This window comes from Podarcis pityusensis (genome assembly GCF_964106645.2).
Source record: "Podarcis pityusensis genome assembly, chromosome: 16".
NCBI lineage: Eukaryota > Metazoa > Chordata > Lepidosauria > Squamata > Lacertidae > Podarcis > Podarcis pityusensis.
The window spans coordinates 4,273,843-4,334,790 of record NC_138041.1 but is presented as its reverse complement, the minus strand read 5'-3'; the positions used below and the strand labels follow the sequence as shown (position 1 = coordinate 4,334,790).

At 47.5% G+C, this 60,948-nt stretch overlaps 3 long non-coding RNA genes across 3 annotated transcripts; 2 read left to right on the top strand and 1 right to left on the bottom strand.

Annotated features, from left to right (window-relative positions):
• The first annotated feature begins 5,872 nt into the window (after positions 1 to 5,872).
• Positions 5,873 to 36,015, top strand: LOC308465170. Its single transcript, XR_013980313.1, has 2 exons — positions 5,873 to 6,365; positions 35,344 to 36,015. It is a non-coding gene; the product is annotated as an uncharacterized lncRNA (long non-coding RNA).
• Positions 23,541 to 26,629, bottom strand: LOC308465205. The gene is made up of 3 exons (XR_013980349.1): positions 25,508 to 26,629; positions 23,769 to 24,175; positions 23,541 to 23,734 (listed from the first exon to the last, which is right to left on the bottom strand). It is a non-coding gene; the product is annotated as an uncharacterized lncRNA (long non-coding RNA).
• LOC308465197 lies at positions 26,623 to 27,600 on the top strand. The gene is made up of 2 exons (XR_013980342.1): positions 26,623 to 27,017; positions 27,508 to 27,600. It is a non-coding gene; the product is annotated as an uncharacterized lncRNA (long non-coding RNA).
• Positions 36,016 to 60,948: the final 24,933 nt, after the last annotated feature.

The following is a 60,948-nucleotide window of genomic DNA, read 5'->3' as shown; positions in this document are numbered from 1 at the left end:
CTCCTCCCCCTCCTCCTCCTCCTCCTCTTTTAAAATTTTTTCTAATCCTCTTTGAAAGCCATCCCAGTTGCTGTCTGTGCTGATCCTGGGGGCTAACCGAGAGGCGAGGTCTGAGTCCAGTCCGAGGTCTTTGGAGGCTGTCCGACAAAGCTGAAGCTGGGTCCAAGGCAGGGAGTCGGGTGGGGTCAGGAACTCTGGCAGAAGAGCAGGACAGGGTGCAGGCAGGAACAGGCTACCAACAATGTTGCTCCCGCAACCTGGGACTGGGGCTGGCTGGCTTTTATCTGCCCCGAGGCATAGGGCGGCCCCGGCCCACAGGTGACTTGCCCCTCCTGGCCTGGAGGCGAGCACTCCTCCTGCAGGAACTTAGTTCCCTCCGCTCTCTGCCCTGAGCCTCTGCAGCTCAGGAGAGGCTGGAGGGTTACCGGACCCAGAGGCAACCTCCTCTTCCCCTGACGGGGCTGAGAGTGGAGCACCTGCAGGCAATGGGTCCTCCATCCCCTCAGGGGCCAGAGCAGACTCGGCTGGTGCCTGCACCTGAGGATCCAGCACAGGTGAGGACCCTTCAGGCTCAGCCCCAGCCCCGGCTCAGCTGGTTCTGGAGGCGGGGACTCCTGTGCGGGCTGGGATTCTTCAGGTTCAGCCTCTGAGTCTGAATCCCAGGCCATCACATTGACCTTCACTGCCTCCCATGGGAAAGACTTGCCCAGTTTGACTCTGTTCTGTGTGAATAAGTCCTTTCTGTCCAAATTTTCCAACATTTCAGCTTGATTGGCTGTCCAGGAATTCTAATGTTATGAGAGAGGAAGAAAACCTTTCTCTGTTCAACTTCCTCATGCCCTGCCTGCTTTTATAAACTTCTATCATCATGACTCTTACTCACTTTCCCCCAAAACCAAAAACACCCAAGCACTGCAAACTCTCTTCATAGCTCCATCCTCCTGATCATTCTTCCTGCCCTTTTCCACTCTCCGATACATTATTTGAGGTCAGGCGACCAGATCTGTACCCAGCATTACATTCAGAAGACAGGGAGCTCCTCGTTAAAGGAGAATATTATGAAAATGGTATATAGATGGTATATTACACCGGTTAAGTTAGCAAAAATGTTTAAAACATGTAATAAGTGTTGGAAATGTAAAGAAAAAGAAGGATCTTTTTATCATATGTGGTGGGAATGTAAGAAGGTGAAGGGTTTCTGGGAAATGATATATAATGAGTTGAAGAAGATGTTGAAATATACATTTGTAAAGAAACCAGAAGCCTTTTTGTTAGGAATAGGAATAGAAAGGACTACAAACTTTTCCAATACGCAGTTACAGCAGCGAGAATATTAATGGCCCAAAAATGGAAACAGGAGGAACTACCAACCCTTGAGGAGTGGAGAATGAAACTTATGGACTACGCAGAATTGGACAAATTAACTGGGAAGTTCAGATATCAACGGGATCACAAGTTCATCGAGGACTGGGGAAAATTTACAGAATATTTGAAAAGTATATGTGATGAACAAACAACGCTAGTGGGATTTAAAGAAGCTTTGTGACAGACAGAGGAGTATTGTTAAAAAGAAACAGGATAGTAAGGGTATACTAAAAGGCAATATTAAATTCAGAAAATGCGAATTTTTTAAAAAAAAATATGGATGATTGGCAGAGAAGCTGATGGAAGTCTAAAAAGTTGAAATTTGTGAAAATGGTTTGATATGCTGAATTTGTATAATGGAAAATTTAATAAAAATTATTATTAAAAAAAAGAAGACAGGGAGCTCCTTTTAATGCGTCCGACCATCTAGCAGAGGGTCGTCCCTAGAGCAGGAATGGGGAACTCTTTGAATCTGAACTACAAATCTCAGCAGCTGCAGGAAGCAGAGGAGACGAGAGCTGTAGTTTGGCCATGTCTGGAGGGCCAGAGGTTCCCCACCTCTGTTCACCAGAAAGAAGGATTCCCTTTCCAGGGTTTCAGGGGAGCACCTGGCTCTGCCAGACCTGCCTCATGCAAGAAAGGGTCAGTGTGGCTGGAACCAGGGAGCCCTGAGTCTCAGTAATCCAGTCGAGATGCTACATGGGCAGCAGGTCTGACCATGGCCAGAGCAGCTTTTTCCAGAAAGACAGGGAACAGGAGCACTAGGCAAGGTTTTGCAAAACCACTCAGGACCACGGCTGCTGATTATCTGTTTTTCCTGAGCTGGCTCCATAATAAGAAGAAGAAGAAGAAGAAGAATTTATTATTTGTACCCCGCCCATCTGGCTGGGCTTCCCCAGCCACTCTGGGCGGCTTCCAACAAAGATTAAAAATACATTAAAATGTCACACATTAAAAACTTCCCTGAACAGGGCTGCCTTCACATGTCTTCTAAATGTTAGGTAGTTGTTTATCTCTTTGACATCTGATGGGACGGCATTCCACAGGGCGGGCGCCACTACCGAGAAGGCCCTCTGCCTGGTTCCCTGTAGCTTTGCTTCTCGCAATGAGGGAACCGCCAGAAGGCCCTCGGCGCTGGACCTCAGCTGGACCTCCAGCCATGAAAGTACTCAGTTTCACATTTCTAAAAACCCCAATACAACTCTAGGTTAAAATTTGTGCAGATTTTCTGTTGAGCCCTAAACACTTAAAGACAACTTACCAAGTGATGGAGAAGCCGAGTGGCGGAAGAGAGGAGATGTTTCAAGGCACTGGTGGAAAAGCATTTTATACAGTTTCTCTCTGGACTTTTCGGGCAACAGTTTGGCATGGCGTCACTAATTTGGCTAAGTATACCCCGCCTCAGTGGTAAAACCTCAGCGCCTAGGGCTTGCCGATCGTATGGTCGGCGGTTCGAATCCCCGCGGCGGGGTGAGCTCCCGTCTTTCGGTCCCAGCTCCTGCCCACCTAGCAGTTCGAAAGCACCCCTAAGTGCAAGTAGATAAATAGGTACCGCTTTATAGCGGGAAGGTAAACGGCGTTTCCGTGTGCTGCGCTGGTGCTGGCTCGCCAGAGCAGCTTCGTCACACTGGCCACGTGACCCGGAAGTGTCTCCGGACAGCGCTGGCCCCCGGCCTCTTAAGTGAGATGGGCGCACAACCCTAGAGTCGGACACGACTGGCCCGTACGGGCAGGGGTACCTTTACCTTTTACCCCACCTCAATCAAGTCTAGACTTTACCAGAATGCTCCTGGCCACCCTCCCAGACCATATACCCCAATTCTAAGATGCTATCTTTCATGTCAGGCGACGTCTTGGCTCAGGAAACTGCTTTGCTTTGTTTTGGCTCAGCTTCATCTTGGAAGTTCTTCGTGTTCCTCTTTATGGGATTTGGGGTTCCTCCTTCTCCTCATGGCCTATGAAGGCATCCCTGCCCTGGATGGCCAAGAGGGAGGGAGGGAGCAGTCTGAGGACAATGAATGGAAGGCACCTGCCTCTCCTGCTTCATCTTCCTCACGTTGCCTTCCTCCCACCCTAGGCCCACCGACAATCACCCGTCCTGGGCACCAGGAGACACGCTCCACCACTGCTCTCGAGGCTTCGGAACAGGAACAAAGCCTTATTGTGCTGTTGGAGAAAATGTCTTGAGGGCTTTAAGTGCAAAGGTGGAATGTTCTGGAGCAGGCTCTTTGCCTTCAGGAGAGTCGGTGGAGAACATTCCCTACTTGGAGCCAATTAACTCGCTTTCATTTCAGGTAATTAAAAAGCTAAGGACAGCCACCCTGTTGCAATTAGGAATTAGGACTAGACGTTATGGCTTCTAAAATGTCGTCATCATCAGGCCCAACAACAGCAACACAACATTTTAGCACTTGTACCATCTGGGTAACAGGATCGGGCAAGAAATGTACAGGGTAACTGTTGGACCTCAACCTTCAACAAATTAAAAGGCATCCTATTTAACAAAACCATTTCAAATCCAAAACAGATAAAGATACCTGCTTAAAAGGCTGTTTAGAAAAGGAGTGTCTGCTCTAAAACACCATGTAGTTTTCCCCTTACAGTTCCCAGCACCCTTATCAATCTAGAGTTCTTTCGGGGGTGAAATCTGCTTGAAAGGTATAGTGTACCTGTAACTGTCATGACTTCCCCTCCAAATGTGGCGCTTCAGAAGCATGAAGGATTTTGGGACGGGTGCGGGGGTAACCGAATCCCATTAAAAGAAACACAAATTACATCCCAGATGAAGCTGAGCCAAAATAAATCAAAGCAGCTGCTTGTGCCAAGGAGGAGCCTGGCATGAAAGATAACATCTCTGAAAACATTACATCAAGAGGTGTCTTAATGGCTAGGAATATTCTGGCCAAATTCTGAGCTGTGGTTGGGTATACTTAGCCAGATTACTACCGCCAGGCCAAACGATTAGCTTCCAGGGCCAAGAGGAACCATAGAGAAGGGGTCACCTCCTGGCTGAGCCCCTGGGGCTCCTTTGCGCCCAGAAGGAATTTCACTCAAATTTGAGCTTGCACTTCTCATTAGACTCTTAGAAACGTGCAGCTGGCTACACGGATGTAGCATATGTCCATAACCAACAGTGCGCTTAGACTACTGCAATGCACTCTATGTGGGGCTACCTTGGAAGGTGACCCGGAAACTACAACTAATCCAGAACGTTGCTGCCAGACTGGTGACTGGGAGCGGCTGCTGAGACCACATAACACCGACCTTGAAAGACCTACATTGGCTCCCAGTACGTTTCTGAGCACAATTCAAAGTGTTGGTGCTGACCTTGAAAGCCCTAAACGGCCTCGGTCCAGTATACCTGAAGGAGCGTCTCCACCCCCATCGTTCTACCCGGACACTGAGGTCCAGCGCCGAGGGACTTCTGGTGGTTCCCTCACTGCGAGAAGCAAAGCTACAGGGAACCAGACAGAGGGCCTTCTCGGTAGTGGCGCCCGCCTTGTGGAACGCCCTCCCATCAGATGTCAAAGAGATAAACAACTACCTGACATTCAGAAGACATCTGAAGGCAGCCCTGTTCAGGGAAGTTTTTAATGTGTGACATCTTAGTGTATTTTTGGTCTCTGTGGAAGCCACCAAAGTGGCTGGGGAAACCCAGCCAGATGGGCAGGGTACAAATAATAAATTACTTTTATTATTATTGTTATTTCTTGTCTGTGTTAGGGACTGGAGTGTCTTCTCTCCTCTGCAAAGCCAGGAGGCCCCTTTGCTATGTGGACTACCCCATGGGACTCTTGTGAAGATAAAAAGAGGAGCTGAAGGAAACGTACACATGGGAAACCCGTGCCCGTTAAGGAAAGCCATTCAAGAGCTGATTCCTCACGATGCAGCTGCAAGGCACTTTGTGACTGCCTTGGCCGTGTTGCTGGGCAGAACTGGCACAGTCAGGCTGGGTAGGAAAGGGGCTCAAGTTACAGCATTCAAGGGCAGAGAGCGTAGAGCACTCTGGAGAGAAGCATTGGAGCTGAGGCCTTTGAGGAAGAGTTGCAGGACTCCATTGCAAGAGAATTGCAAGAGAACTCTTGCCTTGCGGACTTTGGCGCAGCAAGGGCTTCGTAAGCAAAGAAACCGTCCGGGCTCAGAGAGGGAAAGTTGGTTGTAACATCTTGTCAATAAATACATGTGTGAAAGAAAGAAAGAAAAAAGGAAGGAGGGAAGGAAGGAAGGAAGGAAGGAAGGAAGGAAGGAAGGAAGGAAGGAAGGTGCAGCTGGGCACTTTTGTGGGTGGAAACAGATGAGGGTGAAGAATTAGGATCTCTTGCTCCCAACAGAGCAGAACTTGCAGGCTGGCTGTGTGTGTGTGTGTGTGTGTGTGTGTGTGTGTGTCCTGTTCTGGATCTGGATGCCTATGTTTGAAAGATCAGGTGTGCAGCAAGGGAGCTCCTCTGGCCCATTCCCCCCCCCCTCTGGGGCGCTCCATTCATGGTTGCTGTCGTGACTTGCTTTGCAAAGCTTTGGCTGGTGCTCCCACTCAGAGCTCTGCTTCCCAGCACCCTTAGCAATCTGGAGGGGCCAGTGTCCTTTGAGGGAGAAAATGTGCTTCACCTGCGATTGCAACATCCAGTGTGTTCGTAGGTGCAAAGCCATAGGTCCTAAAGGAGGATTGAGTCAAGAAAATGCCCCAAATTCCTTAAGAACATTACCCAAGGTGAACCCGAGTTAAAAGAAAGCGAAGCGTTGCCTTGAGAGGAGGAGGAGGCTGACAGGACAGCTAATTTATTGGAACACATGACATTGCAGTCGGATGGAGTCTCAGTGGCGAGGAACGTTCAGCCCCAAAAGTGGAGGTGGCCCATACTTAGCCAAATTAGTGATGCTGCACCAAAGTATTTGCTCCAATTGCAGAGAGAAACTGTATAAAAGGGCTCAGCGCGTAGGGCTTTTCCACCAGTGCTTTTGAAGATCTCCTCTCTTCAACTGCTCAGCTTCTTCAGCTTTTGGTAAGTTCCTTTTAAGTAAACCGATTTGTGACGTGGGTGGCGCTGTGGTCTAAACCACAGAGCCTAGGGCTTGCCGATCGGAAGGTCGGCGGTTCGAATCCCCGTGACTGGGTGAGCTCCAGTTGCTCGGTCCCTGTTCCTGCCAACCTAGCAGTTCGAAAGCACGTCAAAGTACAAGTAGATAAATAGGTACCACTCTGGCGGGAAGGTCAACGGCATTTCCGTGCACTGCTCTGGTTCGCCAGAAGCGGCTTAGTCATGCTGGCCACCTGACCCGGAAGCTGTACGCCGACTCCCTCTGCCAGTAAAGCGAGATGAGCGCCGCAACCCCAGAGTCGTCCTTGACTGGCCTTATCAGTCAGGGGTCCCTTTACCTTTAAATCGATTCACAGACCAGGGAAGGTAGGAAGTGATTGACTATGGGCAGTGCTTTTTTCCTGGGGGGACGCAGGGGGACGCATACCCCTACACATTTTGTGAATCTAAAGGGAGAAGAAATTTTTAGTTTCTTCTCTAGCATGGTGAATCGTCAGTAATTCCCTGTGCCGCTGGCAGTGTTTTGGGCTCAAACAGAAATTTCACATCTAAGAGGGCTTTTGAGAAGTGGAGCTGGCACTCTGGTGAATGGAGTCTGATGAGAGTGAAGAATGAGGATCTCTTCCTCCTAAGAGATCAGAGCAGATAAGGGGAAGATTCCCTGTCCTGGATCTGCTAGGATTCTGTGTGCAAGAGCAGGTGTATGGCATGAGAGCATCCCTGGATCCACTTTTCCAGCCTTGCCCTTTTTGGGGTGAGGCAGGTCTGGCAGAGAGAGATGCTCACCTCAAACTCAGGGAAGGGAATCCCATTCCTGGCTGAGCCCCGTGCCCTTGAGGTGTTGCCAAACTAAAACTCCCGTCTCCCCTGGCATTTGGCCATGCTGGCTGCCGGGGCTTCTGGGAGTTGTAGTTCCATAAGTTACGGAAGGCCGATGCTTCCCCTCCCTGCTGTTGGGTCAAGGCTCTTCTTGATGGTCTAAAGGAAGAGGTTGCTTCTTGCAAGCCCAGCCTGAGAAGAACGCTGGATTTCAGCACAGACAGGGAGAGAAGGAGAACAGGCACAGAGAGCTGGCCTCAGGGGTTTTTATACCAATAATAATAATAATAATAATAATACTTTTAAGTTACTACCTGTCCTTGCTTAAAATAATGCCCAACAGTCAAATACATTTTCATCTGTTTGGCAATCTGAAGGCTAACGACTAATTTCCCTCTGTTTCGACATATTTGTGAACATATTCTTGAAAATGATTTATTTCAGATTCCCCAACATTCCTCCAAGATGTCCAGTGCCAACGTTGGAGCAAGTCTGATGATTCCCAGGATACTACGCCCTGGTTCGTCAACTCCATTTTTTACAGGTTTTCGGGTCCAGTTCTACTTCCCAATGTAAGAGATTTTCGACAGTGGACCAAACACCCTCAGAAATTTGTGGACTCTGCTTCATTGGGGATTTTTAAGCAGAGGCTGGATATCTTTTCCTGGGGCTGGACTGGAATTACCTTTGGGTAATTCCAACTCTACAATTCTATGATTCTACAATTCTATGATTCTGCACCACAACAAATTTAAAATGTGTTTTTTGGAGAAAGTGTGTATAAAAATGTGTATATTAGTGAAAAGAACACACAATAATCACACAAGATTTTAGCTAAGGTTTCTGTTATGTAATGAAGCCATCAATTCTATCACGTGGGGGCCACCTTATCTAAATTATATAATTTGGTATTTGAACTATTGGCATTAATGTATTACAAATTGGTATTGTTGTAACAAACCTATTAATGGATTGTAACTGAAAACTAATAAAAATTATTATCAAAAAAAGAAGAGGTATATACAGAAGTTTCTTGTGTTTTGACCTGACCATCGGCCTCTGTGTTGATTTCTGTTCCTTGTGGCTAAGGATTCACTTCTGGAATACTACAAGGGCTACTCATGTTTTGAGAAAAAATCCTATCCCTGACTTTACGAACCCTAATGTAAAGAGTCCAAAATACTTATCCTAAAAGAAGGGCCCCAGTCTGAAAAGTGATGCGGCAAACCTGGATAGAGGTTGTGATCTCAGGGGCCAAAAAGTCAGAGATGCTCCTGCCTGGGACGTGTCCTGGTCCTCAGGTGGGTTTTGAAGCAGCCGGGTCATGGCAAAGTGATGTCTTTGCCCCCAGAAGTGCTCAATGTCTTAAAGAACTGCCAAGCTGACTCCAGATCCCAGAAGAAGGTTGCAAGAGAGGCCATATTGCGCATTGAGGCTGCTGCTCAGGCGCAGAACCGACACAGGGAGCCCACCTGTCAAGCTCGCTGCTGCCCCCAAACCCACTCCCATCAACAAGACACGTCTGTGATACTGCACTGAAGCTTTAACAGTGGACTTCCTGGTAGTTTAATAGACTTCCTGGGAGCTGGTCTTTAGGGATATCACTGATGGGGGGTTAGGACGCGGGTCATTCACACATCACAGGACACGGGTTTGGGGTGAGGCTTTGGGGGTTTTGGTGACGGTGGACCAAGTTCCAGGAAGGCAGAAGACAATCTGTGATGCTGCAGTGAAGTTTTAATAGAGGAGAAGAAAGGAGGGAACCTTCTCTGTGGTCAGCAGTTTAAGCGGGAGAAGAAAAATAAATAGATCCCATTCTGAGAAAAGATCATATTCACTATTGAGGTGATACAGATTGTGAGAAAACAAAATATCTCTCAAGAGAGGTGGTCAAGCACAAGGAAGGAAGGAAGGAAGGAAGGAAGGAAGGAAGGGTGGTTGGTTCTTCCCAAACTTTCCTTAAAAAAAAAAAAAAATTTCCACTGTCAAACAGCTCTTACTACCAGAGTGTTTTTCCTGATGTTTAGTCGGAATCTCCTTTGTTGTAACTGGAATCAATTAATTGCAACAGTGAGGGAGGTTGTGTGTCCTATTTAGCTCTTTGATATCCTGAAATTAAAGAGACCAATTGGACTATAATTCAGGGTTTGACCAAGGATTTTGGCTCTGAGTAGTGAATGTTCTCCATCAATAGAGCTGAAGGAACACAGCCTGTTCTACAATATGCTGCCTTCTCAAGGCTTTTAAACACCTGAGCAAGGCTTTTACGTTCCAGATTCTGCAAATGCCTTTGGCTCACAGCAGCAGTGTGCTTCCAGAGGACTCCAAAACTCACATATAGCAATTCCAACCACAATAGATATTATCATTTTGATTCGGCAAGGCATTTGATTCATCTCAGTCAGAGATACGCATTTCCTCAGCCTCACTTTTAGAAACCCAGGTTTATCTAACTTTTTGGATTTTCTGCCACCCCCACCAGTTTCCTCCAAATGCAGTTGGTAAGGAAGGCTTAGGAATGAGCTGATCCCCATTGCTAGAGACAAGATGAATTTTGAACTCTGGTTCTGCTCTATTAAATGGATAAAGGTAAAGGGTAAAGGGACCCCTGACCATTAGGTCCAGTCGTGGCCGACTCTGGGGTTGCGGCGCTCATCTCGCTTTATTGGCCGAGGGAGCCAGCGTACAGCTTCCGGGTCATGTGGCCAAAGCTTTGCAAAGCAAGTCACGACAGCAACCATGAATGGAGCACCCCAGAAGGGGGGGGGATGGGCCCAAGGAGCTCCCATGACGCACACCTGATCTTTCAAACATAGGCCATCCAGATCCAGAACAGGACACACACACACACACACACACACAGCCAGGCTGCAAGTTCTGCTCTGTTGGGAGCAAGAGATCCTAATTCTTCACCCTCATCTGTTTCCACCCACAAAAGTGCCCAGCTGCACCTTCCTTCCTTCCTTCCTTCCTTCCTTCCTTCCTTCCTTCCTTCCTTCCTTCCTACCCTCCTTCCTTCCCTCCTTCCTTTTTTCTTTCTTTCTTTCACACACGTATTTATTTACAAGATGTTACAACCAACTTTCCCTCTCTGAGCTCGGACGGTTTCTTTGCTTACGAAGCCCTTGCTGCGCCAAAGTCCGCAAGGCAAGAGTTCTCTTGCAATTCTCTTGCAATGGAGTCCTGCAACTCTTCCTCAAAGGCCTCAGCTCCAATGCTTCTCTCCAGAGTGCTCTACGCTCTCTGCCCTTGAATGCTGTAACTTGAGCCCCTTTCCTACCCAGCCTGACTGTGCCAGTTCTGCCCAGCAACACGGCCAAGGCAGTCACAAAGTGCCTTGCAGCTGCATCGTGAGGAATCAGCTCTTGAATGGCTTTCCTTAACGGGCACGGGTTTCCCATGTGTACGTTTCCTTCAGCTCCTCTTTTTATCTTCACAAGAGTCCCATGGGGTAGTCCACGTAGCAAAGGGGCCTCCTGGCTTTGCAGAGGAGAGAAGACACTCCAGTCCCTGACACAAACAAGAAATAATAATAATAATAATAATAATAATAATAATAATTTATTTGTACCCTGCCCATCTGACTGGGTTTCCCCAGCCACTCTAGGCGGCTTCCACAGAGACCAAAAATACACTAAGATGTCACACATTAAAAACTTCCCTGAACAGGGCTGCCTTCAGATGTCTTCTGAATGTCAGGTAGTTGTTTATCTCTTTGACATCTGATGGGAGGGCGTTCCACAAGGCGGGCGCCACTATCGAGAAGGCCCTCTGCCTGGTTCCCTGTAGCTTTGCTTCTCGCAATGAGGGAACCACCAGAAGGCCCTCGGTGCTGGACCTCAGTGTCCAGGTAGAATGATGGGGGTGGAGACGCTCCTTCAGGTATACTGGACCGAGGCCGTTTAGGGCTTTCAAGGTCAGCACCAACACTTTGAATTGTGCTTGGAAACATACTGGCAGCCAATGTAGGTCTTTCAAGGTCGGTGTTATGTGGTGTCGGCAGCCGTCACCAGTCGAGCTGCCGCATTCTCGATTAGTTGTAGTTTCCGGGTCACCTTCCAAGGTAGCCCCACATAGAGCGCATTGCAGTAGTCTAAGTGGACTGTTGGTTATTTCTAAGAGTCTAATGAGAAGTGCAATCTCAAATTTGAGTGAAATTCCTTCTGGGCACAAAGGAGTCCCAGGGGCACAGCCAGGAGGTGACCCCTTTTCTATGGTTCCTCTTGGCCCTGGAAGCTAATCGTTTGGCCTGGCGGTAGTAATCTGGCTAAGTATACCCAACCACAGCTCAGAATTTGGCCAGAATATTCCTAGCCATTAAGACACCTCTTGATGTAATGTTTTCAGAGATGTTATCTTTCATGCCAGGCTCCTCCTTGGCACAAGCAGCTGCTTTGATTTATTTTGGCTCAGCTTCATCTGGGATGAAATTTGTGTTTCTTTTAATGGGATTCGGTTACCCCCGCACCCGTCCCCAAATCCTTCATGCTTCTGAAGCGCCACTTTTGGAGGTGAAGTCATGACAGTTACAGGTACACTATACCTTTCAAGCAGATTTCACCCCCGAAAGAACTCTAGATTGATAAGGGTGCTGGGAATTATAGTTCTGTAAGGGGGAAACTGTTGTCTTTTTCCATGGAGTTTTCTTGGCAGGGATACTGGAGTGGCTTGCCGGTTCCTCCTCCACGTGGATCACGTTTGGTCAAAACTCTCCTCTATGATCTGTTCATTTTTGGTGCCCTGCTCGGCATAGTTCATAGCTTCTCTGAGTTATTCAAGCCCCTTTGCCACGGCAAGGCACTGATCCATGAAGGGGAGTGATCCATGAAGGGAAACTACCTTGCCAACAAAGGTCCGATTAGTCAAAGCTCTGGTTTTCCCAGTAGTGATGTATGGAAGTGAGAGCTGGACCATCAAGAAGGCTAATCACCGAAGAATGGATGCTTTTGAATTCTGGTGCTGGAGGAGACTCTTGAGAGTCCCATGGACTGCAAGAAGATCCAACCTCTCCATTCTGAAGGAAATCAGCCCTGAGTGCTCACTGGAAGGACCGATCCTGAAGCTGAGGCTCCAAGACTTTGGCCACCTCATGAGAAGAGAATACTCCCTGGAAAAGACCCGGATGTTGGGAAAGATGGAGGGCACAAGGAGAAGGGGACGACGGAGGACGAGATGGTGGGACAGTGTTGTCGAAGCTACCAGCATGAGTTTGACCAAACTGCGGGAGGCAGTGGAAGACAGGAGTGCCTGGCGTGCTCTGGTCCAGGGGGTCACGTAGAGTCGGACACAACTGAATGACTAAACAACAACAACAACAAGGGAGAAACTACATGGCGTTTTAGAGCAGACACCCCTTTTCTAAACAGCCTTTTAAGCAGGTATCTTTATCTGTTTTGGATTTGAAATGGTTTTGATAAATAGGATGACATTTAATTTGTCGAAGGTTGAAGTCCAACAGATACCCTGTACATTTCTTGCCCGATCCTGTTACCCAGATGGTACAAGTGCCAAAATGTTCTGTCGCTGTTGTTGGGCCTGATGATGGTGACATTTTAGAAGCCATAACTTCTAGTCCTAATTCCTAATTGCAACAGGGTGGCCGTCCTTAGCCTTTTAATTACCTGAAATGAAAGCGAGTTAATTGGCTCCAAGTAGGAAATGTTCTCCATCGACTCTCCTGAAGGCAAAGAGCCTGCTCCAGAACATTCCACCTTCGCACTTAAAGCCCTCAAGACATTTTCTCCAACAGCGCAGTAAGGCTTTGGCCTTCCTGCTTTTGCAATGGCCTTTCGTTCAAAGCAGCAGGAGCCCATCAACTTGAGTTCACACTTAGAAAGAGATTCATGAATGTCAGGCACTTCCAGCTACAGTAAGATTACACTACGTGGATTCTGCGAGGCATTTGATTCATCTCAGTCGAGGATAACTGACTCCTCAGCCTCACATTTAAAAAGCCAGATTTAGCTATTTGTCCTGTTTGGATTTACTGCCACCACCACTCCAGCTCACTCTGAATGCTTTCCAAACCTCCTAGAAAGAAGTCTTTGGCATGAGCTGAACCAGGGCCGTCTTACGTATATCCGGCGCGTGGTGCAAAGATCCCTCCGGCACGGCCCCCTTTCCCAGAGTTGCCAACCTTTTTACGGAGATGCCGGCAGCTTTGTGGGGCTGGAGGAGGCGGGCAGCAGCCGGAGGGCGGCTCCTCCGGTGGGAAAGAGGCAGAGGTTCTAGGCATGACGCTGCTTCAGCGAGACGGGCGAACCAGAGCAGCGCACAGAAACGCCGTTTACCTTCCTGCCAGAGCGGTACCTATTTATCTACTTGCACTTTGATGTGCTTTCGAACGGCTAGGTTGGCAGGAGCAGGGACCGAGCAACAGGAGCTTACCCCGTCACGGGGATTCGAACTGCCGACCTTTTGATTGGCAAGCCCTAGGCTCTGTGCTTTAACCCACAGCGCCACCCGCATCCCATTCAAGGGATAATATGTACCAAAAGGAAGGTGGATACTTATGCTGTGGCCATCATGGCAGTTCCTGTTCTGAAGCCTCGAGAGCAGTGGTGGAGCGTGTCTCCTGGTGCCCAGGACGGGTGATTGTCGGTGGGCCTAGGGTGGGAGGAAGGCAACGTGAGGAAGATGAAGCAGGAGAGGCAGGTGCCTTCCATTCATTGTCCTCAGACTGCTCCCTCCCTCCCTCTTGGCCATCCAGGGCAGGGATGCCTTCATAGGCCATGAGGAGAAGGAGGAACCCCAAATCCCATAAAGAGGAACACAAAGAACTTCCAAGATGAAGCTGAGCCAAAACAAAGCAAAGCAGTTTCCTGAGCCAAGACGTCGCCTGACATGAAAGATAGCATCTTAGAATTGGGTTACATGGTCTGGGAGGGTGGCCAGGAGCATTCTGGTAACATCTAGACTTGACTGGGGTGGGGTATACTTAGCCAAATTAGTGACGCCATGTTGCCCGAATAGTCCAGAGAGAAACCGTATAAAAGGCTTTTCCACCAGTGCCTTGAAACATCTCCTCTCTTCCGCCACTCGGCTTCTCCATCACTTGGTAAGTTGTCTTGAACTGAATCGCTTCTTAGAGGAGAGAAGGAAGGAACTGTTTGATTATGGAGCAAAATAATTTTGAAATTTGGTTCTGCAAATTGAGAGACAAGAAGCAGTTTGGGGAAGAGAAACTCAAATCTCTACATCCAAGGAGTTGTGCTACTAGGATTGTTTAGGGCTCAACATAAAATTTTAACCTAGAGTTGTATTGGGGCTTTTAGAAATGCGAAACTGGGTACTTTCATGGCTGGAGGTCCAGCTCCGAGGGCCTTCTGGTGGTTCCCTCATTGCGAGAAGCAAAGCTACAGGGAACCAGGCAGAGGGCCTTCTCGGTAGTGGTGCCCGCCCTGTGGAACGCCCTCCCATCAGATGTCAAAGAGATAAACAACTACCTGACATTTAGAAGACATCTGAAGGCAGCCCTGTTCAGGGAAGTTTTTAATGTGTGACATTTTAATGTATTTTTAATCTTTGTTGGAAGCCGCCCAGAGTGGCTGGGGAAGCCCAGCCAGATGGGCGGGGTACAAATAATAAATTCTTCTTCTTCCTATTATTATTATTATGGAGCCAGCTCAGGAAAAACAGATAATCAGCAGCCGTGGTCCTGAGTGGTTTTGCAAAACCTTGCCTAGTGTCCCTGTTCCCTGTCTTTCTGGAGAAAGCTGCTCTGGCCATGGTCAGACCTGCTGCCCATGTAGCATCTCGACTGGATTACTGAGACTCAGGGCTCCCTTGTTCCGGCCACACTGACCCTTTCTTGCATGAGGCAGGTCTGGCAGAGCCAGGTGCTCCCCTGAAACCCTGGAAAGGGAATCCTTCTTTCTGGTGAAGAGAGGTGGGGAACTTCTGGCCCTCCAGACATGGCCAAACTACAACCCTCGTCTCCTCTGCTTCCTGCAGCTGCTGAGATTTGTAGTTCAGATTCAAAGCGTTCCCCATTCCTGCTCTAGGGACGACCCTCTGCTAGAAGGTCAGATGCATTAAAAGGAGCTCCCTGTCTTCTGAATGTAATACAGGGTACAGATTGGGTCACCGGACCTAAAAATATATATCGGAGAGTGGAAAAGGGCAGGAAGAATGATCAGGAGGATGGAGCTATGAAGAGAGTTTGCAGTGTTTGGGTGTTTTTGGTTTTGGGGGAAAGCGAGTAAGAGTCATGATGATAGAAGTTTATAAAAGCAGGCAGGGCATGAGGAAGTTGAACAGAGAAAGGTTTTCTTCCTCTCTCATAACACTACAATTCCTGGACAGCCAATGAAGCTGAAATGTTGGAAAATTTGGACAGAAAGGACTTATTCACACAGAACAGAGTCAAACTGGGCAAGTCTTTCCCATGGGAGGCAGTGAAGGACAATGTGATGGCCTGGGATTCAGACTCAGAGGCTGAACCTGAAGAATCCCAGCCTGCACAGGAGTCCCCGCCTCCAGAACCAGCTGAGCCGGGGCTGGGTCCTCACCTGTGCTGGATCTTCAGGTGCAGGCACCAGCCGAGTCTGCTCTGGCCCCTGAGGGAATGGAGGACCCATTGCCTGCAGGTGCTCCACTCTCAGCCCCATCAGGGTGTCAGCATCGCCCTAGAGCCAGTGCACCAACTGGACTCTTGCACCTCAACCCCGACTGGGCTAGGCGAGCTGGGTAGCACCGCCAGAGACCTCCTTCTCACAGGAAACGGTCACAGTGCTGTGGACTCACAGCTCAGAGCTGAGAGCACCGGATTCACTGTCTCAATAATACAGTCGTTGTGCAGCAGAGTTTTGCAGAGTCTTGCAGAGTATAAACCACTCGGAGAGCAGCTCTGTAAAATATCTTCCTTTTATTCTATAACTACAACTATGATACAAAGCTATATACAGAGCTGAATATTCTAAGCATAAATCAATGCTACACTGAGAGTCTGCAGCTGCTCTAACAGCAATCTTATCTCTAGGATCTCTAGGATCTCCAACACTCTCACTCTCTCCGATACACTGACTGACTGTCTCTCACTCACACACACAGATATGTTGCTGGGCAGAATAAGTAGATAGGCAGGACACGCCTCCTCCTCTCTGGAGAGTCAGCAGAGACCATCAGGAGATGATCAGGAGATTCTTGTGTATGGGAGGGGTGAAATCTCCTCATCCTCCCCCATTTCATCCGACCATTTCAAGAATCTTTAACATAACTGCAATTTGCACATACACTCCAAAAGTTGTTCTCTGCTTACAACCTTGGTTAACATATCTGCAGGTATCTCTTTTCCCGGCATATAAAACACTTTTACAATACCACTGAATAAGCAGCTTCTGGAAAAATCTTCACACACATTTCTTCCTTTCAAATACAAATTGACATTTCTAATTAGGCAGATTTGAACAAACCATTTTTCAGAACTCAAATACACACTTTCCTTCAAATATCAGGTAAGGAAATAAATAAAGCGTTTTGTGCTACTACTCTCAGCACACTTCATGCTAGGTTTGAAAACCCCACCAGAGTTGCTCGTGACCGCAGTCTTTGCAAACTCTTCAGAAAACCTTTTCGGTGGTACACCCTTGGTTGTTCTCTCGGACCTGCGCAGAACTCTTTGATCCTCTTGTTCTGGTGCTTCCTCCTCTTTGGGAGAATGGGGAGCTAAAGTATATGAAGCTGCTAAGTCTGAGTCAGCGTCAGACTCACCTGAGGCTTTTGGGCTCTGATAATCTGTGCCATCATCTGGAACTACATTGGCATCAGGATTATCAACACCAACAACACTTGCCTCCCTCTTAACTTTCTTTGCCCCTTTTGCACCATCATCACAAATGGGATTGCACTGAAAAACGCCAACTCTGTCCCATTGTGGATTGTCATCAATACTCCTGGTCAGCCTTATGGTTTTCGTGTCTGTGATCAGAACACGATAAGACCCTTTCTCATATCCTAGGAAAACACCATGTTCTCCACGCTTGCTCAGTTTGTCACCCTGCGAGGTGTGCACCCAAACCTCCGAACCAAAAATTTTAAAATGCTTTACACATGGCTTTCTTCCATGAAGCATCTCATATGGGGTGCAATTTATACTAGACTGGTACCTCCTGTTATACACATGACAGAAAAACGAAAGAGCTTCAGCCCAAAAAGGATTGGGCAGCCCTGAATCATGTAACAGCGTTCTGATTCCTTGCTGCAGAGTCTGGTTTACTCTCTCACATAAACCATTCTGCCAGGGTGATCTGGGCGTGGCTGTCCTATGCTCAATGCCCTGTTCAGAAAGAAAACTCTCAAACTCTTCTGAACAAAACTCTCCACCCTTGTCTGTGAAAAGAAAACGTACATTCTCATTATGTACATTTCTGAGCCATTTACAAAACTGGCGAAACTTGGTAAAGGCTTCAGCCTTTTTCTGCAGCATATAGACCCAAACATATTTCGAATAGGAGTCTATCAGAACCATGAAAAACCTTGAATTGCCTCTAGAGAGCGCTAGAGGCCCCACTAAGTCTGCATGAATGACTTCATATGGTTTCTTGGCCTCTCTCCCAGACTCTGTACCTTTGGGAGCTTGCCTTGCCTTACTCTCTGCACAAGAAACACATTTCATGTGGTAGGGACATTCTTTCAACTTCATACCCTGAACCATATCAGGCATTTTTGCCACAGCCTGGAAATTCAAATGACCATAAACGCGATGGTAATAATGAATACATTGGTCATGCAACTTCTCATTCTTATCTACAGTTAAATTGCAACACTTTTTCTCAGTAGCTTCTGCAGTGCCTGTACCTGAAACAAAAGGCAATTGGTACAATCCATTTACACATTTTGCATACAGAATGAGCTTGCCATCTCTAAGAATTTCACAGCGAGATTTAGCAAACACCACCTTAAACCCTTGACGATCAAGCTGGGAAACACTCAACAAATTGTCCTGAATATCAGGCGCATACAGGACGTTCTTAATAGTTGCATTCAGGCTCTTTAAGAACACAGTTCCCTGAGCCATACTCGTGAGAACTGTCCCATCTGCTTGATGAATTTCTTTCTCTTGCTTCTCAAGCTGAACAAAGAGATTCTTATCTTTGGCCACGTGGTTTGAACAGCCAGAGTCGACCACGAAGAAACTCCGCCCACGTTGACTGGAACAGCGAGAGATCAAGGCCTTTGAAGTAGCAGGTGCTTGGGGATTTCTTCCTCCTCCCCCTCTGCCTCTGAAGTTTCCCTTCTTCTTTGAAGACTTCTTACACTGGAAACTCAAATGGCCTTGTGCTCCACACGAAAAGCACCGCTTCAATTTCAAAGCTTTAACAGCAGCAGTTTCACTTTCACTTTCCCCTGCTGAAGACTCAGGCACATTTTCAAGCATATTTTTAACAGCACAGTCCCGGCTTTCTTTAACAGCCTGTCTGCGATCCCACTCATTCAAGAGCACGCTAGACACATAATCTTCTGTTAGCCGGTCAGAAGGCATTGTGGAAATCTGGGCAGCCACTCCATCATAAGACTCATCTAGGCTATTGATCATCAGCATTGCAAACACAGCCTCTGAAATAGCCAGGTCTCGCTGAACAAGGTCCTGTCTGAGACGCTTTAATTGAGATAGATGGCTAGGCAAATCACCACCTTTCTCCAACTGCAGCCTGCACAGCTTCTTAAAGAAAATCACACTGGAACCAGCATTTTGTCTAAGATGCATATCTCTCAACTTATGCCAAACAGCTTGTGCAGTCTCTTGACCCTCTAAGTTCACCAGCAAGTGGTCTGAAACACTCAAAACAATTGTCCCTCGGGCTTTCATGTCTGCAGCATGCCACTCAGCCCAATCATCATCATCCTTATCTGGAGGGTCATCTTCTATCGTGTGAAATAGCTTTTCCCTCTGTAAAAGCGCTTTCATCTTTACTTGCCAAACTGCATAGGTTTCAGGCGTGAGGAGAGGAAAGTACAGAGCCATCTGGCCAGAATGTGCACAGGCCATGTCTGCTATTACTTAGAGCAAGTCACTTCCCTCGTGCAACACAGATAAAGCCTTGACTCCCTCAGCCACTCTCTCTCCCACTCAGAGCGCAATTAACAGGCAAACAGGGATGCTATCTTCTTCCTTTGGCAGTCAGCAACATACCTCCATAAATCAAGCAGCAGCAAGAGCAACAGCGGCAGCTTGAACACTCTGCTCCAAAACAGCTCTGCTTCTGGGCACCGCAAATCAGTCCAGCATGCAGCGTCCGTTCCACCGTCCGGCAATCAGCAACAGAAACCTCTGGCGACTGGGACGCCTGGGACGCCTGGGACGCCTGGGATGACTGGAACAACGCCAGGTCAGACGACTGGAACAACGACTAGGCCCATAACCGATGTCAGCATCGCCCTAGAGCCAGTGCACCAACTGGACTCTTGCACCTCAACCCCGACTGGGCTAGGCGAGCTGGGTAGCACCGCCAGAGACCTCCTTCTCACAGGAAACGGTCACAGTACTGTGGACTCACAGCTCAGAGCTGAGAGCACCGGATTCACTGTCTCAATAATACAGTCGTTGCGCAGCAGAGTTTTGCAGAGTCTTGCAGAGTATAAACCACTCGGAGAGCAGCTCTGTAAAATATCTTCCTTTTATTCTATAACTACAACTATGATACAAAGCTATATACAGAGCTGAATATTCTAAGCATAAATCAATGCTACACTGAGAGTCTGCAGCTGCTCTAACAGCAATCTTATCTCTAGGATCTCTAGGATCTCTAGGATCTCCAACACTCTCACTCTCTCCGATACACTGACTGACTGTCTCTCACTCACACACACAGATATGTTGCTGGGCAGAATAAGTAGATAGGCAGGACACGCCTCCTCCTCTCTGGAGAGTCAGCAGAGACCATCAGGAGATGATCAGGAGATTCTTGTGTATGGGAGGGGTGAAATCTCCTCACAGGGGAAGAGGAGATTGCCTCTGGGTCCGGTAATCCTCCAGCCTCTCCTGAGCTGCAGAGGCTCAGGGCAGAGAAGCAGAGGGAACTAAGTTCCTGCAGGAGGAGTGCTTGCCTCCAGGCCAGGAGGGGCGAGTCACCTGTGGACCGGGCCTCCCTATGCCTCGGGGCAGATAAAAGCCAGTCAGCCCCAGTCCCAGGTTGCAGGAGCAACGTTGTTGCTAGCCTGTTCCTGCCTGCATCCTGTCCTGCTCTTCTGCCAGAGTTCCTGACCCCACCCGACTCCCTGCTTTGGACCCAGCTACAGCTTCGATGGACAGCCTCCAAAGACCTCGGACTGGACTCAGACCTCGCCTCTCGGTTAGCCCCCAGGACCAGCACAGACAGCAACTGGGATGGGTTTCAAAGAGGATTAGAAAAATTTTAAAAAGAGGAGGAGGAGGAGGAGGAGGCTATTGATGGCTACCAGTCACCAATGTTATGCTTTCCCTACACAATTGGGGCCAGCAACGCTTCTGAACATTAGCCGCTGGAAACCACAGGTTGGAAGAGATGTCTTGGGCCTGATCCAGCCGGCTTTTCTCATGTTCTTATGGAAGAAGAAGGTTGGATTTCATCAGAGGGGACAGGGAGGGACAGGGAGCAGAAAGAGGAGACTTGGTCAAAATGGCAGGGAGGGGGGAAGAATCTTTTAGCATTTCCTATTTCAAAATCCTAATTGAATTTCTTATGCCTCATTCACCCGAATGTCCCAGGCCAGGCTACAGCAATTAAAGAACGTTAATTCAAACTCTTATTTCTTTAGGAATCCACATATTTCTGAAATTATCTATGAAAATGTCTCATTTCAGGTTTCAAAGCTTTACTCCAAGATGTCCAGTATCAGCCCCTCTCTGCTGCAGCAATTGCCACCCATGGATGGAACTGTTACTATTACTGTCATAACTCCAACAGGAACCTATGTTATCCGGGTTTAACCTCTTCCTCTCTGAGTATTCCCTTCTGCTGCCTCCTTGGACGCTCCAGGTGACCTCATGTTCTGAAGAGAAGGCAGAGTTTCAGTGTCACTCACAATATGGACCCAACTGAGAATCGTCCACATTTCCCATCCTAAAGGGAAGCTCCAAGCGGAAAACTGAGATGACAAACCTGGATATGATTTGCTTTCTTTTCAGGGCAGGAAGTCAGGAATGATGAGCATCCGGGATCCAAAGCAAAGATGGTCTCAGGTGCTCATCTTTTCTGACACCTGCAGCTGCCAATGCCTCACCTTTGCTCAGTTGCCCTTGACTGTTCCTTTGCACATCTCCCTTCTTCCTCTGCTATCTCTCCTCTATTTATGCCCAGCAACCCTCCGTTCTCTGAGTCTGAATAAGGAGAGCCTCAGGATCTGAACATCTTCCAGTGAGTTCCTAACTGGGAACTTTTTAGCCATCTGGGCCAGGACAAAAGGAAAGTCTGGGGAGAACCAACCACCAGTCTGTCTTCCTTCCTTCCTTCCTTCCTTCCTTCCTTCCTTCCTTCCTTCCTTCCATGTGCTTGACCACCTCTCTTTAGAGATATTTTGTTTCTCACAATCTGATCTTCAATGGCTCCCAGTACGTTTCTGAGCACAATTCAAAGTGTTGGTGCTGACCTTTAAAGCCCTAAACGGCCTCAGCCCAGTATACCTGAAGGAGCGTCTCCACCCCCATCATTCTGCCCAGACACTGAGGTCCAGCGCTGAGGGCCTTCTGGCAGTTCCCTCACTACGAGAAGCGAGGTTACAGGGCATCAGGCTGAGTGCCTTCTCGGTAGTGGCACCCGCCCTGTGGAATGCCCTCCCACCAGATGTCAAGGCAATAAGCAACTGTTTTACTTTTAAAAGACAACTGAAGGCGGCCCTGTTTAGGGAAGTTTTTAATGTCTGACGCTGTATTGTTTTTAATATTTGGTTGGGTGCCGCCCAGAGTGGCTGGGAAAACCCAGCCAGATGGGCGGGGTATAAATAATATATTATTATTATTATTATTATTATTATTATTATTATTATTCTGTATCATCTGAATAGTGAATGTGCTCTTTACTCAGAATGGGATCTATTTTTCTTCTCCCGCTTAAACTGCTGACCACAGAGAAGGTTCCCTCTTTCTTCTCCTCTATTAAAGCTTCACTGCAGCATCACAGATGTGTCTTGTCTTCTGCCTTCCTGGAACTTGGTCCACCATCACCAAAACCCCCAAAGCCTCACCCCAAACCCGTGTCCCGTGATGTGTGAATGACCCGTGTCCTGACCCCCCCATCAGTGATATCCCCAAAGATAAACTCTCAGGAAGTCCATGCCAAGCCGGCAGCGCTTGAGATGAAGGAGGAATTCCCAGCCACCGTTTGTGCCATTCCAGGCCCTGCAGTCCTGTTGAGTTCAACCCAAAGAGTATTTTTAACCTCAACTAGGAATCAGGCAGAAGGTCATTTCAGTTTGTATTTAAAAGCGAATCTATCTAACTCACAGCCACCCTCCGGAATTTGCACTTATTTGAATCTGTGATGCAGTTCCCCATCCAAACATTATTTATTAAAAAAGAGCATCTGTTAAGTGATAAGTGGGCACAACAATGAATTTATTAGTGCAGATTTGCAGATTAGTTGCGCTGCAGAATAATTATAATTATAATTATAATTATAATTTTTTATTTATATCCCGCCCCCCCCCCCAGCCGAAGCCGGGCTCAGGGCGGCTAACAACAATAAAACAATACAACATTCTAAAGTCATTTCATTAAAAAATTACTTCAAATCAAATTGATTAATTCAAGGGTATTCCGTTAAAGGAATCCGGGGGGCGTGGTCTCCACCTGAAGCCCCAGGCGGGGGGCTAGGGCCATGGCATGACCCCTAGCGGTGACCCTGGACCAGTAGGGCTCCCCCTACTGGAGGTCAACCCTTCCAAGACTCCTGCAGACAGGCAGGAGTCAGATATAGTCGTGTGGTTTCCAATGCCTAAGCCAATACCACTCACATTCTGTAACCAATAAAGTTGTGGCCTTTTTCTCCCATTAACCAAAAATACTGTTTCATGTGTCTTTATTCCACTTCCCGGGAGAGTCTGGGACCTTGCCGCGCAAACCCAGTGTGCATTTCAGAGGGTAGTGTGTTTCAGTTCTGATATCATTTTGGAAAATATGAGTTTCATAGATTCACCTTGAAATGCAAGCTAAATTGATCCACCCCTTCATCCCTGGCAAGGGCAGAAAGTATTCTCAGAAGAGTCCTCTTTCTCTTGATTTCATCAGGACTGGACACACTGGAACTTTGAGACTGGCCAGTGGCATTTCACGAAATCAGGAGCAAGACATAGGAAGCTTTGAGAAAAAACACGCAAGAGGCCTCTGAGATGCTGCAGTGAAGCTTTAATGGATAGGAAGGAAGGAGGGAACATTCTCTGGGATCAACAGTTCAGGTAGGAGAAGAGAAACAAATACACTCCAAACTAAGGAAGGGGAAATTCCACATTCAAAGGGGGGATATGTGGGGAAACCAATGAACCCATAAATGGAGGTGGTTGTATTGGGAAAGTGGAAGGCTGGAAGCTTCTCCCCAGACCTTCCCTTTAGCCCAGCTGGCTGAAAAGGCAGACCTTGAGGGTCCCCTGATTCTGACTCAGCAAACAGACGAAGGCTTGGCATCAGCACAGGGAACATACACAGGCAGCAGAGGAAGAATGACCAAGTCATGTGTTGCAGAGGAAAGTTTCAGCATTGGCAGCCCTGGACATCAGAAAAGATGGATCTGGATCATGGATGCTGAGCATTTCTGACTTTTTGGCCCCTGAGATCACAATCTCTATCCAGGTTTGCCACATTACATTTCAGATTGGGGCGCTTCTTTTAGGATAAATATTTTGGACTCTTTACAGTAGGGTCTGCAAAATCAGGTATAGGAATTTTTCTCAAAACATGAGTAGCCCTTGTAGTATTCCAGAAGTGAATCTTTATCCACAAGGAACACAAATTAACGCAGAGGCTGATGGTCCAGTCAAGATCACTGAAACAGGAAAAACTTCTGTATCTATTTCTAGATATACTTTTAAACAGAAACCTTAGCTAAAATCTTGCATGATTCTTGTATGCTCTTGTATATTCATTTTTATACACACTGTCTCATAAGAAACACATTTTTAAATCGTTGCAGTGCAGAATCATAGAATTGTTGAATCATAGAATCATAGAGTTGGAATTACCCCAAGGGTTATCCAGCCCAACCCTGGAAAAGCAGGAATCTCAACTATGGCAGGGGCCATTCTGAGGAGATTTCACCCCTCCCATTCCAAGAATCTGCTGATGTTCTCTGCTGATTCTCCAGAGAGGAGGGGGGCGGTTTCTGCTCACTACTTATTCCGCTCCAGCCTCACATCAATTAGAGAGACTGAGTGTTAGAGAGAGAGAGAGTGTTATCTCTGTATAGATAAGGTTGCTGCTAAGAGCAGCTGCAGACACTCAGTGCAGTTCAGCTTCTCCATTTAGCTCTGTATATAGTTTGTATGATAGTTGTAGATAGAATAAAAGTAGTTATTCTACAGAGCTGTTCTCCGAGTGGTTTATGCTCTGCTGTACTCTGCTGTGCAACGACTGTCTTCGGTAGTGAATCTGGTGCTCACTGCTCTGAGTTGGGTGCTCCACAGCTCCACAGCACTTTGACCTGTTCCTGTGCAGAAGGTGGTCTCTGGAAGTGCTACCCCAGCTTGCCTGGCCCAGTCAGGCTGAAGTGGATGAGTCCAGTCGTGGGCACTGGCTCAAGGGCGATGCTGACACATTAAACCTCTGTTTAAAATTCTCCAATGAAGCAGAGTCCACAACCTTCTGAGGGTGTTTGGTCCACTGTCAAAAACCTCTTACATTGGGAAGTAGAACTGGGCCCGAAAACCTGTAAAAAATGGACTTGGTCAACCAGGGCGTAGTATTATGGGAATCATAAGACTTGCTCCAATGTTGGCACTGGACATCTTGGAGGAATGTTGGGGTATCTGAAATAAATCATTTTAAAGACATATGTTCACAAATATGTGGAAACAGAGGGAAATTAGTCATTAGCCTTCTGATTGCCGAACAGATGAAAATGTATTTAACTGTTGGGCATTACTTTAAGCAAGGGCTGGTAATCTCCCCAATACTTAAAAGTATTATTATTATTGGTATTAAAGCCCAGCTCTCTGTGCCTGTTCTCCTTCTCTCCCTGTCCGTGCTGAAATCCAGCGTTCTTCTCAGGTTGAGCATGCAAGAAGCTTCCTCTTCCTTTAGACCATCAAGAAGAGCGTTGACCCACAATCACTTCCTACCTTCCCTGCTCTGCAAATCAATTTATTTAAAAGGAACTTACCAAAAGCTGAAGAAGCTGAGCAGCCGAAGAGGAGATCTTCAAAAGCACTGGTGGAAAAGCCCTACGCGCTGAGCCCTTTTATGCAGTTTCTCTCTGCACTTGGATCAAATACTTTGGCGCAGCATAATTTGGCTAAGTGTAGTCCACCTCCACTTTTTTGCCAGACTGCCCCTAGCCACTGGGACTCCATCCGACTCTAAGGTTATGTGTTCCAAGATTTTATTGGTCATGCCAGCCTCCTGCTTTGCTTTCTTTTGACTCGGCTTCAATTTACACCTACGAACACACTGGATGTTGCAATCGCAGGTGAAGCACATATTCTGCCGGGAAAAACTCTGGTCCCTATAGATGGCTAAGGGTGCTGGGAATCATAGCTCTGTGAGCGGTGAGCTACATTTACCAGAATTCTTTGGAGGACAATGTTCCATGATTCCTGGGACTGTCAACGTTTGAGGCCTTTATGCTGTTACATTTGTAGCAGAGATTATTGGTGAGCAGGCCTTTGAGTAGATAGAGAGGGAAGGACTTTATTTAAATGAGAGGGGGCAGGATTACTTCTTGTCACTGTACTCCTGGCTGCTTGGACACTTCAGCTCACTTGTGTCACCTTCCTCTTGTCAGACCTTCACAGGGAGCACCCTCTCAGACCAACTCAGCCACTGGCTCCCTTCCTCTGATCTTACCCAAATGAGTATGAACAAACGGGGTCTCCAAATGGTTTGTTTCCTCCAGTTTTTCCTTGTCTCCTCCTCCCTGACTCCTCTCAGCTGACTCTCCCCTCTAGTACCTGCAACCTCTGGCCAATCAGGGCCTGTGGTACATCAGGATAGCCAGAGAGAGGGGAGACTGTGCCACACAGAAAATGGGACCCAGAGTTAGTTTTGAAGGCAAAGGAGCATTTGAGATGGAGTACAGAGCTGAGTTTAGGACTGAGTTTTTGCAGAAAGGTTGCAGCCTGTAAGATGTAGCAAGCTGGACCCAGGGTCAGAGCCACACTTGGGCTCAGGTGGTATATATGTGCAAAGAAACCATATGTCATAAAGACACTGCAGTCCCCACTGTCCCTCGTTTCCAAAGGAAACACAGTCCCTGGTTGAGCGCTTGTACCCCTTTGAATCTGGCACTGCTCAGAGATTGAAGTGGCATGCAACAATATTTAGGTGAGCCCTGCATATACGCAATTCCTTTGTCTGGTGCAGAAAGCAGGAATTTAGCCATACAGGTAGAGGTGCTCCTGTCTGGGATGTTTCCCAGTCCTCAGGTGGGTTTCGAAGCTGAGAGGATTCCATGGGAATAAATGAAGTTGGCAGCAGCTGACTGACATATCAGTAGAAGGATTCCAGACTCTCCATCTCCCAGAACCTGGTGAGCCTTAAAAGTTAGGAGAGGCAATGTGTTCCAAGAAGTTATTGGTCCTGCCAGCCTCCTCCTTCGCTCAAGACGCTGCTTTGCTTTCTTTTGACTCGGCTTCAATTTGCACCTACAAACACACTGGGTGTTGCAATCACAGGTGAAGAACATTTTCTGCCTTAAAAGACTCCGGTCCCTATAGCTGGCTAAGGGTGCTGGGAATCATAGCTCTGTGAGGGGGGACTACATTTCCCAGAATTCTTTGGGAGGACAATGTTTCATGATTCCTGGGACTGTCAACCTTTCAAGGCCTTTATGCTGTTACATTTGTAGCAGAGATTATTGGTGAGTAGGCCTTTGAGTAGATAGAGAGGGAAGGACTTTATTTAAATGAGAGGGGCCTGGATTCCTTCTTGTCACGGTAATCCTGGCTGCTTGGACACTTCAGCTCACTTGGGTCACCTTCCTCTTGTCAGACCTTCACAAAGGGCACCCTCTCAGACAAACACAGCCCCTGGCTCCCTTCTTCTGATCTTCCCCAAATGAGTATAAATAACTAATGGGGTCTTCAAATCCTGGTCTGTTTCCTCCAGTTTTTCCTGGTCTCTTCCTCCCTGCACCTTCCTCACCGACTTCCTTTATTCCCAGAGACTCCTCTCAGCTGACTCTGCCCCCAAGTACATGGAACTTCCGGCCAAACAGGGTCTGTGGTCACAAAGAGCAATGAAGATCCACGGACCTGATTCTGGCCCTGCTTAATCGATTCTCAGTGCATTTCTCTCTCCCTGCATTCACAGGACCTCTCACCAAGGACTTCTACTGCTCACAATTGCACACAATAGTACCGGTGGTCACACAACATTTTGCCCTCACAATGCTGCCATTCCCAACACCCCTAAGAGGCTACAGTGCCCAGAGTTCGATGAAGGGGGAAAGATGCTTCAGATGTGTTTTAAAGATGTCGTCTGTATGTAGGTTATGCTCCACAGATGATGCTTCTGAAGCCTGAAGGAGTCAAGAGAACACCCTGAACGCCATTAAAAGGAACACAGAGAACATCATCCAAGGTGAAGCTGAGCCCAAATTAAGCAAAGCAGCTTCCCGAGCCAAGGTGTAATCTGACCTGCAAGATACCTTTCGGAACATAGTATGGGAAGGTTGAATATTGTCCTGGTCTTGTGCTAACAGCTTAGGAATGCTTGTCCCTTCAACCTGTTAATTTTAGATATCCCAGTTTCTCACTGTTTCCAGTGGGAACATGTTTTATTTCTGTTTGACTATAGCGATGATGTGGCTATGGAAGAAGGAAGAACCTGATGGGATCTCCATGCTCTGGCCCCTTCATCGCAGACTCTGCTTTGCTTTCTTTTGACTTGGCTTCAATTTGCGCCTACAAACACACTGGATGTTGCAATCACAGGTGAAGCACATTCTGCCTCAAAAGACTCCGGTCCCTATAGATGGCTAAGGGTGCTGGGAATCATAGCTCTGTGAGGGATGAGCCACATTTCCCAGAATTCTTTGGAGGACAATGTTCCGTGATTCCTGGGACTGTCAACCTTTCGAGGCCTTTATGCTGTTACATTTGTAGCAGAGATTATTGGTGAGCAGGCCTTTGAGTAGATAGAAAGGGAAGGACTTTCTTTAAATGAGAGGGGCCTGGATTCCTTCTTGTCACGGTAATCCTGGCTGCTTGGACACTTCAGCTCACTTATCTCACCTTCCTCTTGTCAGACCTTCACAGGGGGCACCCTCTCAGACCACCTCAGCCCCTGGCTCCCTTCTTCTGATCTTCCCCAAATGAGTATAAATAACAAGCAAGGTCTCCAAATCCTGGTCTGTTCCCTCCAGTTTTTCCTGGTCTCCACCTCTCTGCACCTTTATTCCCACAGACTCTATAGCCCACCTCCACTTTTTGGCCAGACTGTTCCTAGACACTGAGACTCCATCCGACTGCAATGTAATGTGTTCCAAAAAGTTATTGGTCACTTAGTGGCAAGGACCATTCAAAAATTTATTGGGCACTTAGTGGCTAGGAACATTCAGGCCAAAAAGTGGGTGTGGGCTATACTTAGCCAAATTAGTTGTGCTGCAACAAGATATTCGCTCCAAGTGCAGAGAGAAATTCTGTAAAAGGGCTCCACGCGTAGGGCTTTCCCCCCAGTGATTTTGAAGATCTCCTCTCTTTTTCCCCTCAACTTCTTCAGCTTTTGGTAAGCTCCTTTTAAGTAAATTGATTACTAGAGCAAAGAAGTTTGCAACTGATTGACTATGGGGCAGTTATTTGGACAGAAAGAACTTTTTCACACAGAACAGAGTCAAACTGTGCCAGATATTTTGTTTTCTCATAATCTATCATCTCAATAGTGAATGTGCTCTTTACTCGGAATGGGATCTTTTTATTTTTCTTCTCCCACTTAAACTGTTCATCACAGAGAACGTTCACTCATTTCTGCTTCTCTATTAAAGCTTCAGTGCAGCATCACAGATGTGTCTTGTTCACTTTTCTTCTGCCTTCCTGGATCTTGGTCCACTGCTGCCAAAATCCCCAAACCCATGTCCTGTGTTGTGTCAGTTACTCATGTCCTGCACCCAGTGGCGTAGATGTTGCGCCTGGTGCGGCCGCCCCCCCTGCACCCCCCACGCTACGCCACTGCCTGCACCCATCAGTAACTTCCCCAAAGATAAACTCCCTGGAAGTCCATGCAAAGCACATGGGGTCTCCAAATCCTGGTCTCACTTTCTCCCACAGGTTTTTCTGGTCTCCTCCTCCCTGCACCTTCCTCACCGACTTCCTTTATTCCCAGAGACTCCTCTCAGCTGACTCTGCCCCCAAGTACCTGGAACTTCCAGCCAAACAGGGTCCGTGGTCACAAAGAGCAATGAAGATCCACGGACCTGATTCTGGCCCTGCTTAATCGATTCTCAGCGCATTCCTCTCTCCCTGCATTCACAGGACCTCCAACCAAGGACTTCTACTGCTCACAATTGCACACAATTACACACGTTTCTGAAAGTATCCTTGAAAATGTATCATTACATATCATCAGTAATTTGGCTAAGTATACCCCACCTCAGTTAACTCTAGGTTATACCAAAATGTTCCTAGCCATCTTCCCACAACATCGAACCTTCCCCTACTATGTTCCCAAAGGTATCTTGCAGGCCAGGTTACACCTTGGCTCGGGAAACTGCTTTGCTTAATTTTGACTCAGCTTCACCTTGGATGATGTTCTCTGTGTTCCTTTTAATGGTATTCAGGGTGTTCTCTTCACTCCTTCAGGCTTCAGAAGCATCATCTGTGGAGCATAACCTACATACGGATGACTTCTTTGAAACATACCTTAAGCATCTTTTCCCCTTCATAGAACTCTGGGCACTGTAGCCTCTTAGGCATGTTGGGAACGGCAGCACTGTGAGGGCAAAATGTCGTGTGACCATGGGAGAGACTGGCACAGTATGACTCTGTTCTGGGTGAAGAAGTCCTTTCTGTCCAAATAACTGCCCCATAGACAATCAGTTGCAAACTTCTTTGCTCTAGTAATCAATTTACTTAAAAGGAGCTTACCAAAAGCTGAAGAAGTTGAGGGGAAGAAGAGAGATCTTCAAAAGCACTAGTGGAAAAGCCCTACGCGCTGAGCCCCTTTACACAGTTTCTCTCTGCAGCTGAAGCGAATATCTTGCTTCAGCACCACTAATTTGGCTAATCACAGCTCATAGCGGAAATCACAGAATGCTTTCCTCCCAAAGAAAACTTGGAGATGTAGCTTACCCCTCACAGAGCACCCGTAGCCATCTATAGGTAGAGAGTCCTATGAGGCAGAAAATGGGCTTCAATTGCGATTGCAACAACGAGTGTGTTCATAGGTGCAGAGGCGTAAGCAGGGCTGAGTCAAGTAAATGCCCCAAATTACATTTAAAAAGAACACAATGAACATCACCCACATTGAAGCCGAGTCAAAAGAAAGCCAAGCAGTGCTGGTTGAAAGAATGGCTGCTTCTTGAGAACACAGACATTTTGGATTTAGAAGGTTTCAATACTGTTTTTGGGTGGCATGCATATTTGTGGTATGACAAGGTTAAAGCACATAAAGCATTTAAAAACCATATTGTTAGGAAAGCATTGTTAAATGTCTGGATAAGATATAAGGACTTACTTGAAAATAAAACCCCAAGGTGGTTGTCACCGATGGAAGCAAAGGCTCAGAAAAAGCTCAATATGGAGGCCAAATGGCCGAAATACTGGGAAATTTTGGAACAAGAAGGAGACAAATTGAAATTGCAGAGTTTTGAGAAATGAAAAGATAAAGTGCGAGACTGGCTTCATTATTATCAGATAATGGAGGCATACAATTTGGACAAGAAAATTGGCTTCCAGGTGGAAAAATCAAAATTAGAAACAGAACTGTTAGAACCCAAAACTAAGATTTTGTCAAAGATGTATAACTTGCTGTTGAAATGGAATACTCAGGATGAAATGGTGAAATCTGCTATGATTAAATGGGCACAAGATGTTGGACATAACATTATATTTGCTGACTGGGAACAGTTGTGGACTACAGGTATGAAATTTACGGCATGTAATGCCCTAAGAGAGAATATTATGAAAATGATATACAGGTGGTACATGACACCAGTCAAGCTTGCAAAAATCTATCATTTGCCCGATAATAAATGTTGGAAATGTAAAGAAAACGAAGGTACATTCTTTCACCTTTGGTGGACGTGCCCAAAGATTAAGGCCTTCTGGGAGATGATCTATAATGAAATGAAAAAGGTATTTAAATATACCTTTCTAAAGAAACCAGAGGCCTTTCTCCTGGGCATAGTCGGCCAATTGGTGCCAAAGAAGGATAGAACTTTATGTATGCCACAACAGCAGCAAGAATTCTCATTGCAAAGTATTGGAAGACACAAGATCTACCCACCTTGGAAGAATGGCAGATGAAGGTGATGGACTATATGGAACTGGCAGAAATGACTGGCAGAATCCGAGACCAGGGAGAAGAGTCGGTGGAAGAAGATTGGAAAAAGTTTAAAGACTATTTACAGAAATATTGTAAAATTAATGAATGTTAGAATGATGTTGGATAGAAACTAAATGGTTTCTAGTTGTAATGTTATAAGGGAATATGAAAAAATGGACTATTAATAGGTAAAAATTTAATGTTACAATACTCTAAGATTGAAGACTAGGAGAGACAAAGAGGGGAGGGATTTGCTGAACTAACAAACTGAATTGGAATACAGAAAAGGGAGGGGTGAGGAGGTCCGGGAAATAAGCAAATGAAAGATAATTGATTGAAAGACTGAATTGTTTTTAACTATTTTTATTTTGTATTTTTCTTTTTTCTTTTTTCTATTTTGTAATATTTTGAAAATCTTAATAAATATATTTAAAAAAAACAAACAAAAGAAAGCCAAGCAGGAGGCTGACAAGACCAATAACTTCTTGGAACAGATTACATTGCAGTTGGATGGAGTTCCAATGGCTAGGGACAGTCTGGCCAAAAAGTGGAGGTGGGCTATACTTAGCCATATTAGTGATGCTGCACCAAAGTATTCGCTGCAGGTGCAGAGAGAACCTGCATAAAAGGGCTCAGTGTGTAGGGCTTTTCCACCAGCGCTTTTGAAGATCTCCTCTCCTCGTCTGCTCAGCTTCTTCAGCATTTGGTAAGCTCCTTTTAAGTATATTGATTACTAGAGCAAATAAGTTTGTAATTGATTGACTATGGGGCAGTTATTTACTGGGGTTTTTTTCCAACATGCCTTCCTGCTTAGTTTCACATGGAAATCAGATTTGGGAAGAGACCTTCAGGTCTTTACATGCAATTCCCTGTGCCACTGGAATTGTTTTGGGCTCAAACAGAAATCCCACTTCTAATAGGACTTCTATTGTGGAAATGTGGAGCTGGGCACTCTCTGGGATGGAGTTAGAAGAGGGTGAAAAGGGGAGTCTCTTTCTCCTAAGAGATCAGAACTGGCAAGGGAAAGATGTCCTGTTCTGGATCTGGTTGTGCTTTGTTTGAAAGAGCAGCTCTGTGTAATGGGAAGATCCCTGGACCCATTTTCCTTCCTCTGTGAATCTCAGGCCACTGCCCCATCCCCATCTTCTTCTGAGAAAGGTGCTGTGCCGTTGTCACAGGATATGCCCACGTTGCATCTCAATGGGAGGACTGAGGAGCACTTTAGGCAGGGCTGCTTTGCTCCACAAACACTTGCCTTTTCTTGGGTGAGGCAGGTCCGACAGGGAAAGTGGCTCAGCTGAACTCCTGGGACGTCAATCCCACTCACAGCTTAGCAGGGCTGGGGAACCTGTGGTCCTCCAGATGTAAAACAACTCCCACCCCCTCTGGCCTTGGCCAATGTTGGCTGCTAGGGCTGCTGGGAGTTGTAGTTCCACAAGCTCTGGAAGGCTACCCGTCCCCATCCCTGCTGTAAAAACAACACTCAACTAGGGGGACCAACAGTCTGACCCCAGAAGGGGAAGGATCCTGCAGGACCAGAGCGTGAGAGAAGTCTCTCAAATTTCAGAGGGAGAGGGAGAAGGGTCAGAGAGACACAACCTGTCAAATGGGGGTGGGAATCATTGAGACTTTTCCATTTTAAAAATCACTATTTTAATGTTTTACATCATTCACTTTACTGTCCCAGACCTGCTTGCAACAATTAAAAATCAACATTAAATTAATCTTTTATATCTCTCGTTATCTGAACTGTCTCCTTCCTGGAGATGCATTCTTTAAGTCATCATAAAGGAATCTCAATACAAAAGCTGAAATGTAAGGGGAACTGCCTCCTCCCTGTCTGACAAATATTTCTCTGGTTATCTGAAAGATAATGTCTGATTTCCCCTGTTTTCACGTGTTTCTGAGAGTATTCTTGAAAATGTATCATTTCATTTTATTTTTTTTTAATTTTTTTATTGATTTTACAGAAAAGTTTTAAACAATACAAACAAATAAAAAGACATACAAACATGTATAATTTCATAACCTTTTTTTTCATATCCCTCTCTTCTCGGACTCCCCCAAACCTCCCCTTCCTACATCCCAATTTCCAAAATTATTTCAGCAAATTCTAAATAGTTTTATCAAATATATTTTTTCTTACTCTTTTCTTCAACTTAATCTTATGTCGCTGTAATCTCCTTTTCTTTCTCCAAACCTCGACATTTTAACATTCCTCAATTTTATAATAGTTCTTAAGATAAATTTTGAATTTCTTCCAATCTTCTTCCGCCGTCTCTTTCCCCTGCTCACGGATTCTGCCAGTCATTTCAGCCAATGTCATATAGTCTATCACCTTCATCTGCCACTCTTCCAAGGTGGGTAATTCTTCTGTCTTCCAATACTTTGCAATGAGTATTCTTGCTGCTGTCGTAGCATACATAAAAAAGGTTCTATCTCTCTTTAACACCAATTGGCCGGCAATGCCCAAGAGAAAGGCTTCTGGTTTCTTCGGGAAAGTACATTTAAGTACCTTTTTCATTTCATTATATATCATTTCCCAAAAAGCCTTAATCTTCGGGCACGTCCACCAAAGATGATAAAAGGTACCTTCAGTTTCTTTACACTTCCAACACTTATTATCAGGCAAATGATAAATTTTTGCTAGCTTGACTGGGGTCATGTACCACCTATAGATCATTTTCATAATATTTTCCTTTAAGGCATTACATGCCGTAAATTTTATACCGGTGTTCCACAACCATTCCCAGTCAGCAAACATAATATTATGACCAATGTCCTGTGCCCACTTAATCATAGCTGATTTAACTGTTTCATCTTGTGTATTCCATTTCAGCAGCAGATTATACATTCTTGACAAATTCTTAGTATTGGGTTCTAACAGTTCAATTTCTAATTTTGATTTCTCCACCTGGAAGCCAATTTTCCTGTCTTGTTTATACACCTCCATTATTTGATAATAATGGAGCCAATCTCGAACTTTGGGTTTCAATTTCTCATAACTCTGTAACTTCAACTTATCTCCATCTTGTTCCAAAATTTCCCAATACTTTAGCCATTCGGCTTCCATATTAAGCTTTTTCAGCGCCGTAGCCTCCAAAGGTGACAACCATCTAGGGGTTTTACTTTCCAACAAATCTTTATATCTTATCCAGACATTATATAATGCTTTTCTGACAATATGGTTTTTGAAGGCCCTATGCACCTTAATTTTATCATACCATAGATATGCATGCCAACCAAATGTATTGTTAAAACCTTCTAAGTCCAAGATATCTGTATTCTCGAGGAGCATCCATTCTTTCAGCCAGCAAAATGCTGCTGCTTCATAATACAGTTTTAAGTCCGGCAGGGCAAACCCCCCTCTTTCTTTTGCATCCGTCAGTATTTTAAATTTTATTCTGGGCTGCCTCCTCCCTGTCTGACAAATATTTCTCTGGTTATCTGAAAGATAATGTCTGTTTTCCCCTGTTTGCACGTGTTTCTGAAAGTATCCTTGAAAATGTATCATTTCAGAGTATCCAAGATTCGTTCAAGATGTCCAGTGTCAACAATGGAACTCCCTCTTCGGAGATGCCAGAGGAACCCCCCCGAATAGAGGATATTATAGCTATAGTAAAAAAATTCAGATTCAGTGTCAAGCTGCCACGATTCCCTCATTGAGGATTCACTTCTGCTGCTTCCTTTGATACTTTGTATGGTCTCACGTTTTGAACAGAATGCAGGGCAGTCACGTCACTCACCAGATGTGCCCTGTTGAGAATCGCCTGCTTTTCTGATCCTAATGTAAAGCCCCAAAGTCAAGCAATCTGCGTATGGTTTGTGCTCTTGAGGGCCAGGAAGTCCGAAATGCTGAGTGCCCACTACGCAAACTATCCACGGCTGCCAACATGTCATCTTTGTTCTGTAGCACATTCTTTCCCCTTGCAAATCTTCCTTCCTCCTCTGCTGAGTGTATCTGTCCTCCATTTCTGCCAAGCAAGTCTCAGTTCACTGAGTCAGAATTGGCAGAAGATCTGCACATCGAGGCTCTTGCCTGGGGCCTTTTTGGCCGCCTGTGAACACTTTTATGAGTGTTTTGCTTTCCTTTAATCTCTTAATGTTGAATCTCTTCTCCTGCTTGACCTGTTGATCCCAGAGAATGTTCCCTCCTTCCTTGCTAGCCATTAAAGCTTCACTGCAGTATCACAGAGGCCTCTTGCGTGTTTTTCTCCTGCTTTACTGGTTCTCAGCTCACCTTTCGTGAAGGGCAACTGGCAATCGCAAATATGTCTCCTTGATATGTGTCTGATCCTGTCTGACACCCCTCTGCGCTGACCCCTATTAGCTTCTCCTGCCTGAAAGTCCCTGCCAAGACAGGCACCGCTCGGGCGGAAGGAGGGATTCCCGGCTACTCCTTGGAAGCTGTTTCTGCAGTTCCAAGGTGTCCAGTCGGGATGAAGTCAGCAGAAAGAGGACTCAGGAATGGGGTTAGGGGCGTTGAGTTTAGTTTGCATTTAAAGGTGAATCTATCCAATTCACAATTTGCAAATTGACATAATAGCCAAAACACTGCACCCTTCGAAATACGCACTTGTATGAAGGTGTGATGCTGTTCCCCAAGCAAGCAATATTTTGAAAGAAAGAAAAACCCATATGTCAAGATGAAAGAGTGCATAAAATGAAGAGATTAGTGAATTAGCTTAACATACAAGTGTGGATTATATCGGTGGACTTTGATTGCAAAATTCCATGCTGAAATGTGGGGAATTGGGAGAATTTTCCACTGATGCTTATGAATTTCCACAAGGCTTAAGAAATAAATAAATCACAAACTGCTGTAGACATGAAGGGAGCTGAATTCACATTTGGAAACAGTGAGAAACTGGGATATCTAAAACTGAGAGGTTGAAGGGACAAGCATTCCTAAGCTGTTAGCACAAGACCAGGACAATATTCAACCTTCCCATACTATGTTACAGGCCAGGTTACAGCTTGGCTCGGGAAGCTGCTTTGCTTAATTTGGGCTCAGCTTCACCTTGGATGATGTTCTCTGTGTTCCTTTTAATGGAGTTCAGGGTGTTCTCTTGACTCCTTCAGGCTTCAGAAGCATCATCTGTGGAGCATAACCTACATACAGGCGACATCTTTAAAACACATCTGAAGCATCTTTCCCCCTTCATCGAACTCTGGGCACTGTAGCCTCTTAGGGGTGTTGGGAATGGCAGCATTGTGAGGGCAAAATGTTGTGTGACCACCGGTACTATTGTGTGCAATTGTGCTGGACCTGGGTGGGGGGTTACTGAGAGGCGTGGTCAGAGTCCGGTCCTGGGTCGAGGGTCTGGAGACTGTCCACCAAGGGCGAAGTGGGGTCCAAAGCAAGAAGCCGTGCGTGATCGGGAACTCCGGAATAACAGGTCTGGGTGCTGGCAGAAACAGGTTTCCAACAACGTTACTCCCGCAACCTGGGCCTGGGCTGACTGGCCTTTATCTTCTCTGAGGCCAGGGGCGGTCCCGGCCCACTCCTGGCCTTAAGGCGAGCACTCCTCCTGAGAGAACTTAGTTCCCTCCGCCTCTCTGCCCTGAGCCTCTGCAGCTCAGGAGAGGCTGGAGGGTTACTGGACCAGGGGCAGCTTCACCTTCCCCTGACAGGGCTGGGAGAGGCACACCTGCAGGCAATGGGTCCTCCATCACCTCCGGAGCCAGAGTGGATACATCTGGTGTCTGCTCCTGAGGATCCGGCACAGGTGCAGGCCCTTCAGATTCAAGCCCCTGCACCAACTCAGCCGGCCCTGGAGGCGGGGACTCCTGTGCAGGCTGGGACTCCTCAGGTTCAGCTTCTGAATCACATTCCCAGGCTATCACAGCGATTGTGTGCAGTAGAAGTCCTTGGTGAGAGGTCCTGTGAATGCAGGGAGAGAGGAATGCGCTGAGAATCGATTAAGCAGGGCCAAAATCAGGTCCGTGGATCTTCATTGCTCTTTGTGACCACAGACCCTGTTTGGCTGGAAGTTCCATGTACTTGGGGGCAGAGTCAGCTGAGAGGAGTCTCTGGGAATAAAGGAAGTCGGTGAGGAAGGTGCAGGGAGGAGGAGACCAGGAAAAACCTGTGGGAGAAAGTGAGACCAGGATTTGGAGACCCCATTTGTTATTTATACTCATTTGGGGAAGATCAGAAGAAGGGAGCCAGGGGCTGAGGTGGTCTGAGAGGGTGCCCCCCTGTGAAGGTCTGACAAGAGGAAGGTGACCCAAGTGAGCTGAAGTGTCTAAGCAGCCAGGATTACCGTGACAAGAAGGAATCCAGGCCCCTCTCATTTAAAGAAAGTCCTTCCCTCTCTATCTACTCAAAGGCCTGCTCACCAGTACGGTGGTACCTCGGGTTACATACACTTCAGGTTACATACACTTCTGGTTACAGACTCCGCTAACCCAGAAATATTACCTTGGGTTAAGAACTTTACTCCAGGATGAGAACAGAAATTGTGCTCCGGCGGCACAGCAGCAGCAGGAGACCCCATTAGCTAAAGTGGTGCTTCAGGTTAAGAAAAGTTTCAGGTTAAGAACGGACCTCTGGAACGAAATAAGTCCTTAACCCAAGGTACCACTGTAATCTCTGCTACAAACAATTACAGGGTCATTGTAACAGCATAAAGGCCTCAAACGTTGACAGTCCCAGGAATCAAGGAACATTGTCTTCCCCAAGAATTCTGGGAAATGTAGCTCACCCCTCACAGAGCTATGATTCCCAGCACCCTTAGCCATCTATAGGGACCAGAGTCTTTTGGGGCAGAAAATGTGCTTCACCTGCAAACTCCTACCACAACCCAACACTGTATCCTGTCACCCGAGTCCTTTTGTACTCAAATTTACCTGCCTTATCTGCCCAGTGACACGGATAAGAAAGTCACCAGATTTAGCCAGGTGGGGCATGAGTCAGCATTACCAATTTATGTGGAATTAACCCAACAAACATTTTCCCTAATGCTGCCCTCCTTTAGTTTTTTTGCCCCCCCCCCTAGTTTACTCTGAATGCTTTCCAAACCTCCTAGTAGTTGGTGTAAGAGGCATGAGCTAGACACCAGAACGAGAGACAAAATGAACTTTGAATTAATGTTTCAATCTATTAAAGGGACAATATGTACAGGAAGGAATGGGGATATTTATACTAGGGTCTTCATGGTACCTGATTAGAGTTTCTGAAGCCTCAGGAGACACCGTTGCTGACACCAGTCACTAAGTGGCGTCACCCTCTGGCCACATTCCCTAAATCCCCACACTAGTCCTGCACCCACTCCCACCCAGACACTCCTTTTCTAAACAGCCTTTTAAGTGGGTATCTTTATCTGTTTTGGATTTGAAATGGTTTTGATAAATAGGATGACATTTAATTTGTCGAAGGTTGAAGTCCAACAGATACCGTGTACATTTCTTGCCCGATCCTGTTACCCAGATGGTACAAGTGCCAAAATGTTGTGTTGCTGTTGTCGGGCCTGATGATGGTGACATTTTTGAAGCCATAACTTCTAGTCCTAATTCCTAATTGCAACAGGGTGGCCGTCCTTAGCCTTTTAATTACCTGAAATGAAAGCAAGTTAATTGGCTCCAAGTAGGAAATGTTCTCCATCGACTCTCCTGAAGGCAAAGAGCCTGCTCCAGAACATTCCACCTTCGCACTTAAAGCCCTCAAGACATTTTCTCCAACAGCGCAATAAGGCTTTGGCCTTCCTGCTTTTGCAATGGCTTTTCGTTCAAAGCAGCAGGAGCCCATCAACTTGAGTTCACACTTAGAAAGAGATTCATGAATGTCAGGCACTTCCAGCTACAGTAAGATTACACTACGTGGATTCTGCGAGGCATTTGATTCATCTCAGTCGAGGATAACTGACTCCTCAGCCTCACATTTAAAAAGCCAGATTTAGCTATTTGTCCTGTTTGGATTTACTGCCACCACCACTCCAGCTCACTCTGAATGCTTTCCAAACCTCCTAGAAAGAAGTCTTTGGCATGAGCTGAACCAGGGCCGTCTTACGTATATCCGGCGCGTGGTGCAAAGATCCCTCCGGCACGGCCCCCTTTCCCAGAGTTGCCAACCTTTTTACGGAGATGCCGGCAGCTTTGTGGGGCTGGAGGAGGCGGGCAGCAGCCGGAGGGCGGCTCCTCCGGTGGGAAAGAGGCAGAGGTTCTAGGCATGACGCTGCTTCAGCGAGACGGGCGAACCAGAGCAGCGCACAGAAACGCCGTTTACCTTCCCGCCAGAGCGGTACCTATTTATCTACTTGCAGTTTGATGTGCTTTCGAACGGCTAGGTTGGCAGGAGCAGGGACCGAGCAACAGGAGCTTACCCCGTCACGGGGATTCGAACTGCCGACCTTCTGATCGGCAAGCCCTAGGCTCTGTGCTTTAACCCACAGCGCCACCCGCGTCCCATTCAAGGGATAATATGTACCAAAAGGAAGGTGGATACTTATGCTGTGGCCATCATGGCAGTTCCTGTTCTGAAGCCTCGAGAGCAGTGGCAGAGCGTGTCTCCTGGTGCCCAGGACGGGTGATTGTCGGTGGGCCTAGGGTAGGAGGAAGGCAACGTGAGGAAGATGAAGTAGGAGAGGCAGGTGCCTTCCATCCATTGTCCTCAGACTGCTCCCTCCCTCCCTCTTGGCCATCCAGGGCAGGGATGCCTTCATAGGCCATGAGGAGAAGGAGGAACCCCAAATCCCATAAAGAGGAACACGAAGAACTTCCAAGATGAAGCTGAGCCAAAACAAAGCAAAGCAGTTTCCTGAGCCAAGACGTCGCCTGACATGAAAGATAGCATCTTAGAATTGGGTTACATGGTCTGGGAGGGTGGCCAGGAGCATTCTGGTAACGTCTAGACTTGACTGGGGTGGGGTATACTTAGCCAAATTAGTGACGCCTGTTGGAATTCTGCCTGGGTCAGAGGAATGTGCCACAGCGTAGGCACCGGCAGATATTCCTGTCGACCTCCCCTGCGTCTCCACTCTGCTGATAAGCAGGCGAGGTCCGGCGATTCTTCTCAGATGTATGAGAGGAACACACCGTTCTTCCTCTCTCCCCTTTGGTGTCCCCAGGGAGGGGAAAGAAGCAGACAGAAAACTATTTACATCATTTATTTCTGCCTCTTACATCAGTACAGAGAATCATGTCTGCACTCAACAACAGCAAGAAGAAACTCCTCCCAAGTACATCCAGTACGGGTCATATGACACACTGAGCTAACATCCGGTGCTCAGTACAGAATGGACTGCCCCTTTGTTCCCATGGCAACAGTCACAAACATCCTGTCTGGCTTTCCAGCCACAAGCAGCTGGCTGAGCTGCTAGAGCCTTTGCTTGCTGCAGCATTGGTGCTTTATGGTAACATACTCCCCCTAAAGTATCAATGTGTGCTGCGAGCAAAGCGTCATCCAGAGAAGAAAACAAACAGTTGTTATATTTATAACATTCCCCTGTTGTTTCAGTTCCACCCTTGGAACTACCCGCCACTGGTTTAACCAATGTACCTCTCTGGTTGTGTGACTTCGCATTATCTCGGTTAACAACTCTCTGTTGTGCCTTTGTCTCTGACTCAGACACAGCTTCAATCTGTCCTTGGTCGTTTACAATAGCAACATATGCAAGGTTAGCAAACTCCTTTGAATACCTCTTGGGTGGTACACCCTTCGTTGCTCTCTCAGACCTACGTAAAAGTTGCTGCTCTTCTGTGCTTTCTGGTTCAGCCTCTGAACTCTCTGGAGAACCAGTACTAAGCTTAATCAATGGTTCATCCTCCTCTTCTGAGGGTCTAGTCATTATGTGAGATTTCCTCTCAATGACTGTGACAACTGAGCTGTCTGAGCTACCGCTGTCATCATCAGTACTACTGAACTCAATAAGATCAAACTCATCATCATCATCGTTTCCTGTGGGAAATGTCTGTACTACCCGCTCTTGCTTTGGAGCACTCTCTAGGAACTTTGTGAGAATCACCTGACCAGATTCAGACAAAATTACTCTGTAGAGACCCTTTTCATAACCCACAAAAATGCCTCTGGCATTCTTTACTCCACCTGGAGCTTCTGTTCTCACATGAGACCCGAAAACCTTAAAGTAGGCAACAGAAGGTTTTCTATTGAACAGCTTCTCAAAAGGAGAACATCCCAACTCTGTTGAGACTTTTCTCAGCCACACATGAAGATAGGACGCTAGCGATTCGGCCCAATATTCATGTGGCAAATGTGAACTCAGCAATTGCGCATTCATCCCCTTTTGCAATTCTTTGTTCACTTTTACACAGACCCCCCTGTTCCACGCTTCTTGCGAAACTGCCACTTTGTGGTCTATCCCTTTTCCATCCAGGAACTTCTGAAACTTCTGTAACAGAAAAACCTGTTTGTCATCTGTGAAAAGACAATCAATGTTAGCATCATGCATACTTTTAACCTTGTCACAAAACTCCTGAAACTTTTCTAAAGTTTCTTGCGGTTTCTCCATCATATAAACCCAAGAATAATTAGTGAAACAATCCACACACAAAAGGTAAAATCGTGCACCGCCTCTAGATGGTTCTAGAGGACCAATCACATCAGCATACACCCGCTGAAATGCTCTGTCGACCTTCTTGGTCTTAGTCACCTTCCTGGTGCTCACACTGGTCACACCTGCAAGAGAGATTTCGTTAGAAACAGAAGAATTACATTTCATGTAATCACTTTGATCAAAAGTCAACAAATACAGTCCATCTTTCTCTTTGGCAGTAAGAAACAGTTCTCCATCTTTGTAGATCTTGCAGCTTTTAGCATCATAGGACAGTTTCAGTCCTTTCTTTGCAATCTGCGACACGCTCAGCAGATTAAATCTCAGTTCTGGAACCAGGTAAACATTGCTTATAGTCAAGTTCAGACTCTCAAGATACACAGTCCCAATTCCAGTCGCTTCCAACTCCTGACCGTTGGCCTGTTTCACAGTGAAGCTTTGCTTCTTCAACGTCGAAAATAGTCCTCTGTGCGGGCACAAATGTTTTGTACAGCCCGTGTCGATTATGAATGCGTTCCCAACATCTGGCGTGGTTCCTTTCGCCATCATAGCCTTTGCAGGTTTCACCTGGCACTTGGTACGGCTTTTGCCTGACGCCTGAGGCTTCGTAGAGCTGCTCTTTGCTCCTCTTGACTGGCGCGGCTTCTTACAGTTTCGCTGTAGATGCCCAGTCTGTCCACAATTGTAGCATCGGACAGCACTCAATGTTACACCATGCTCTCCAGTAGCATCAGCAGTGGGGGAATTAGAACTCTGTTCTTCCCTCCCCCTGTCTTTTTCTTCCAGTGCAGCAAGTCTGTCGTGTTCATTCAGGACCACAGCACAAACTCTCTCCGCGGTCAGCTGCGCGGCCGGTAGGGAACCAAGCTGACTGGCAACAACCTTGTAGGTGCGGCTAAGGCTGTTTATCATCATGAAGCAAAACACTTCCTCCTGAAGACGAAAATTGCGTTCCACCATCTGTTGACGCAGAAACTTCATTTCTGTCAGGTGCGCTTGAACATCTCCATCAGGCGCAAGTCTCAGATTGGTCAATTTCTCAAAATACAGCAACGCTGAAGAACCAGCATCTCTCTGATGCGTTGTACGCAGCGTGTCCCATACCTCTTTCGCATTTTCTAAATGCTGAACATGCACCAACTGATCATCTGAGACACACAGAATTATAGCAGTCCTGGCCCTTACATTCTGTGACTCCCAACCTCTGGTGGGTGCTGCAGGGATGGGGTTTTCAATTACATCAAAAAGCCTCTGATTCTGCAGCAGGGCCTTCATCTTTACAGACCAAGATGAATAATTGTCATTGGTTAAGGGAGGAGGGCAAGGCAAACCTCCCCCTTTCTTGGCATCCATCTTGAAGCCAAGCCTCCAGCTCACAATGTCAAACAAACTGTAAAATCCAACAGTTGTTTTTTCCTTTCTCACGCAGCAAACTGCAAATTGTTTACGCTCTTTGCACCTGGCAGCTAAACTCAGGCTGCTATTGAAAAGTCCCTTCCAAGAGCACGTAAACCTTGTAGCCAAAACATTCTCTGGTTTTGTTTCGCTTTCCCAGGCTTACACTCAGAGTCCAGCCCCTTTGCCAGTAACTTTCCAGGACCGTTACCTAGCAACAATGCATTTCAATAGGACATCTTATCTACCACAAAAATTTGTGGAATGCAGGCTTCAGCCTTCAAGCTGCAGGCCTCTTCCTCCGGAGCTTTTGTTTTCTTTGAAACGCAGCTCCGTGAACCAGGGAATTAATCTTCCTGCGTTCACACTTTTAGCCCGAAATGCAGCATACCTTGAACTTTGGTGCTCTGGAAAACACTTCTTCTTTCCACCAGCTGTCTGTGGAGCCTCTGGCTTCTTTCAGACGCTTCTCTTCCTCCTTGGAGCAGAGGAGGACAATTCACCAGCCTCTCATGCAGATGTCCGATGAATCGCAACCATCCGAAGGCTGCCACTGTTGGAATTCTGCCTGGGTCAGAGGAATGTGCCACAGCGTAGGCACCGGCAGATATTCCTGTCGACCTCCCCTGCATCTCCACTCTGCTGATAAGCAGGCGAGGTCCGGCGATTCTTCTCAGATGTATGAGAGGAACACACCGTTCTTCCTCTCTCCCCTTTGGTGTCCCCAGGGAGGGGAAAGAAGCAGACAGAAAACTATTTACATCATTTATTTCTGCCTCTTACATCAGTACAGAGAATCATGTCTGCACTCAACAACAGCAAGAAGAAACTCCTCCCAAGTACATCCAGTACGGGTCATATGACACACTGAGCTAACATCCGGTGCTCAGTACAGAATGGACTGCCCCTTTGTTCCCATGGCAACAGTCACAAACATCCTGTCTGGCTTTCCAGCCACAAGCAGCTGGCTGAGCTGCTAGAGCCTTTGCTTGCTGCAGCATTGGTGCTTTATGGTAACAACGCCATGTTGCCCGAATAGTCCAGAGAGAAACCGTATAAAAGGCTTTTCCACCAGTGCCTTGAAACATCTCCTCTCTTCCACCACTCGGCTTCTCCATCACTTGGTAAGTTGTCTTGAACTGAATCGCTTCTTAGAGGAGAGAAGGAAGGAACTGTTTGATTATGGAGCAAAATGATTTTGAAATTTGGTTCTGCAAATTGAGAGACAAGAAGCAGTTTGGGGAAGAGAAACTCAAATCTCTACATCCAAGGAGTTGTGCTACTGGGATTGTTTAGGGCTCAACAGAAAATTTTAATCTAGAGTTGTATTGGGGCTTTTAGAAATGCGAAACTGGGTACTTTCATGGTTGGAGCCAGCTAGGAAAAGAAGATAGCAGCCGTGGTCCTGAGTGGTTTTGCAGAACCTTGCCTAGTGTCCCTGTTCCCTGTCTTTCTGGAGAAAGCTGCTCTGGCCATGGTCAGACCTGCTGCCCATGTAGCATTTGAACTGGGTTTTTGAGGCTCACTCTATGCAGGGCTGCCTTGTTCCAGCCACACTGACCCTTTCTTGCAGGAGGCAGGTCTGGCAGAGCCAGGTGCTCCCCTGAAAAGGGAATCCTTCTTTCTGGTGAAGAGAGGTGGGGAACCTCTGGCCCTCCAGACATGGCCAAACTACAGCCCTCGTCTCCTCTGCTTCCTGCAGCTGCTGAGATTTGTAGCTCAGATTCAAAGCGTTCCCCACTCCTACTCGAGGGACAACACTCTGCTAGAAGGTTGGACGCATTAAAAGGAGCTCCCTGTCTTCTGAATGTAATGCTGAATGTGGGAAGGGGTATTGCTGGCTACCAGCCACCATGGTTATGCTTTCCCCTCCACGATTGGAGGCAGCATGTTTCTGAACAAAAGTTCTGGAAATCACAAGAGACTTCCTGTGCCTGATCCAGCCAGCTGTTCTTAGGTTCTTTTTAAAATTGTTGTTTAACCTGTCACCCATCCCTTTCCCTTGCGTCCCAGGGCAGGCTACAACATTAAACACTTATTTCTTTGGGAATCCACATCTTTCTGAAAGTATCCTTGAAAATGTTCTCATTTCAGGTTCTCCAAGACTCCTCCAAGATGTCCACTGAAATCATGGGAATCAGCCCAGCGGTGCAGATGATGTTCCTCATGGGACAAATTTCCCTTCCTTTTATTTTGCGAATATTAGTCGTTGACGTCAATTCTGCTGCTTAATTGGATATGCCAGATGTTCTTGTGTTTAGAAGAGAATGCAGTTTTAATGTCACTCAGAATATGGACCCTAGAATAGCCCACGTTCCCCACCCTAAAGGAAAGCCCCCAACTGGAAACTGAAATAACAAACCTGGAGATGGTTCCTAATCTCGGAGGCCAGCCAGGTCTCCGCGATGACAGGGATGCCATCTTTTCTGACATCCGTAGCCGCCCACACCTCATCTTTGCTCTGTCCCACATTACTCTTTCCTTACAAATTTTCCTTCTAGCTCTGCTGACTGTGTATCTTTCCTCCATTTGCGCCAAGCAACCCTCAAGAGCTGCACATCTTCCACTGAGGATTCCCGGCTGGGGCCGTTTTTAGCCGGCTGGGCCAGGGCAAAGGGAAGGATGAGATGCATTCCCTATGCAACCGTGAGATGAATTTTTACAGAGATCCTGGGAAGGCAGCTCAGTCTGCAGGACTGTAGGAGGGTCTGTTCATTGGGGAGAAGGAGTTTGACCAGAATGAGGGATCAGAAAGGGGTGGCAGGCAGGACGCAGGCTTGTCACGGAGAAACAGGTGCCCCCTTTGCAGCTGGAATCAGACAAAGCTGCCCAGATGCACAGACAGCAGAAAAATTGTTTTGCGAGTATCATCCTTAAAAGCCTGCCGGTGTGCGTGTCAACTGTCGGGACATTTCCATAGCTTCTGTTCAGTTATGAACCTGCTCCCTTGCTCGTGTATCCTGGAATCTTGACTTCTGAGCATGCGCTAATAGCCTGAATAAAGATGCTTTTCTTCCTTCCTTCCTTCCTCTTTTTTAAAAAAGCGTTTATTAATTTTCCAATAAGAACATCCAATTAACATATCAAATCCAATTCAATAAAGATAAAAAACTAAAATAAAAAAGTCCAATTGTCTTCCAAATTGTAATCTTATTTTTTTTTTACTTCCCACGGTCTGAATTCCAAAGCATTTTCCACATCCTCATAGTCCTGCCTCTTGTCAGTGTTTTCACAATTCCATATCATGATTTTATCCGCCTTTCTTCCTTTCAAGCAAGAGTCGTGGCGTGTTTGGGGATGGGAGCCCAACGTCAGCCTTGTCTCCAGTCCTCCCAGTCCTCCCTGGAGACGCTGCTGGGGGTTGATCTTCTGTTTGCAAGACATGTGCTCTGCCAGTGGAGTTTGATGCTCCTACTCATCTGGCTGGTTTCCCTTGTTAATTAGTCGGTGCACTCATTAGCGCTTCTCAGGCATGATATACACCTTTAAAAGCAATAGTAATGATACATAACAGCTCAGTCTCTGGCAGGCAGCTCGGCACCTTTGATTACAGAGGGTGCCTTGCCAAGGAAGCATTTCCTCAGCTGTTCATTTCTGAAGGGAAATTATGTTGTTCTCTAAAATTTGGGTCGGTATGGAAAGTGTCTCCTGCTGCGTGGCAATACCCGCCCCCTCCCATAGATGGAATAAATAAAGACACCGGACACCAGAATTTAGGTTAATGGGCGAAAAATGGCCACAACTTTATTGATTACAGGTAAGAGCGGTATTGGCCTTAGGCATTGGCCCTAACAGACTATCCGGTCTAACCGGGAAGGGTTAAGCACCAACAGGGGGAGCCCCCGAGATGCACATCCCTAGGCGCTCCCCAAGGGGTTACCGCTCGGGAGCGCGCTTTAGGCCCTAGCCTCCGTAGGTTTCGGACGAGGTGACGCCCCCCCAGAGTCCTTTAACGAACTACCCTTCAAGAATTGGGGGAGGTGATGGCGATCCTCCCCCCCGACCTCATTTGCATAACAATACCCCGGCCAATGCCTAACCGCCACACGAGCCCAGCTCGCCGCCAATACCCTCAAACCTGTAACCAATCCCTGATTCCCCGAAAAATGTCGGCCAGCCAAATATCGTTACCCGCATCAGAGAGATGCACGCCTTCCCCGCGATAGACAGCCACCATCCTGTGTTACTGGAATCCCCCAAAAGGCAGACGCCTCCAGAGAAAAGAGAAAACAATTTTCACAATACATAATTAAACTGCGGAACTCCCTCCCACAAGAGGCAGCGACGGCCACCAATTTGGATGGCTCTGAAAGGCGATGAGGCAGTTTCGTGGAGGATAATAAGGCTATCAATGGCTACTGGCCATGGAGCCTGCCTTCTCCTCCTCTGCATTATGCCTCTGGGAAGAGCATTGCTGTTGCACTCTGGTCCTGCTTCTCAGAAGATGTGAGAAATAATATATTGTTGCCTTTTTGTTGTTTATGTTTCATTCATACATTTATTTGAGCACACACATTTCATTAATCCATAGCTTGGCCATGTTTGCACAAGATGCTTCTAAGCAATTGTTTACCTTAACATTAGCAATTATTGATTCCCTTTTTATTCTTTATTTGCCTCTCATAAACAAACAAACACAGACAGACAGGCAGACAGACATATGCCTGCTAGGCTACTGGGCATAGAAGCGAAGCTGATCGCTTAGGGTGATAAAATTAACCACAAGAACTTTGCAAGGTACACATTGCAAGGTACGCAGGATGTAGCTAGCGGCTGTGAACATGAACATATCTATATACCTGTTGGTTAAGCACCTGTCTTTATCAGATAAGAAACTGACTTGACCTTATCTGAAGGAACAGTCAGCGGTTAGGGCAGGCATAGGCAAACTCGGCTCTCCAGATGTTTTGGGACTACAACTCCCATCATCCCTGACCACTGGTCCTGTGAGCTAGGGATGATGGGAGTTGTAGTCCCAAAACATCTGTAGGGCCGAGTTTCCCTATACCTGAGTTAGGGGCATAGAAAATAGAACAGCTTGTGGTCAGCGGTACGTAATTTAAGACCACTCTGCAGTAAAGACGTTCTGCTGATGCTGCAATAAAACTATCTGCTGAGGGAGAAGCAGGCGGCCATTTTCCTCGGGAGAGCAACGGCTTGGAGCCACTAGTCCTCTCCATGTAACATTGCTGTGGGGCTTCAGAGCGGTTCTCTGTTTTCCACTAAAGGAGAGACGAGAGCCTTTTAGGAAATAGCTCTCTAGTCCCTGTGGCAAATGGCTGAGGCCCAGAGCCTTTCCTTTACAGTGGATTCCAGCGGCCATCTTGAGCCCACAGCAAAAGGGCCGTTTCCGCTTCCCACAGAGGCAGAAGGCTCTTCCCATGACTATGGGACTCTCTGTGCCTTCTTCAATGCATCTCTTACGCCCATCTCTTGTGGCTCATGGGTATGGAGTTATGCAACCCCTGAGCCAGGAAGATAAGGAACTGTACAACATTTAGGAGACATCTGCAGGCAGCTCTGTATAGGGAAGTTTTTTAATGTTGAATGCTTGCCGCATATATGTTGGAAGCCACCAAGAACTGCTGGGGCAAGCCAGTCAGATGGGAGAGGCATAATAATAATAATAATAATAATAATAATAATAATGGCATAGGACATCTCTATTTTCATTGGAGAAATGTTGGAGGGTATGTATGGGCCTTTAGAGGAGTTCTCTGACTTCCCCAGAAGGAGAGACACCAGCCTCTTAGGGAACATCTCTCTGTTCCCCGTGCCAAACGACTGAGGCCCAGAGCCTTTCCTTTATGCAGTAATGGATTCCAGCTGCCATCTTGAGCCCCACAGCCAAAGGGCCGCTTCTGCTTCCCACAGGGAGGCAGAGAGTCCTTACCACCATGATAGGACTCTTTGTGACTTCTTCACTGCACATCTGAGGCCATTTCAGCACTTGTGAGGGGAAGTGGCTCATTTCAGAGACCTAAAATGCCGAGGGGAGCCATCATTTTCCCTTTCTCTTATGGCTCCTCTGAAGGACTGAGGGGGAAACGTAGACTGGAGCAGCCACACTTTTGGGGGCTGACATTCCTGAGGTAAAAAAATGGGGGGAAGAGGGAAAACAGAAGAGGCTCGATTTTTTTGCAGAAGGATTTGAAGTGGGAGCCATTTGTTTGATAAATGCCACCACCACTATGGACCCTTGTTTAATTTTTGCTGCTGTTGTTCTCCACGCCTCAGAAAACAACCACAACCGCAAACTATATGTGTTTTATTTGATCGCTTGGGTTCTAATCTGCTAGAAGAATAGAGGAGTCAGCCTTCTGCCATGTGTCTGCTCTGAGGCACTGAGGAGGTAAAAAGGAGGCTGGGGCAGCCATGTTGCCGCTGGGGGCGACCTTCCTGAGGTAAAAAAAAAAGGGAGGGAAAATGGAAGATTTCAGGTAGCAGCCATTCGCTTGATAACCCTTGTCCCCTCCGGCTTTATTAACTTTTCTATTACAGTCCAGCAGTAGAGTAATCTCATGAAATGAATAAATTAATATTAAGTAAGTAGGTATTTATCCTTCCAGGCTCAAAGCATATGTGTTTTCATGACCACAAGGACTTGCGAAAATCCATTTTTGCTGCCTTCTTATTCTAGGGCTGCCATACGACCGGGAATCGCTAAGCAAAATGTCGTCTGGGCAGATTCTTGCTGAATGCTCGGGAAAATCTAGACTTATGGCAAGTTTAATAATAATAATAATGCCCCCAGAGCTTTTCCAGATGTTCAAACAAAACAAACAAGAAACACCTCAAGAACTTTGAAACCCCCCACAAAAAAAGCAGCTCAACAGCTCTGTCCAGATTTTCACTTTTGGGAATACGGCAAACCTAATTAATCCCCAAACCATGAGTTGATAATTTAGAAGTAACTGATCAGCCTCAGAGTGTGAGGCCAGCAGTATTTCCCAGGACGTGGGGTTTCCGATTGTTATGTACTGAGTTGAATAGGATCCAAACTGTAGCAGTCTGATTGGTCCTAGAACAATAGGATCCAAAAGGCAGCAGTCTGATTGGTCCTAGAACAATAGGATTCAGAATGCAGCAGTCTGATTGGTCCTAGAACAATGCAGCAGTATGATTGGTTGGCAGGAACCACCCAATCCTGCTCCAGATAGAAGTGAATCCACAACCTGATTGGCTTACAGTAGAATTCCAGAATTAGCCAATCATGTGCAGCCCATTGTGTAAATAATGTATATAAAGCAGATACTGTGAGGGGACATTATTCATTCCTCCTCACCACTATGAGCTGAATAAAGAGCATGAAATCACTTTGCGACTCTGAGTATATTTCACTGGCGACGAGGATGGGATCCCGCTGAGCTGACTGCCACACACAGCACCGCAGCACCGCCAACTGCCGCACCGCTGCCTCGCACCGTGTATCCAGGCTTCAGCTCCGGGGCACAAGGAACTCAGAATGGCAGCCAACAGCAGCTTCTCGCCATTCAACCCAGCATCTGGAGACTGGGAAGCGTACGCCTCCCGTTTCACCTTCCTCCTAGAAGCCAAAGGGGTCACCGACGAAGAAGACGCCAAGAAGAGGGCGATATTCTTCAGCGTCTGCGGAGAGGAGACGTTTGAAATCGCCCGGGCTCTCCTTGCGCCTGAAGACGTCGCTACTGTTCCATACAAAACAATAATGGAACAGCTGAAGGGGCACTTTTCGCCGCAGCCCTCAGTGGTGGCTCGTCGAAATGCCTTCTACGCAAAGCGGCAAGCCCCTGGGGAAACCATAACTGGGTTTGTGACCTCTCTCCGCCAAGCCGCCCGGTTCTGCAACTTCTCAGAGCTGGAGAACATGCTTCGTGACCGCCTCGTCGGTGGCCTGAAGGATGAGAAGCTGCAACGGCGCCTCTACGCTAAGAAGGACCTAACGTTCCAGGTCGCTCTGGAGGAGGCCCTTGCAACAGAAGCTGCCGAGAGGTCGACCCAAGAGGCACGGCCGAGCCTGCCATCCCAACCGAGGGTCCACCATGAAGACCTCACCGACGACTCAGGATCCGACAGGGAGGAGGTGCACCGAGTACAGCAGCGCACTCAAGCAGCGCACAGACCACAGCTGCCTCGACGAGAAGGAGGGAACTGCGCAAGCTGCGGGGAGAGTCACGAGAGGAGGACCTGCCGTTTCCGCAACGCAGAGTGCAGGCAGTGCAGAAAATCGGGACACATCGCCCGGGTGTGTCGGGCTCGGCCCACCCGACACCAGGCATCAGATGACCAATCCAAGAGCCCCAGGTCCCGGGGCCCAACGCACCAAGGCAACTCGACGGAGCTCACGGACTTCCAGGTATACCAGTTGCCCCACCCCAACGTAGAGAAAATTTATGTAGAGGTACAGATAGAGGGGGCCCCATGCCGCATGGAGCTTGACACGGGTTCAACTCTATCCATAATCTCGGCAAGGACCTTAAGGAAACTGTGTCCCACTGGGGGTCCCAAACTCAGGCCGGCCCCATTCACCCTCCGGGACTTCCAGAAACGTAAGGTCCCCACAATGGGGGTGGGGACCTTCAGGGTGCAATACCGAGGGCGGACGCGGCAACTGGACTTGCTTGTGGTCAAGGGCCCCTACATTAGCTTACTGGGATTGGCATGGTTTGGACCACTGGGGCTAGCTGTCACCGGGGTGAACCACACTAGCTTACAAGTGGACGTGGACGCCATATGCAAGGAATTTCCAGGGGTTTTCGATGGGAAATTGGGACAGTATACGGGCCCCCCCATTGCGCTACAGCTTGACCCCGCAGTACGACCGGTCAGGCTCAAGGCCCGCCGGGTCCCGTTCGCCTTGAAACCCCGTATAGACGAGGAATTGGACCGACTCGTAGAGCAAGGAGTGCTGGAGCCGGTGCCTAATGCTCCCTGGGAAACCCCAATCGTCACACCCGTCAAGCCTAATGGTTCGGTCCGCATCTGCGCAGACTACAAATGTACCATAAACAAGGCCCTCACGGCCCACGCATACCCAGTGCCAGTGGTCAGCCATGTCCTTGCCACCCTGGCTGGGTCGAAAATTTTTGGCAAGCTGGACTTGGCCCAAGCATATCAACAGCTGCCAGTAGATGAGGCCACAGCAGAGGCACAGACGATTGTGACGCACAGAGGAGCGTTCAGGGTAAAGCGGCTGCAATTCGGTGTCAGCGTGGCACCAGGCATATTCCAGAATATAATGGACTCTCTCCTTAAAGGGATTCCTGGCGTCACCCCCTTCTTCGATGATGTGTTGATTGCCGGCCCCACACCAGAGGAGTTTGAGGACCGCCTCCGCACCGTTCTGCACCGTTTCCAGACGGCGGGTCTCAAGGTGAAGCGGGAAAAATGTCTACTAGGAGTGCCTCAGGTGGACTTTCTGGGATTTATGGTGGACGCAGAAGGGGTCCACCCGACTGGGGACAAGGTACGGGCCATTTGTGATGCCCCAGCGCCCAAGAGCAAGACTGAACTTCAGGCCTTCTTGGGACTATTGAACTTTTACCATTCCTTCCTTCCCCACAAGGCGGCGGTAGCGGAGCCCCTACACAGACTCCTGGACAAGCGGGCCCCTTGGGTGTGGGGCCAGCGCCAGGAGGCCGCATTCCAGGCAGTCAAGGACTTGCTTGTCTCAAACTCGGTCTTGGCACACTTCGACGAGAGGCTGCCGGTGGTGCTAGCATGCGACGCCTCACCCTATGGCATTGGAGCTGTCCTGGGGCACCAACTCCCGGATGGAAGAGAGGTACCGGTGGCGTACTTTTCCCAGACACTCAACACAACCGAGCGGAACTACTCGCAAATCGACAAGGAGGGTCTGGCAATCGTAAAGGGAGTAAAAAAATTCCATGATTTCTTGTACGGGCGGCCCTTCACCGTGGTGACTGACCACAAGCCGTTGCTTGGCTTGTTTGCCCCCGAAAAGCAGACCCCCCAAGTGCTGTCTCCTCGCGTCCTCAGGTGGTCAATTTTCCTTGCCAGCTACCAGTATGCACTGATTCACCGACCTGGGAAGGCGATGGGCCATGCGGACGCCCTCAGCAGGCTACCACTACCGGAAACAGGCCCTGACCCAGCACCTGCACAAGAGGTTATGAGCCTGGAGCTGCTTCCCGACCGCCCCATTCAGGCACAAGAAGTTGCACACCATTCCAAGAAAGATAGGGTCATCTCCCGGGTCCTGGACTGGGTGTGGAGGGGATGGCCCAGCAGCAGCCCCGGGCCAGAATTCGCCGGCTACACAACCCGCAAACATGAACTGTCGGCCCACAAGGGGTGCCTGTTATGGGGAAGCAGAGTCGTTGTTCCCCAGCCCCTCTGCAAAAGGGTCCTCACAGCCCTACACAAGACACATCCAGGGGTAGTAAGAATGAAGGCCCTTGCCAGGAGTTATGTGTGGTGGCCGGGGATCGATGGAGAGATAGAGGCCTGGGTCAAACACTGCCAGGCCTGCCAAGAATCCCGCCCAGATCCCCCAAGGGCCCCAGTCCAGTCCTGGGAGTCCGCCCGAGCACCATGGTCACGCCTGCATGTGGATTTCGCTGGCCCCTTTCAGGGGAAAACATTCTTCATAGTGGTGGACTCCTACACCAAATGGCTGGAAGTCGCACTGGTACCGTCCACTTCCACGTCCGCAGCCATCCGGGTACTACGCAGGCTGTTTGCAACCCACGGGCTCCCTGACACTCTCGTCTCAGACAACGGGACTGCATTTACGTCAGGAGAATTCCAAACCTTCACAGCGCAGAACGCCATCCGCCACATCCGTTCGGCGCCGTTCCACCCTGCCACCAATGGCCAAGCAGAATGCATGGTGCGGACCACCAAGGACACCCTTCGCCGCATGACGCAAGGGGACTGGGAGTACCGCCTTGCCACATTCCTTCTAGCACAGCACAGCACCCCCAGCTCAACGACTGGCCGGAGCCCCGCTGAACTACTAATGGGTCGGCGCCTTGCAATCAGATTGGACCGCCTTCACCCCGATAGAGCTCAGGATGAGGTAGTGGTGGGGGAAGGCAGGAACCCCCGGACCTTCGAGGCCCAGGACCCAGTGTACGCAAAGAATTTTGGGGCAGGCCCAGCATGGGTACCCGCCACAATCACCAGGGTCACTGGCCCCGTGTCGTACGAGGTGCTAACGGATGGGGGGCAATGCTGGCGCCGCCACTGCGACCAGATACGGCGACGATTCCCGGGAGAAAACCAGGAGGAGGACAGGTCAGAGGAGTCCCAAGGGAACAGCGGGGCAGTGAGGCCCATAGAGCAGGAGGGGCCAGCAGGAGAGGCAGAATCAGTAAATACAGAGAGGACCCGTGAGGCCGAAAGGACACCGGAACCAGAACCACGACTGAGCGAGCCGGTTGCACCAGACCAAACAGCCGCATCACAGCCAGCATCCTTGGAACACGAGCCAGAACCCGGAGCCCGGACCAGGGAACACCCCAGGCCACAACGCACACGTAGGCCGCCGGCATACCTTGAGGACTATGAATGCGACCTCCCGGGCAGGACTGGAACTTAGAGGGGAGGGGTGTTATGTACTGAGTTGAATAGGATCCAAACTGTAGCAGTCTGATTGGTCCTAGAACAATAGGATCCAAAAGGCAGCAGTCTGATTGGTCCTAGAACAATAGGATTCAGAATGCAGCAGTCTGATTGGTCCTAGAACAATGCAGCAGTATGATTGGTTGGCAGGAACCACCCAATCCTGCTCCAGATAGAAGTGAATCCACAACCTGATTGGCTTACAGTAGAATTCCAGAATTAGCCAATCATGTGCAGCCCATTGTGTAAATAATGTATATAAAGCAGATACTGTGAGGGGACATTATTCATTCCTCCTCACCACTATGAGCTGAATAAAGAGCATGAAATCACTTTGCGACTCTGAGTATATTTCACCGATATTTCTTGAACTGTCGAGACACTTTCCGTACCGACCCCAATTTTAGAGAACAACATAATTTCCCCTCAGAAACGAACAGCTGAGGAAATGCTTCCTTGGCAAGGCACCCTCTGTAATCAAAGGTGCCGAGCTGCCTGCCAGAGACTGAGCTGTTATGTATCATTACTATTGCTCTTAAAGGTGTATATCATGCCTGAGAAGCGCTAATGAGTGCACCGACTAATTAACAAGGGAAACCAGCCAGATGAGTAGGAGCATCAAACTCCACTGGCAGAGCACATGTCTTGCAAACAGAAGATCAACCCCCAGCAGCGTCTCCAGGGAGGACTGGGAGGACTGGAGACAAGGCTGACGTTGGGCTCCCATCCCCAAACACGCCACGACTCTTGCTTGAAAGGAAGAAAGGCGGATAAAATCATGATATGGAATTGTGAAAACACTGACGACAAGAGGCAGGACTATGAGGATGTGGAAAATGCTTTGGAATTCAGACCGTGGGAAGTAAAAAAAAAATAAGATTACAATTTGGAAGACAATTGGACTTTTTTATTTTAGTTTTTTATCTTTATTGGATTGGATTTGATATGTTAATTGGATGTTCTTATTGGAAAATTAATAAACGCTTTTTTTAAAAAGAGGAAGGAAGGAAGAAAAGCATCTTTATTCAGGCTATTAGCGCATGCTCAGAAGTCAAGATTCCAGGATACACGAGCAAGGGAGCAGGTTCATAACTGAACAGAAGCTATGGAAATGTCCCGACAGTTGACACGCACACCGGCAGGCTTTTAAGGATGATACTCGCAAAACAATTTTTCTGCTGTCTGTGCATCTGGGCAGCTTTGTCTGATTCCAGCTGCAAAGGGGGCACCTGTTTCTCCGTGACAAGCCTGCGTCCTGCCTGCCACCCCTTTCTGATCCCTCATTCTGGTCAAACTCCTTCTCCCCAATGAACAGACCCTCCTACAGTCCTGCAGACTGAGCTGCCTTCCCAGGATCTCTGTAAAAATTCATCTCACGGTTGCATAGGGAATGCATCTCATCCTTCCCTTTGCCCTGGCCCAGCCGGCTAAAAACGGCCCCAGCCGGGAATCCTCAGTGGAAGATGTGCAGCTCTTGAGGGTTGCTTGGCGCAAATGGAGGAAAGATACACAGTCAGCAGAGCTAGAAGGAAAATTTGTAAGGAAAGAGTAATGTGGGACAGAGCAAAGATGAGGTGTGGGCGGCTACGGATGTCAGAAAAGATGGCATCCCTGTCATCGCGGAGACCTGGCTGGCCTCCGAGATTACGAACCATCTCCAGGTTTGTTATTTCAGTTTCCAGTTGGGGGCTTTCCTTTAGGGTGGGGAACGTGGGCTATTCTAGGGTCCATATTCTGAGTGACATGAAAACCGCATTCTCTTCTAAACATGAGAACATCTAGGATATCCAATTAGGCAGCAGAAGCAAATCCTCAAAACATCATGACGTCATCAGCCAATATTAGAAAACGAAAAGGAATGAAAATTGGTCCCCTGACTGACATCATCAGCACCGCTGGGCTGAATCCCATGATGACAGTGGACATCTTGGAGGAGTCTTGGAGAACCTGAAATGAGAACATATTCAAGGATACTTTCAAAAAGATGTGGATTCCCAAAGAAATAAGCGTTTAATGTTGTAGCCTGCCCTGGGACGCAAGGGAAAGGGATGGGTGACAGGTTAAACAACAATTTTAAAAAGAACCTAAGAAGAGCTGACTGGATCAGGCACAGGAAGTCTCTTGTGATTTCCAGAACTTTTGTTCAGAAACATGCTGCCTCCAATCGTGGAGGGGAAAGCATAACCATGGTGGCTGGTAGCCAGCAATACCCCTCTCTTGCATGAATTTGTCCAAACCTCTTTGAAAGCCACCCAAATTGCTTGCCCTCGCCACCTCATGTAGGAACAAGTTCCACAGTGGGTGAAGAGGTACTACTTTAATTTTCCAAATCTTCCAACATCCAGGAATTCTAGTCCATCTATTCAGCTTCTCCCTGCCCTACCTAGTTTTATAAACTTCCATCATGTGCCTCGTACTCACCCTTTTTCTAAACTGAACAGTTCCAAAAGCTGCACCCTTTCATCCAAGAAAGGGTCAGTGTGGCTGGAACAAGGCATCCCCACCCAGAATGAGCATCAGCAGTCCAGTTGAAATGCAAAATGGGCAAAGGTGACAATGGCCAGAGCAGCTTTCTCTGGAAAGTGCTGAAACTGGTGGAAAGCTGGTGGAAAAGCCATACATTGTGGGCCCTTTTATACGGTTTCTCATGAGAGTTCAAGCAAACAATTTGGCGTGGTGCCACTAATTTGGCTAAGTATGCCGCACCTCAATTTACTCTAGATTTTACTGGATGTTCCAAGCCACCTTCCCACCTTCAGCATTACATTCAGAAGGCAGGGAGTGCCTTTTAATGCATCGGACCATGGGTTCATCTAGCAGAGTGTTGTCCCTCGAGCAGGAGTGGGGAACGCTTTGAATCTGAGCTACAAATCTCAGCAGCTGCAGGAAGCAGAGGAGACGAGGGCTGTAGTTTGGCCATGTCTGGAGGGCCAGAGGTTCCCCACCTCTCTTCACCAGAAAGAAGGATTCCCTTTTCAGGGGAGCACCTGGCTCTGCCAGACCTGCCTCCTGCAAGAAAGGGTCAGTGTGGCTGGAACAAGGCAGCCCTGCATAGAGTGAGCCTCAAAAACCCAGTTCAGATGCTACATGGGCAGCAGGTCTGACCATGGCCAGAGCAGCTTTCTCCAGAAAGACAGGGAACAGGGACACTAGGCAAGGTTCTGCAAAACCACTCAGGACCACGGCTGCTATCTTCTTTTCCTAGCTGGCTCCAACCATGAAAGTACCCAGTTTCGCATTTCTAAAAGCCCCAATACAACTCTAGGTTAAAATTTTCTGTTGAGCCCTAAACAATCCCAGTAGCACAACTCCTAGGATGTAGAGATTTGAGTTTCTCTTCCCCAAACTGCTTCTTGTCTCTCAATTGACAGCTAATTGAGTCAAACCAAATTTCAAAATTATTTTGTTCCATAATCAAACAGTTCCTTCCTTCTCTCCTCTAAGAAGAAATTCAGTTAAAGACAACTTACCAAGTGATAGAGAAGCCAAGTGACAGGAGAGAGGAGATGTTTCAAGGCACTGGTGGAAAAGCCTTTTATACAGTTTCTCTCTGGACTTTTTGGGCAACAGTTTGGAATGGTGTCACTAATTTGGCATGGGGTCACTAATTTGGCTAAGTATAATCTTTTGTTGGAAGCCGCTCAGAGTGGCTGGGGAAACCCAGCCTGATGGGTGGGGTATAAATAAATTATTATTATTATTGTTGTTGTTGTTAGGCACTCTTGATCTTTAAGCTGTCTCCTGTGGGAGGGAGTTCCGCAGTTTAATTACATATTGTGAAAATTGTTTTTTCTTTTCTCTGGAGGGGAATTCCAGTAACACAGGGTGGTGGCTGTCTTGATTAAGAACTGGGCTAGCATTCCAGTGGGATGAGAAAATGCCGTTTCGCCCCACGCCGATTTCCATAATGGTAAACAGCAACTCCTGGGTATGAGGAGCAGAGCGCTGCCCTTCCTCTTCACCCTGTTCTCATCTCAGCGCAGTCCTTTGCCACACACCAACCCTTGTGGAGAGGGAGAAGCAGGCGGCCATTTTCCTCGGGAGAGCAACGGCTTGGAGCCACTAGTCCTCTCCATGTAACATTGCTGTGGGGCTTCAGAGCGGTTCTCTGTTTTCCACTAAAGGAGAGACGAGAACCTTTTAGGAAACAGCTCTCTAGTCCCTGTGGCAAATGGCTGAGGCCCAGAGCCTTTCCTTTACAGTGGATTCCAGCGGCCATCTTGAGCCCACAGCAAAAGGGCCGTTTCCGCTTCCCACAGAGGCAGAAGGCTCTTCCCATGACTATGGGACTCTCTGTGCCTTCTTCAATGCATCTCTTACGCCCATCTCTTGTGGCTCATGGGTATGGAGTTATGCAACCCCTGAGCCAGGAAGATAAGGAACTGTACAACATTTAGGAGACATCTGCAGGCAGCTCTGTATAGGGAAGTTTTTTAATGTTGAATGCTTGCCGCATATATGTTGGAAGCCACCAAGAACTGCTGGGGCAAGCCAGTCAGATGGGAGAGGCATAATAATAATAATAATAATAATAATAATAATAATGGCATAGGACATCTCTATTTTCATTGGAGAAATGTTGGAGGGTATGTATGGGCCTTTAGAGGAGTTCTCTGACTTCCCCAGAAGGAGAGACACCAGCCTCTTAGGGAACATCTCTCTGTTCCCCGTGCCAAACGACTGAGGCCCAGAGCCTTTCCTTCATACAGTAATGGATTCCGGCCGCCATCTTGAGCCCCACAGCCAAAGGGCCGCTTCTGCTTCCCACAGGGAGGCAGAGGGTCCTTACCACCATGATAGGACTCTTTGTGACTTCTTCACTGCACATCTGAGGCCATTTCAGCACTTGTGAGGGGAAGTGGCTCATTTCAGAGACCTAAAATGCCGAGGGGAGCCATCATTTTCCCTTTCTCTTATGGCTCCTCTGAAGGACTGAGGGGGAAACGTAGACTGGAGCAGCCACACTTTTGGGGGCTGACATTCCTGAGGTAAAAAAATGGGGGGAAGAGGGAAAACAGAAGAGGCTCGATTTTTTTTGCAGAAGGATTTGAAGTGGGAGCCATTTGTTTGATAAATGCCACCACCACTATGGACCCTTGTTTAATTTTTGCTGCTGTTGTTCTCCACGCCTCAGAAAACAACCACAACCGCAAACTATATGTGTTTTATTTGATCGCTTGGGTTCTAATCTGCTAGAAGAATAGAGGAGTCAGCCTTCTGCCATGTGTCTGCTCTGAGGCACTGAGGAGGTAAAAAGGAGGCTGGGGCAGCCATGTTGCCGCTGGGGGCGACCTTCCTGAGGTAAAAAAAAAAGGGAGGGAAAATGGAAGATTTCAGGTAGCAGCCATTCGCTTGATAACCCTTGTCCCCTCCGGCTTTATTAACTTTTCTATTACAGTCCAGCAGTAGAGTAATCTCATGAAATGAATAAATTAATATTAAGTAAGTAGGTATTTATCCTTCCAGGCTCAAAGCATATGTGTTTTCATGACCACAAGGACTTGCAAAATCCATTTTTGCTGCCTTCTTATTCTAGGGCTGCCATACGACCGGGAATCGCTAAGCAAAATGTCGTCTGGGCAGATTCTTGCTGAATGCTCGGGAAAATCTAGACTTATGGCAAGTTTAATAATAATAATAAAGCCCCCAGAGC